Below are 72,089 nucleotides of genomic sequence, written 5' to 3'. Positions count from 1 at the left end.
AAAATCGTGTAAAAAAGGCCTTAAGTTTAGAGCTAATTTGTATTGCAATTCGTTTAAGTAGGTAAATATATCGGAAAATGTAGCTAAATACTTTTGTTCAAAGTCGCAACCCCCGAAATTTTGATTTTATGTAATGTGTGTTTCAACCCAATAAGGGGTTATAAGTGTCCTATATCCCTTATTCTACAGGCCTCCTTATACACCTTATAGATTCCACCCTCCTCCTCCCCCCTCCCTTAGGTCCGCCACTGGTCCCTTGAATTTACTTAAACACTTTGCCCGCATCGAGAGGCGGGAGTTTCTCGGAGGAAGGGGACGGAGAGTTTGGTCTGGAGGAACTGGACGAAGCGTACCTACCTCTTCCCATTTCCTATCCCCGATCGAAGTTCGAATACGTCTCCATCTGGTGGTAGGGGATGTGGGATGAGAACCCTCTCTCTTCCTCTCTTTCTCTCTCCGTCGTGGTCGACCGGGAGGATATTACTGGGCATGAAGGGACTCGGCCATTACGGGCATAATCAATGTCCCGCTTTTAGCGTCGTTACTTGCGGGCGGCGGGTCGGCCGGCCGGCCCCTTCACGTTCTTATCTGCAGATTTATGCGCCCGAAACCAAATTGAAGGGGATTCATCCGAGAGGGGAATTTTCAGTAGCGGGTATTTGATGAAGATGTTTTAGTTTCCGATCCGGGCAAAGCTTAATTGACTTCCAGAGTGGTCCGAGGCTGGAACGTGAGCTTCATATTGCGCTGGTCTTGAAAAGAAGCTTTCACGTCGCCGTCGGAAGGACTGTGCAAATTTTATTTTCTTAAATTTCAGTGCTCCGTTGTTTCTCACTGAATGATCGATAGATTTTTTCACCACTTAAAATTTGCCTTTCTTTTTTAGTTTTAATGTTACAACATTATTGATGGAATTAGTATTCCAAGGAGCGGAGTCAATTTGCACCGTATTCGGAGTTACAAGATATAATAGATTTTTTACGTATGCAAATTGATCTTTCGGTGTTTTACCTTCATTTCATTTTAGTTAGATTCTCGTATTTCATGTAGTATACATGCATTGTCCATGTAGCCTGCAAATCCGTGCGGCCGCATTGTCTTCGATAACGCCTGGTTTATGGAACTTGCGTGATTTTTTATGCCAGTTATAAGATAGTGTTTAGAATTTTTTATTTGAACTCCATTGTGCTCGTAAATATGGATTATAGTGTGGTTCTTCTATGCCTCATTTAGTTTATCGGTAGGCTACAGTAAGTCAATCGTAATTACATGATTTTTTAAATTGTTTTATGAGTATACGTTCTGCGGATGTAATGTACAAATTTCGAGTACATATGCCTACGTCTTCTTGTCATCAGTCATATTTTCAAAACAATTTTTCCACGTAAAAATGGTTCCATATGTAAATACTGTGCGCAATAGGAAGATGAAACTCAAATAATCTTTGTGTAATACAGTACAGTATTTACAATATGATTACCGTGGCTTATTTTAGCACTCGCGATCATCGCTGTGAATTAATGAATGATACGTAGCCAGTGATTTATCTTTATCCCTCATAAAAATACACCGGCAGTCAGAGATATTCCTAACCCTTTCTAATAGAGCCATCATTTCTTTTGGTAGGGACGCGTGACCGAGAGGTCGAGACCAAGATCCAACTTCCCATTATGTAGCTGTTAATCTTCCCGATGGATCCGATTCCGTTCGAGAATTTCGATCGCGATCCTGCATTCTTTTGTTTTTCCTCTCGAACATGGATGGCCATGCATGGGACCTTTGGTGGTGGCGGTGGTGGTGGTAGTGGCATGCAAAGTAGGTCGGTCGTATCGCAAAGATGGAAACTGAGATGGCGGCCGTAGAAGGGGTCGGCCGACTGATGAGCTGAGCTGGTGGGCGTGGCGGAATCCTTGATGAGCTCCCGAAGTCCACCCCCTCGCCAACCCCCGAATGTCTTTCCTCCCTCCCGTCCGAAGATTAGTAATTCAGTTCGGGTCCGCTCCCAAAGACGTATTTCCCACCACTCCCTCCCCCTCCCACTTCCGCCCTCCATTCCGACTGTTTCGCTACGCTTTTCTCCTCTTTATACTGTGCCTTGTGGGAGTGGTGGTGCCGGACACAGTCCTCCACGTAATTCTTCCAAACCCACCATTTTTTTCGTTTACAGGGTTTCGACTGCAAGTAATACAGGGTGCTTGCAGGGTACAACCAGCACTCTCTCATGCGTTTATACCCAGTGGCCCTTTGTGACATAGATGTCGAAACATTGGTCGGTAGTGGAGTTTCATATTGAAGTGAGGAAATTACCATGAGTAGTTTTTATCATGGATACCGCATGTCCACTCGTCCGTACTAATGGGTGCAGCAAATTTCGTATCAGCTAACATTGTCAATCATAAAGTTTTCAAACACTATTAACGACAAAAAATTCAAATGGTAATTTCACACTTTAATATAAAACTCCGCTACCGACCATATTTTCGGGATTCTGAGTCATTTTCAAGGTGATACAACCAGCACTCTCTCATGCGTTTATACCCAGTGGCCCTTTGTGACATAGATGTCGAAACATTGGTCGGTAGTGGAGTTTCATATTGAAGTGAGGAAATTACCATGAGTAGTTTTTATCATGGATACCGCATGTCCACTCGTATATCGCATTTCCACCAAGTCAAGCCTAGAGCGATTTTATACGTTTCCAGGGCTAGTTTTAGATGTGGTTATGCGTTCCGGTTGTACCCCGCGAACTGATTCGCTTAACCTCCCCTCCGTTTTATGGTCGTTGCTGGTAACTTTTTCCGAGGGAATAATTAGCTCTCCAAAGGAAAGTATATACGTATCGTATAGTGGTTCATGGAGGAAAGCAAGCTGCAGCGATAGAGGTAGAAGGTGTTGACACTTCATAAAATTTCGGACTGACATCCCCTTGTGGTTGATTTTGAAGCCACTCTCCATGTTGAAGTTTTTTTTGCATTTTCTTTGCTCCAACGCCTCGTGGATCATCGGAGGTAGGTATGTAGTGTTACCCCTTCGCAATCAAACCATTCTTCTACATAGAAATATTAGTTTTAGTTCAATAATAATTCAATTACGGTCAGTAAAATTCATCAGGAAAAAAATCAACAAATAAGGTAAGTTAAATAATGGTTAGCGATCATGCGAGTACTCGGAAATTCGAGTCGTCTCGAGTAGTTGGTACTCGACTCGAATGATTCGAGTAGCATTACGAATGTCGAGTCGAGTAGTTTCGGTTACGGAGCTGACGAGGCCAGAAATTTCAGAAATCTGCCGATAGGATGGCTATCATGAAACTCATGCAATAATATCGTTTTTAAAGTCGATAAGTCGTTATAATGCCTGCTTGCTGTATACACAGCAGTCAACCACTGTAGTAGTCGACGTGGGCGCCGAATACCTTTCCGTCGGCCGCGGCGGTCGACCGCCTACCGACCCAGGGGCGTATTCTCAGTTATCGGAAAAGACCGCTGCATCCCTTATACTTTCTTATGCGATACTCTTATGCCATACTCTACTTTCTTTACTTAAAAACCGAGAGAATACGTAAAAATCGTTAGATTTCTATGAAAAAAATGCAAGGTTTTATGCTGGTGGCATTGCAAGTGGTGCCATCTTTTAGCCTTCTTTAGTACTATGTACGTCCGATGCCATTTTTGATTATTCCTTCGTTGCGTTTAGTTCTTTCTTGAACTTACAAAACATGAGAATTAAGGTTGATTTAATCAAGTGAGACGTAGAGAAAATGGTTTGGTTCATGACAGCTAAAGCTAAGTTCTATAGTTCGTTCGCATCGTCCACTTACATTCGATCAAGATTCATGATCTATAAAAATTGTTAATATAATTTTTAGTAAAAGTTCCTAAAGTTCTCAAATCTTTAAATATGGCGAGGAAATACTTGTCCATCCACACAAAGGAGTTACGGAAGTCCATTTTCGTATACATTGGTATGGTATATATTGTACCAATTAGAAAGGCACACAAAATATCGACATCGGTTGGGTTGTATAAACATTGTGTTGAAAATTAATAAGCCGACATTAAATAATATGGCGATATTAATATGACGACAATGCCCAAAGTTGACCCAGATACGATTGAATCGGTGAAGTTAGTGTTTAGTATTTTTTATTATTTAACTTGCGCTATTCCTTTTCCCAAGAGAAAATGGCGCTAGTTTCCTCCGTTTTGTTTATATTGCTCTAAAATTTGTTCGTGATGTTTGATGTTTTCGAAATATCTCAACAGTATTCCGGCTTAGTTATTGTGGAAATTCATTGTCGGCGGAGATACTACTCCGCATTCATTTTTTTATCTTTGGAGTTTTATATGCCTTATATTCTTTAGCAACTCTTCGTTAGTGCGTTTGTCAACAAGTCAAATAGTAGGCTTATCCTCGCGGTAATAACAATATCGGTGCGATATTAAAATATTCTATCGTTTGCTTAAGCCCGCTATACACAGTGAATGATCATATGATTGAAATCATTCGCTGTGTATGACGGAAAAATTCGCGAATGAACCTTCATGCGCTTGATCATTCAATGAAAATTAGAACATGTTCTATTTTGCTCGCATGGTCCTGTGAATGATCGCGTGATCATTCAGCCTGATAATTCACCCTGTATAGCGGCCTTAACAATCAGTTTCTCGTTTCAGCGTGTGCGACTATTGAGCGATAAAAATAGTGGAAACTTATAGCGAATGGTCTCGTTTTACCAATTTGGTGTTTAGCCTCAATGATTGAGGTGAAAATCGTCGTCTCCCAGGTTTTTGCCGTGCCCAGGACAAATCTAGAATGTGGAAAATATATATACTATCATGGAACAGGAAATATGAGGGATCATAATTAAGATTCAAGAGATGTTTTTCTCCTAGAAATGGCTCCAAATGATTCTTCAGAAGAAAACGTGTTAGATTCCAATGTTGAAGGCACTGCAACCCACCGTACTGACGATATCAATAGACTCAACCGAGAACACGTGAAATATGCTAAATCAACAGAGGGAAAATAATTCGCTTTAGATTGACTTCAGAAAAATCAAATAACCTATGAATCATAGAGTTCGAATCTCAATTGCTTGAAGGAGGAAATAAAACTGTTTAAATAGTGGCTTTCATAGCAAATCTATTATATTCAAAACTTGAATGAAATGACAGAACCTCATGTTTTCCTTAGATAAGAGGAGAAACATCATTCATTTTGGTTACCCCTTAAAACTTGTCTCGCTTGGCAAACCACTCAAAAGAATCATTTATTCAGTTCCACTTTGGCTAATGCCTGATGATTTCGCAAGAGTGTACTTACACTTTCATATTAGAGGGGAAAATCAGGCCCCATAATTTATTAAAACTCTCATGCCTACCATTGGGGATGCGGAGTGGAAGATAACTTAAAAAAGTTATCATAGAAACCCATCTCGTCAGTGTTTTTCGGTGTAACCAGGTGTATCCAATCCATGAGCAGATTCCAATCACCTGTATCAATAATTTTAAGAATTCCATAGTCATATCTAGTAAGTGCTTCACGCTAGTTTGCAATTGATGCATTTTAAATTTTGCCGTGATATTTTGAATGAAATTTACCGTTACAACTCATGCTTTTTGATCTTAGATGTGATATCTTAAATTTTACCGATATTATGATGATTTCGTACTTTCTAGTTAAGAGAAAGATTTTATGTTTGATGAGGAGTTTGAAGATTGAAATATTATACTTGCAAAATTTACTTATGGAAAATTTAAACTCTGTTGGAATATTCTCTCATTTCTTTTGTTTTCTTTTCTAAAAATTCATATTCTCCGTTTTACAAGATCATATTTCTAGCTACTGATTTCTTTTTATGCTAAGATATATATATTTCATTCCTCTGGTATAACTTCTTGCATGGTTGACTGCTTCACAGATTTCATCTTCCCTATCCTTCCTTTCATCGATTTTACGATTCGCATGAGCCCGTGAAATTGTGTGATTGTGAATTGCAAAGCCAGGCGATATTATTTACGCTATGCAACTTTAGAAGAAGTTCATTTCAAAACGTGCACTGAAGCATGCCAAGTTTTTATCGATGCATCATTTAACAGAATGCGAACGTTAACTGGATCTGTACAGATCGCAGATTCATTATTTCTAGTTTATATGATATAATTTATAACTGCTTGTTAGTTTATTTTTGCATCATCCAATTAGATATAAAGTAAATATGACGGGGTACATTTATATCTGTTCAGGAAATAAAAGCAAGAAACGCTGACATTGATATCTTAATGAATATGGTAATGCGAGCGATAACTTCTTTGTTTGCATCGTGAGTACCTACAATAGCTGTCATGCCGTCGTATTTTAAGGGCAATTCACATATTTCAACACGAAAGGTGACCTTAAGGTCTCTCATTTCCTCAACGTAGTTCATTAGCATGAATAATCGTGAGTGAAATTCATCGTTGCTTTAGAATATACGTTTTAAAATTCCTGAGACATGTATTGCTGGTGGATATAATGTCTTAATCCACTACGCCAGCTTTACCATTACGAGTGAGCTGCATTCTAAGCCCGCGAGAATATTTATAAACAAACATGCTGAAATTTAAATTAGAAAATATCATGTTTTTGCATCAAGCGCATTAATGAGCTCTTCGTAACTCGGTGCATAACCTGTCATTTTAAATTTTTGCTCAAGATCAAATAGTTATCGTCAGAATATCTCAACGTGCATTCCATTCTTGCGACATGGTCTACATCCTTTGAGTTTAATTCTAAGTTTGTTATTCCGAACTGTTTCTGTGTGATTAGTATTATCAAAATAATGGTAGAGTAAGCAAAACATACTAATTCCGTACAAATCTCATTTCGTTTTTCCACAATTTCTTACGGTTCCTGCGTGCTTTTAATAATCAAAAGACTGCTCTAGCCAAATTTAGCGTAAAAAAAGACTAAATTCCTATAAAAGGTACTGAACGTGGTTTAAATCGCTGAAGAAAGGAGGGATAAATTAAATACCTAAGTTTTTGAAAAGTTTCTGTGTTCGATATGTCATCGTGTGCTTCTAAATTTTGTCTTGCCTTCAGTAAGTTATAATTTCAGTTAATTCGGTTGGCTTATGGGTATATTTTCTAAATATCGGAACATAATGGTCGTATTCAATATTCCAATTGATTAGATTAATAGCGGCGCACCCGCCTTAAAAATTGGCCTTGGGAAAACAAATCTTTCCATTGCTACGACTTGGAAAGCCATCTTTCTCCATTATTCACACTCACTTCGTAGGGTTTTTCGTCACAATCCCATCCCTCTGCATTTCCCTAGCTCTCCTTTTGAGATCCTACAGGGGCTCTTCGTGCTTCCAAACCGCGATAATCCTTCTGCACTACCCCTTCTTCCCACACCAGTGCACCGCTTTGAGGGCGTGTCCTTGTCGTCATACTCCTTCCGCCTCAGATAAGCCAGGTTGTTTCCGTTAAGTAGGCTTCCCACATGCAGAGGATACTTCGAGCTCCTAGGTTGACAGGTATTAAGGAGGGCAAAACAACTCAATGATGATTGATGGTTGCGCCCGCATTTTAGGGAGATTAAAGGTGAAATCTGCCCGAGGTGAATCTCAAAAGCGTCTCCCGTGCGGTTCCATGTTTTGATCCGAGTTTAGATTCTGGCCCCGACACGGAGGTTGTGAGAGTAAACATGTGTTCTCCGAAATTTTGGCGCAGAAGTGATTGATTTCCCCACAGCACTTTAAATTAATCCGTTTTCTATCCATTCTCCTGGCCGCCTACTTCCTTATTGCGTCGTGCAAGATTCTCGAGTGAGCTATGTTTTCTAAGGCATTAAATAAAACGCTTTACTTTTTTTAGTATCTGGGTGGAAAGAGTTATTTTCCACCCAAGTAATAACTTCCAATTAGCTCAGTCATTATGTTATACCATTATAATCGGTGGGTAAAACTTAATATTCAGACCTTCTTGGTAAGAACGTTGTAAAATGTTTTTATGATTCGATGTCATGACAGGCAACGGTGTTCTTTTTAATGACAGCCATAAGTAACACTTAATTAATTTATGAGTGCCAAGAGTATTTTAAATTTTAATTTAACCTTATTAATTGCGGCGCATTCTTTCCCCGCGCCATTTCTTGCGTTGAATGGAATTACGCCTATAAATTATGCTCTCTCTCTCACCTAATTGATGTTGACTTACTCTCGGCTTTATCAGGCTGACGGACATTAAAACTTGTGTTGCATTTATCTAAGGGGCATTACACCCAAGGATGATAAACAACCTTTTTTACGCGCAAGACCTCGTGACATTAAGTCGTATTTTACGTTTACGGTCGTCCAAAGATTTTATTCATATCTAAACTACAAATTTATTCTATCTTTACTCCCAACGGTGTTTTCCTAAGGAGTTGCGAGTTACGTATAGCGCCAATAAAAGCGAAGGGACGCAATGCTCATTTCTTTCCGCAGTAAAAGCCTGGAATAATGATCATGCTGTGCGGCTCTGAATAAAGTTGCGCGAGGGAGTCGCTCCACAGCTGCACAGCTGTTGTGCAATTCGCTGCGAGGAGGTACCGTAGTCATTTAAATAGAGAGCAAGAGAGTGCGACACGTAGAGGAAATGATGCAGATATTCCACACAATCACGAAACTTCACGGTGTGCTTTCCCTCCTCCAAGAATCCATTCACCCTGGGTTGATTATTTTCTTCGCGGTGAATCCGCTGATTTTCCAGCGTCTGGTTGCTATTTTAGGTACAAGTTGGAAATATCTGTTGGATCTTAGCATTAGTGATAAATGTTTGCAATAATAAAATTGCTTTTATTGATTTTAAAATAACGCAAAAATGTTTCACGGGCTTCGTAATGGATGTCGTTTTCCAATGTCGCCGACGTGTTTATCATCAGCCGAACGTGTCCTCACTGCTATCTCACAGTTCACGTCGACTCTAACCAGCCGTTTTTGCATGCCTGAAAATCGGAGACGGTCAGGAACTATCCGATATCCATAAAAACGCTCTTGCTTTGAATGAGAGCCAATAGTGATGATTTCATAACAGTGATAAAACGAAAAGAAGATGATAAACAAGCCATCAGTTGAAACGTCAGGGTCATTAGATAACATAATGGATGCGAATCCAGACAAACGCTTCGTATTCAATTCACTGGGATTTTTAAAGAATGCCTACAGTTTGCACAGTATATTCTTTGATTTCCTAAGGAATGTATACTATCAAAACGCATTGAAAGCGTTCCTTGGAAAGTCGAACTATCAGGATTTATTTTTTAAAATCAGTCTTCAACCATCTGGATGCCTTGCTTGAGAAGTAGGCAAACGAATTAACTGTCTCTAGTCGGGAAATCTTATCCAATAGTTTTCATGCTTTGAATCAATTTATATTAATTAAAATGAAATCCAAGGAATCTTTTTCCGTTACTTCGCATTCCTTTGTTGAATAAAATCATAAAGAATCTTGAAATAATTTGTTGTCTTTCCTCTGTTTTAAACCAACTCAGAAACTTTTATGAGTTGATTAGGTTAGCATAAGTTTCAAATTTAGTCGAAGTGTTCGCAAATGTGATCAGACTAGAAGTGAGTACGATCATAATCAATTTAGTTTATCTTCATCATTGAAATTACTGTGCTCATTTTCAGGCTTATTTGACGAAGAAAAAAACGCGGAATAAAAATTGGCCCAATATTTACGTAGGGAACTGTAGATAACTTTGAGAAATATTAAGATAATAATTTGAGAAATTTTAAGGGATTGTGTTGCATAGAAGATTTGCTCATTGAATGTATTTATAATCTGGGGAGTCGAGGTATTGGTAATGGGATTGGAACTAAACTACTGTATTTTCTGTCTGTGTATTTATTCTATTATTACTTGAATGCATGTATTAATCACGGTTATTTCACATAAAATTCTAATCTAGATTTGATAATAAATTATGTAGATCCAGGTATAACCCATGAGTGATCTAACGCTTTTGTTTTGATTTTTAAGAGTCAATTGTCTGCACTCTATAAACCTTTCATGTCTTCCCAGCCATCCAATCCTACAATGGGGAGGATGGGATTGGTAGGGCATGTAGTATTTTTGGTTTTGAGATAGTATCAGACACCCAAATACCTCCAGTTTAGTGCAAAAAATTCTCATCAAATTGGCAAAGTGATTGATCAGACTCATAGGCACTCTTATCTCGACGAAATGGTCTCAATACGTGAAGGAATATTAACAAAGAAGAACGAGAAAATATAAGTTTAAAAATTCCAACAATTGTAATCGATAGAGTTGTCTTTCTCCGAACGACTCTGTCTCCGTCAACTCTCAACGACATTATTTCTACCCTAAAAACCTCTAATGTCTTCCCTGCCACCCAATACCCTGATCGAGAGGAAGGTAGGGCTTTTAGTATTTTTGGCATTGAGAGAGTATCAGGCACCCAAATACCTACCTCAATCTAGTGTAAAATAAATGCTCATCAGCGATTAATAAGTATTGAAGGTACTCTTATCACTCAAGGATGGCATCGATAGGAGGGAGAATATTAACAAAGAAATTGGTAAAGCCTTTGATCTTTCTCATAGCCTCTCTTATCACAAAGGATTATCCTCGATAGGTGGGGGAATATTAACAAGGGAGGACGAGAAAATATAAGTTTAATACTCCCAACTAGTGTCCTCGATAGAGTTGTCTGCTCCGAACGACGCCGTCTCCCCCAACTCTCCTCGCCGACATTGCCTCCACTCTAAAAACCTCTTCCCTGCCACTCAATACTATCATCGGGAGGGCAGGATAGGTAAGGCATGTAAGAGGTTTTAGAGAGAGGAAGGAAGGGAAGCGATTCTAGTGCTCTTGGGATCGCCCTCAAACGCGACCCCGCATCCCCTACATACACACCACCCCCACCCCTTTATCCAACCCCACAATCCCTCCCACCCCCCTCCCCCACGACCCTCTCATCCTCAGGTTACCCTTCCCCCTCCCCCGACTACCTGTGAGAAACAATACCCTCCGAATGCGTGACTTTCAGCCGTGACGCCACTATTGATGGCACCCGTGCAGGCATAAATCCCGCCCTCCACAACCCATCCCATCCTCCGTGAACCTCCCCCACGGCCCGCACAGGCCACCCATCCTTCCTTTTATCCTTCCAGCTCACATTGAATTAAGCCTTCAATAACAGCCCTCTTGCGTCTTGTCTTTTTGCGCCACGGACGTTCGGATCGTACATTTTTTTCCACTTCGGTAAAACCTTCCCTCCACCATTTTCAATCCCACGAAAGGATCTTTTAAGACGGTTGTAACTCGGGGCTCATATCTATATTTCAATAGCTGACGATCGCGTGAACTTTTACTCATATGCTCTCTTCCTCCTTCCTCTCGACCGCCGCCGTTCTCCAGCATTTCTCCTCTCCCTATTCCCGACCACAGTCACTTGATCGCATCTTTTTCAACCTTGTCTCCCCCTCCTCTATCCATGAGAATGTCTCCTCCAATCCTGACCCCCAGGGGGCACATTCTTATTGGTTACGCCTTTCCTCTCTTTTGATAGATCGATAATAAATGTATAGCACCTGTAATGGGTAGGGTTTGAATCCATGATAAAATATAAACAACAAATGTTAATTTCCACGGTTTCATATATGACTCCACTATACACTTTGGTTTTGACACTCTTTATCATTTTCAAGGTAAATGACATAGAGTGTGGAAAGTGACAGTGTCGAAACCATGGTCGGTAGTGGATTTATTTATTACAGTGTGGAAATTACTATTTTTTTCTATCATGGAATATATAGCATTTCCACAACTTCAAGCCTGTAACGATTTCATGTGATTTAAATATTTCGGACAGAGAGTCATTTTGTATTATAGACTTACGGGTATTAAATTAACCTATTAGGCATAATTTTGTTGCTACATCTTTCCTCGCTTTTCATAATTTCGATAAATTTATTGCACCAGTAATAATGGGTAGGATTTTAAAGCTTCATACAAATATTAATTTTATATTATAGACTTACGAGTATTAAATTTACTTCATTAGGCAATTTCTTACCTATAGATCACAACTTTCATTGTTTTGGATAGGATATGAATGTTTCAGAAAAATGTATTCTATGTAATAGACATCCCTGGCATTAGATATACTTAATTCCCAATTTCATTAGCACATTTCTACAAATCACTTTAAATAAATTAATATTAAAAATAATATACTCATGGGATATTTCTCGTAGTTACAATTACGGGCGTCTCGTGTAGCAGAAAAAATCCTGAGATTGCGATGCGAAATCGAATTTCTATGCCGTAAAATTCGAAGATTTCTATTTTTATTGTGTATATCATCCCGTTTCATTTAAAAATTAGACAAAATCATGCAATATTCGAGTTTATTCATATAAGAATATTTTTAAAGCTTCGGCTTTCAAGCATCTAATCAAAGGGTATCCTCGGATTAAAACTTAAACGCCTGCAAGAACCGCTCTCCCCTCTTTGAATCACCGTCAGAACATCTCGCAAGTATAAAATCAGTGTGCCTTGATCTGCCAATGATATCTACCGATGTTAGGGAATTTAGCCTAACTACTCGCAGCACCTAAATACTATTCCAGGCTGGGATTCTAACTAGTGGTTTTCTTTATTTTCGTGCGACCTAGGTTTGGAGTGGATGTTAGGGATTTTAGGGTATCCAATATTACGTCTAAGTGACATATAAATGTTGTTAACGCCCAATAATCAAGATAAAGAAGAGAGCTACTCTCTCTTACATAGAATCCTGCACTAGCACTTAAGTGGTGGCCCGGATCGGGTACTTATCGAATCGTTCCTTGATTAAACCTTCTATTCCAGGCTGTATTAAGCTTTTTATTGCATTTCATTCATTTAATCGGCGGTTATATTCGGATTCAACCGTTTGGCATAATCTGAAATTGCAAATTGCAATTGGGCCTCTTTTCAGCAAACTTAAAAATCAATTCACAATATTCCCAAGAGGTACGAATTAATTAAGTTTATAAGTACTGAATTTATTCGAATCATGAATTCATGCACCACTGAGATTAAAATTGATTAGAGTCAAGTCTTTCGGGTTTCCGCTAAGATTTACCAGTCTCCACTTGAAATGCCGAAGCCTGTGCGAAGTGGAATTCCATCTGAAGTGTGATCAGTCGAAGAATCTCCGTCATCTGATAACAGGTTCAGATCCACATGATGGGAAATGTATTTTTTCCAAAAGAAAGTTCCTCTTGAAAACTAGGAATTCAGTTATAAATACGATAGCTTTCTGAAAATTTCTGACTTGTTCAAATGAGCGTTTACTTCTTGCTGCTGCAATAACATTTTAAATATTCATCAAAGCATCGGCATGCGTGGAGGTATGAAGATGAGATTAATGAGCAATTAAATTAATTCACCAGATTACATAAGCCTCTTTTTAAATTTTGGTCATTAAGGTGATGATACTTAAGTTTGTTGCCTTTGTACGTGATATATGTTGAAAATCTTCAGCCAGAACGCCATAAATCGATTTTGTACGCATGTGTATCATGTCTTACTCAAAAATTTCTAATTTTTTTCGGTTCCAACTAATTTCCAATAATTATAGATAAATCTAGACCTCTTACATATAATTTATCAGATTCCATTTTTAGTAAATATTACATCTAAGTATTAAGGGCATTCATGAGTATGGAATTTGCAATTTATGGTATTTACTGCATTCAAAATTAACATTGCCGAATTTAAAATGTACTTACTTAATTTTAATTAGTCGAATTCTTGCAATGGTGAAAGACAATTTTAGCTGAGGTCTGCCCACCTGATAGCTGTACTAAGTTTGAACAAATGCCATGGATGCCAACAAAATGGAACATTCTTGCGCGTTAATTCAATTTTGGATGCTTGATTTAGAATGCTGTATTTAATGTTTGATTAATTTGAACGTTTTCTACATTATTTCCATACCCAAAATTTGACTTTACTCATAAGAACTCGCAAAAATTGACCAATTCGGTCCATACTTTGCTTTAAGTATACATTATTGTGAAAGCCAATTATTTCACACCCTTGCTAAATTTTGACTGCTTTTTCCTATGCATTTTTGCATAATCGGTGAGTGTGTTTTGTAAGATTTAATTTAGCTACTAGGAAAAATTTTTATTTCCGCTTGCATTTGGATCACTCAATGTATTTTCTATCTTCCCTCCATCTTTTATGAAGCGGAAAGCTATTGCTTTATGCATTACTTTTCCTTCGTACCACGGTCTCTTGCTTGTGCGGGAATGTATCACTCCCTCTCAGTATGACTCATTATGCCAGCCACTCCACCGTCATTCTCGCGCAATCACGAAGCACTGTTGCGGCAGCTTTTCATGCCAAACTTATTATGTGCACATATAACTCGTGTTTTATTTTTACACAATCGCTAGTTTAGTAAAACAAGAAGGGATTTTACCGCAGTTTTGCTGGGCTTTGATAGTCTGAATTAAAAACATATCAGCATAATGCCCCAGTTGTATTTTTTCTTAAGAACAGACCGTTTGTCTTATTTGTGCCTGCGTATGTTTGGGGAGAGAGCGAGTAGAAAATAGGCACATTTTCCTCCAATAGCAGCTTAAATCGCGTTAATTAATTATATATTTAAATACATATTTTGCCGCACATGTTATTGTCGAGGAATTTTCAATGTTTTTCAATATTTCGTTTCTAAGTTTTAATCCCAAAGAATCACAAGCAATGCGTTTCACTTGGAAATGCGGCAAACCTATTTCATATCCTCAGTCAAAATCCCTGAGTAACCGTCTCCAGAAAAGTTACACTTTGATGGTGGCGTTATTGTCCTTCAATATTGTGAATAGAGACTGTTTATACGTTGTTTTACCCGAAGTTAAACTTTTGTGCTAGATATTGCTTGGAAATCTTGAACGATTTTTTTTCATTCAAACCTCAAGCTGGAACTTAAATACTAATCATATTTCTTTCTTAGTTTACTAGGATGATTTATTCGTCACAGTTTTGTCAGATGGCATAAATATAGGCAAAATCGTTGGTGATATTTTCTCGGGTTTTCGACCAATTGATCTAATCCAACCCTCCCAAAGTTTCGATTGCTTAATCGGCCATCGGCTTCAAATGCCTGATTGATTTAGCCTTATTCAATGAGTTCAGGGATCTGAAGATTCAAATCTCAGAAGGCGATGGCCGAATCTGTAATCCATAAATAATTGAACAAAAACGTGACATACGAGGCAATGTATGCTTGAAAAATAATTTCAATGATACGTAGTCTTGATAATTTTATGTCGCATTTGATTTTGTGGATTTTGTTTACTTTTTGGCCTGCCTCCGGGTCGTCAACTTAAACCAGATACGTGTCCACCGCATAGTGGGAAACGTAGAGTTGGACCCGATATATTTGGAGACCGCCAATGCCGGGGGCGACCGCAACAATGTGCGCCGCCATCACTACGGTTGACAGATCTCCTTAATTCCCATTTTCCAACTTGTCCTCCCATTTTTAGACCGTCCGAGTATTTTTGGAAGAGAGAGAGAGAGAGGATAAACCGCATGCTCCTGTGACAATCTCACTCTCCCGTCCTTTTTTGTCCGGATTGAGCGATTAAGGTGCTCTCCAGAGACCGTACAGACAGAATTGACACGCGTTCCACTAGACTGAAAAGTCGACTTTTTGATGGAGAAGTCTTGGGGGAGTTGCAAGAGTGATCGTCAAGACGGCTGCCCACGTCGCCCGCTAAAGGGACCCTCTCGTTGTCAATCGTCATACGAGCAAGGGAAAACGTCACACGTCTTTCCGCAGTCCGAGGAGAAAGGGCATGCATTATGTTTCTTTTTCTCTTTCTTCCCCACACTCTTTGAGGTCGTTTTCATTTTCGTGTCAAGGAAGACCTATGCTACGAAGGGACGAGCTTTCGTGTGTGTGCGTAGGTATTTATGCACAGTAAAACTCACTTGCAACAAATTTCAGGAGACCATCGTTCTATTTTTTTTAAATAAACGAGTTTTCGTTACATCCATAATTAAGGATTTTTCCCTGTAAATCACAGGATTGTGGGGTAATATTCTGTAAATCGTCTTTATTTATGCTACAGATCCGTAACTTTCGTCCCACCTTTTCCACCAAACGGCTGTTAAGGGAAGGATTTTAAGATCAACAGTAGATATATGTGATGATGATCACACGTTAGAATAACTGATGATAAGGTAAGGAATGAGGTAGTAGAGAAGATGGTCGTAATTTCTTTATAAAAGAGGATATAATTCCCCTTTGGACCGTAGAATAGTTCGTAATAGCGGAGATTACGTATCATACGTACTCGTTATATTTATGGAAATTAAAATTGGCGATCATAGAAAAGTCATAGCGACCGGGAACTTACCTCGTTATAGGCGGGGTTACGTTACATGCGAGACCGTTACAAGCGAACTTTTGTATTTACTAAGTGTATTTACATGCTTCCAGGAGTTCTTCCGAGCTAGCTCATGTTTTTGAGCAGGCTTCAATAGGTGAGGTTTTCTCGGGAGAAGCGTGTGTGCGCTCGGAGGTCGGTTTAGTGTGGAGTGGGGATTTTTTCTGAGCGTGGGTGGTCCGGAGCGTGTTGGACGGGGAAGAAGTAATATGCGACGGGAGTCATTGCAAAAACGAGGGGGTCGTTAGGGAAAATAGTGGTCTCAAGAGCTGGGAACTTCTGGGGTGAGAGGATTTCTTGAAGAGTTTTTGGGGTAAAAATAAGAGGTTGGACTGGAATACAAGAGTCACCCTACCCCCTTTTTTACCTTGGCCAAATCCAAATGCCCATACAAGGGGAATCACATTTCGGATGTTTCCGTGAAGGATTTCACACGCTCCATTTCGTTCGGGAGAAATGGATGGATGCTGGAGACGAGGGTGGCGTTGGTACATACCTTTTTGGGTGGGAATGCCCCGGCTAGAATTCATTAGCTCGAAAAAATGGCGGTGGTCAAGGGTGGTGGGGAAGGCTGCTGCTGTCAAAAACAAAACTACGTCCATGTGTTTTCCGAGAGCATAGAGTACATAAATTTTATTTGACGGAATGGGTTCGCCATGTATGGGGACACGCTGTTGCGTGCCTCGGTTTCATAAAATTCCCAAACTTAAACTCGTTATAAAACTCCACGTATTACGTCCAATTATCTGTTGTAAAAGCTTTAAATCGAAACTCAGGCGTTTATTGCTACTAAAAATCAGTAATGATAGCTACGGTCACAGTTTCAGATGGCTGATAAATCGTATTACCTCGTAAAGTTTTGCTAATTCATAAAATAGAAAACTAATATGCGCTATGTTAAACGCGTACATAAAGTACAAGTAATGAGCATGCTTCATTGCTGTTTGGAAATAATTGTATATATTTCGGTATTCTGAAAAACGCAAACGGAATTATCTTATTGCAATAAAATAAATTTATTAATATTGCGCAAATTGCTGTCCATCTAAGGATTGACAGTTTTTTCTGATAATGCCAATGGGAGTGGTATTAAAATGTCAATATTAAAATTTTCACTGAGATTGTATCCAGTTGTGCTTTCCTTTGTGATCCATGATAAATCGCACTTTCCAGTGGAAAATAAAAGTACTGTTCTTGGTTAACATCAAACAAGTTAACAACAAACCTTGCTCGAAAATATCAACATCTAACTTTGACAGTATGTATATATCATTATATAAACTTTCTTATGGTATAATCTGCTGGGGCAGTGCATACATGAACACATTTAAGTGTGCACTCATTTTGCAAAAAAAATAATTAGGGTAATACTGTCTAAAAATTACTATGAGCACTCATTTCCGTTGTTTGTGGCCCTAAATTTGTTGCCACTAAGGCATTTGTATTTATACAAAGTGCTTAAATTGTTTTTTGCCAGAAGTGGAAATATTCCGAGTGTAAGTGACAAATATAAATATAATTTAAGGAATGATTCATTTATAGTTGCAAATAGACCCAAGTTAACTGTATATATATAAACGCTGTTTTATTTACATGGGGCCAAAATTATTTCATCTACTGCCCGCTAGAATTTAAAAAAATAAAACCACAAATGTCATGTTGAGACTTGCTAAAGACTGGCTCTTCTCGCAAGAAAAAGTTGAAAATTTATTTTGATGTTATTTACATAAAACTTAATGTATCATGTACTGCATTATTATGTCATTGGCATACATTTTGCTACGTGATGGTGGTTTAATTCTGGTCCTATGACCTTGGAGACCACCTGAAGCTCCTTCTCTTTTTTCATTGTATTAAGATGTAAAAAAACAAATGTAGGAGTAATAAATTATTTTTTTTTCCTCAAAGCAGGTGACTCCTCCCATTCAATATCGCCTGCATCTGTTAGGAATTTATACTATCCATTTCAGACACTTTGTCATGTGCATTTTCCATACTCCACTTCCATAAAGGGATTTTGACAGGATTGGCCTCTGAACGTGAACTGGAGTGGCTATCTCGATTTCGATGAATATTTTAAAAGAAATTAGCCCTGGCCACGATCTGGATTTCTCTCGTTTACCCTCTATTCGTTAAACCTCAAGCTAATTTGTAGTTAGACATATAAGGTTAGACCCACCATGCCAGGGCAAAAATTGTGCCTACTGTTGATTAAATTTATATAAACAAAACCATTGGCTGAAGGAACTGTAGGAATGCTGTCTTTAATGAAATTTATAATTTTAAAATGAAATGAGTATTTATTCTGTTACAATAGGTTTCTCTCGAAGAAATTAACTCATATGCTGGCCTGCATCATAAAAATGTAAACCCGTAACAGGCAAAAAGGTAGATTATGTGATTCAGTTTTCTCGCACATAGAGAACTCTGGGAAGTCTGAGGCTAGTTACACACTATACAATTGAGTGAAGTCAGTTTTTAGCAGTTAATTATATTTTCTTCCAATTCTATTTGTTTTTCTTATACTTTCAACTACATGCCTACCTTGCCATATTTTTGGTATTTTTTGGCAATTTGAACCGGTGGGCTATTCATTCGCAATTGCTTCAAAGACTTATAAATTCATTGACAAAAATACTGAAGGAAGTTCGGTTTTCAGTTTGACTGTGGTACTTTCCATACAGTCAAGCGTAATTTGAATACATTTTTACTATCTTCTAATTTCGTAACATTGAATTATTTTAGAAGATAACAAAATTGCATAAGCCGTAGCAAATGTGAAATCTAAATCTCCTATATCCTTATGTCTGGGAAGTGGCTTGAGATAGGCAATAAAAATTGGAGACTTGCCTCGGCTGATTTTCTTTAGCGGCCATAGCTTTCTCACAAGCAGTAAATGAGTGAAATTGTGGCTTAGTTGGATGACTTTTTTTCTGGCTGGATCTAAGTAGAAGGCCAAAGTTGGATGTGATTAAGTGAAACTACACCATTTTCTAGAATTACCAAATGGGTCTGTGGAGGGGAGTTTCCGCACGTTCTTTTGAGCAGTTTCGTATCTCCAAAGAAAGTGCTATGCGTTTCTCTCTTCCTTATCGTGACTGCGCTTTCTGTTGCTACTCAGAAAAACAATTTCTGTAATTAACTCGCAAGCTCCCGGTCAAAGTTGGTAATAAATGCTTCAATAGACTCACAACATTAATATTCGGTAGACTTTCTGGGCGAGATTTTGAAAATATTTAGGTATGTGGGAAAGTATTAATTGATTTCTCTCCTTTTCATTAATCAATAACTATTATGTTAGAAGTAATCTAAGCATAAAATTTAAAAAATGTTATTTATTAATCATTGATTGCATTAAAAATTTTCTTTGAATTTTCTTACCAAGTTTTATTGGTTTTATTTTCAATTATTATCCATATTAACTTAAACCTTCTGTAGGCAGAAAGTGAAATAGTCGATTATTACTTGAAACTTAAGCCCCACGAAACCCTTTTTCCATTTGCAATTATTTTTCTTAATAAATTAGTGTTACCGTCTTCCCTGAGCGAAATTCTAATACTATTCTGGGATTGAACTTCTTGACTCGTTTGCTTTGATTTTTCTGGAGGCAATCGACAACTACTCCTTTTGCATCAGAAAGTGATTCATATGTAAGAGGGTGGCTTGAACATAATTACCGACCAGATATTATATTAGCTTAAGTTAGGCTGTTGATTTTGCCGTGGGAAATAGGCAGCACGAATCGAAAGCTATGTCTGCTTACTTTCACTATCGGATCTTAAATGACGTTCAGTTCCTTAAGAATAGGTATGTGGCTTTGTGTGTGAACTTCTACGGTGTCGTGCGTTTACAGTGCTCATTTGGGCTTTCTAAGTATAATTAAACCGTGCGTCGGGTTTTCTATTAAAATATGGAAAAAGCTGGAAAACAATTTCGCCATCTCCAGGAAATCGCTGTGGAAAGGTCGTAGTTAAGCTGAATGGGGATATTCAGAGAGGAGTGAATGTCAACGGAAGAATATTTGAGAGAGTGGAAGGAGTTTATCTCGTCTACCATTTGAACTAATTGTTGACTCAATATCTAAGCCCTGCGGGTGGGATCAGTACGGGTATTGAAGATTACGTACCTGCTGCATCATGATAAAAATTACGTTAATAGCCTCAAGAAAAGGTACTTGGAGGCCGAAAACACTTAATACGAATATTTTGTATTTTCGAGCTACTGTACCGTTGGTTCGATTTTTGGAGAAAGCTAGCCAGGTCTCAGTCGAAATAGAGACCCGAACCATTGACTAAAGGCTACAGCAGAAAACATTACAAAATTCATACTAGGCTACACGTCTCACCAGCGCTATAGACTCCTGGAGTGTGGCTATTAACCACCGGGGTAATAATTCTAACGTCTATTTATTGTATCTCAAATTTTTCCTAAATGTATTTTCTAGATTATTGATTAGTCTCCGCTTTCTTCCAATTAGTCAGAGATTGGTGTATACTTTCGCTGTCGAGCAGACTTTTTTCAGGTAATATTTTGGGCGAGCATTTCGATTACCGCAGGTAGATGCGATTCAAAATTGTCATTGGTAGAAAAGGCATTAGACAGCTATGAAGTGGTTTTAATAGCTCTCTACGTGGCGTAGCTCGCGATCGGTCTGGGATCGGCAAAATGCTACATCGTTACTTATACATCCAGCGTATTTCTCTCGGAACCAGACTGTCAGTCTAAAACACTAGTACTACCGTAACAATACTATAAAAACTCCCAATATAACTGCAACGGATGCCATCCATGATCAGTTTATTATTATTAGTGTCACAGGTTGACATAAAAATATGTTGAAGTGACTTTTGTCGGAAGAAATTTTTATCATGTGTTGCAGTTTTAATCGGCTAAAACCTTTCAAATAAATTATTGATTCCGTTATCTTCCATATAGGATACAATACTTAAGTTCTACACCCATTAGAGTTTTTTTGATAATTTTCAAGTTTACCCTGGGTAATAAACATGCATTCCTATGGCGCTGTAATTTATGCCCAAGCAACACAATTTTTGTCGTAAGTATTTCAAAATTACGGTAAACTGTTATCATGCAGTTGCAAAACTTTCCGAGTCATTATTCTTCCTCCTCAATAACTCTTTCTTGCCTACCGAATCCCACTTTCTCTTGGCTACATTCTCTAAATTCAAAGTAAAATTAAATATGACAAATTAATTATTATCCGTAGTTTTGGAAAGTCATTTATTGAGATTTTTCTAAGGTGGCAAATCATTATGAAATTATGTTTTACTATGTTTTCATTGTTTATGAGTTTATTTCCAAAATTTCCGCTAATTCGGTGGCGGTAGGGTAAAGTCCTCGCCTGTCAATCGCGTAATTTCACGTAATAGAACTGAATGTAAGTATGTTGTACCAGTAAAGATATTTTAACACGTTAATTGAATGGTTCGATTACACCGTTTATTTATCGATGAATAGATAAGGATAATAAAATTTCATATTTTTTGAAGTCCTTACTGATACTTAACAAAAACGAGAGTTTTAAGTTATACTATTTAGCGGTGAGGAATCAATACTTTTTAAACTGAAGGTTTTAGACCTTGTAAGTATGTTGTACCTGTATGCAGTACCTGTGGTTTTTTATGTATTTGGATGCTTCCTCTTAAATTAGCGCCTTGTTATGTATCAATTTTGAGTTCTTCCGGGTGAAAGCCATACAGTGATTAATAAGTTTTCATGCCACCTTAAGAAACTGCTTCATTTCATTGTGTTCGCCACGCATGAAGATTTGTTGAGAGTAGATTACCAAAGGTTACACGATAGTCACTGCGAGTGCATTCTCACAGCAGTCGGATTGAGAAACATCGATGTTATGCAATATTACACTGCTCGTTAGAGGTAAGCATTGAGGCTCTTTGGTTCTGTGTTCGAGGGTGGGTAGGCTTCAGTGAGACTCAGGGTCGTAAATTAATTATTTTCGGGTTCTTGTCCTGCCCCGGCGCTAACAAGGACATTCAATGGGCGTGTAGAAGGCGGGACAGGCGCGCAGGGAGGTCCGAGAGACGTGAAGTACGCGACCGGGGAATAGAATGAGGTCCTCATGAATTGTGGAAACAGGCAGCGGCAACGAATTTATTTTTTCAGTAAAAGCATGGGGTAGTTTTCGAAAGCACGTGGATTCTGGTGTGCACCATTTTGGCGTATTTACCTTCGCGTCACTGGCATCCAACTCTTGTAAAGCTAGGAATGTTTCATGTGAAGAAAGCTCGAAGAATGGTACGAGGTTTGCTTTTTTGCGGGTTAAAGGAAACTGAATATATAATCAATACTTAAGTTTGAATAAAAATTGAATCGTGTTATACTGTGTATTACTCTGAAAATTTTGTAGAAATTAACCCGCTTCTTCGTTCAAAGTTTCCTGCAACCGCCTCCAGTAACAGCTGCAGATTTGAATCTTCAGATCGATCTTAATAATAAGAAACTTAAGTCCGTTTTTTTAGACTACTTCTCACGGTATTTGGTCGCCGACTAGAAGCATGGCGTCTTTTTCGTTTTTATTTTCATCGTAATAATTCTTTAATGAGATCCCTCACATACATACAAGCGTTGCTAATTGTGCTGAAAGCTTTCTTCTGGATGTTGTCCTTCTAAGTGTCGTAACCACATTATCTCTTCTGCCTCCTCTTTAGGCATGGATTACGTGATTTCATGAACTCCATACGTGTATTTTCTTCAATAAATCCATCTAAATGTTTGAATTAATATTTTTCTATTCATAAAATCGTACCGTCCCACTTTCTTAGTCCCAACATTTCATTCACTTCGCCACCACTCGAACCTTAAGCGGCAGGCGAGAAGCATAAGGGGCCATAGTAGTGAAAATGAATGTCAATAGACACAGAGTATTAAATCAATTTCTTCAGCTTTCAATGGGAATGTTTGAGAATTAAATGCTTGGAAATTGCTGCCGAATTTAGCGAAAGAAGTTCTTTTTTTGGGAATAACGGTTCTATCGAATTTTGCCGTGAACATCATCATTATCGAAGAAGGGTTTTGTTATTTCCCGACGAATAAACTTCGTAAAATATTCTCGGGATCGCCACCGGGTCAGGAACTGCATAACTGCCCCAGTAAAGCAGTTCCTTACCCGATGGCGATCCCGAGAACATTTTACGAAGATCATTATTATCTTTCATTCCTTGGATAATGGAAAAGCAAAAGCTTCGCCGGCACTCTTGCCTGCGACTTTGGGTCGTAGGTTACCGTAAGACATTGGAGAAAACTGTTGCCTCATTATAACTACCGAGAGAATATAATAATAACTTTCAAGACGAAGAATTAATAAATTCTGCGAATTCTGGCACCGAGTTTCCTTTCCCAATTCTCCACTATCTTCTCACGTGGCACAAATGGCGTCGCTTCCTCCAAAATGCCTTGTCTTTCACAACAATTCTATAGCACTTTTGGTCAACCTTTCAATTATTTGTGTATCATGTAATTATTTTTTAAATTTTATTAATAAATATTAATATATTTTTCGTCAGGTCGTCAATTGATATTATGTTTAATTTAGTCACAAAATTGTATCAATTTTAACGCTCTGCATAAAAGTGAACCTTTCTTCATATGTTAGTGGCAATCATATATTGAATACATTTTTTCAATTATAACTTGCTGTCCATCCATTGTTCTTCTGTGGATACTTCGGAGAAGAGATTTGTGTTGTATCGTGAGCATATTCTTCGCTGATCTCATTGAAATAAGTGTTTTAGCAGGAGCAAATATAATTTTGCAAATAATCAACGTATGACCAAATGATGTAATCTGTATAACACCCGATAAGCTTATTCTTTATCGTGAGTTTATTGAGCTGCAAGTAAAATCCACGGCGAGAGAAATTCTGTTCACTCCATCAAAATTTTTCTCGCGTGAATAGAGAATTTCTTATAGAAAAGAATCTATAAAATATTCTAGTTTAAAAAGCATCATAGGTATTTGATAACAAAAAGACCTTATTGTATCGAACAATTGCAGAAACGCCATAAGGAAGATTTACGCACGCAAGAGGAAACGTCAGTGGGTGGTAGTTATACAAAAATATGTGGAAACATTAATGAAGTAGATTGAATTATAATCAACGTTCCATGAAAGATTTAATCAATTAAGAATCTAGAAAATTTTGTAGTTGAAAATTTTCATGATTAAATGATAACAATGAGACCTCAATTGTACCGTAATACTTATTTTTACCAATTTTTATTTAATGTATTTATAATCACCCTATGCCGTGATTTAAATGGCCGGAGGGTAACTCTCATGTCATTCCAGGGCTAAATGCTGATTCCGCGGTTACCTAAGAAATGTTTAGTTGTTTACATAAAAGTAAAATGTATCAGTTTTGAGAATAAGTAAAATAGTCACCGCATTAAATTCAATTTGTACAAGGAAATTCTAGGAACATTTATTTTCCATTCATTCAATCAAGAGAAAAAGCGCCCTTTCTTCATCTATGTTTTAAATGAAAAGCTTAGCATGGATTTTCCGAATTCACATTAATGTCTCATACAGGCTCTGAAATGACTGCAGATAATTGCAGTTCTCGTGTATTATACACCATTCATCCATGTATTTTTATGTATTTAAAATAGGGAAATATTCTCTTCCAGCAACATAACTGACAGAAGTAGGGCCTACTTCAGGGCTTTCTAGGATCTCGACGACCTCTTTTACGTAGTTTTCATGTTGACAGATTCATCTCACATTTTTCAGCCTAATTTTGCCTCATTGCCTAAGGTGTTAGTGGACAGGTACTTCATTTTTTTATGCTGGTTAAGAGGCATTTCAGGGAGTAGCACGTATAGAAATTGAAAGAGGGATGACAAAATATCAGTGGAGCTGAATTAATATCTCCACATTTATTTCAATGTTTGTCCCTGTTGGATTTCCGGGGAGACAACGAAGAGGAATTTTTTAGTAGGTACGCCAATTTTCATTCATGTTGAAGCTTATTTACTATTGGTGCGGGGGTTAGTAAATAAATAATAGTGTAGTTCTTACATAATCTACATTTGTACTCGGAGGCTAAATTCACTTCATCATCACCTCATTAATTTTGTTCTGAGAACCTGTATCTTGTAATTAGATTTCATGACCGCGCTTGCAAGGTGTCAGGGTTTCAATATAGTAAGCAAGTTATGCGTCAAGTATTTCCTATAGTTCTAGTGACCTAAGTTTAACATGATTAAATGTCCTAATTTTTTGGCGCCGATCACCTCTTTTATATTTATTAGTTTGATGGTGCGGAAATAGCAACTTTTACTCAAATCAATTTCGCCAAACGCCGTTTTCTTCATTAAGTAATATCTTGGCGTTGGAGTTAAGAAGTAATTTAATGATCATAAAAAAATCATCTATTTATCGACCATGTGTTTTGTCAATTAACTGAAACGTAGAAATACAGTGAGAATGACCCAGTACTTTGTTTCTTCTAGATAAAATACTTATTGTGTCATTTCTTTATTAATCACAATTACGAAGTATCGTACGTTCCACGGTAATATTCATTTAATCACCATCATTTTTGTTCGATCCTCAAATTCGTATGAGACAGCTCTCATCACAGTTCTCTACTGATCAAAGGTTTCACATTTATTTCGATCCTCTGTTTTGCATTCTTCATTACCTTTTCCTATCAAGCGTATATTTTACGGTAATGTCATTCAATTGTCTACAGAAAATTATCTACCCAAGCCCATCACGTTCCATGGCCGCTTAAGTTCCAGCGCACCATACACATATTATCTCTTCACCGATAATTCTTCAGCTAGAGCTAATTTCAAGGTTACTGAGGAGATAAACCCAAAGTCAAAATTTCAACTAATGAAGTACTTGATAAAAAGCAAAATCAAATTAATAAATGCGAATATTCATTTCGTAATTCACCCATTGGCGAACTCTGCAGTACACTATCTTAAGTGGAACTAATTTGACCGTGCAATAAAAAGAAACGTATGCATTGAAGCAGAGGTTTTTATACGAGGTTTTCGAATGTGTAACTCACCAAATAATTCAAATAATTAGCTTTGGAGGTCCTTGGGCCTTATTTAACATTCCAGTCTTCTTATCGGTGCTTTATTCACTTCACTAGAGAAAATTTCACTACAATCACACACGATTCGGGAGGCCAAATGCATTGATACCACATCTTCAAAGCCTCCGGAATTCGTACATTTAACTTGCTTCCAGTGCCGGGAAAAGTTTTCCTTTTGGTCATTTTTTGACGCACCCACTAAAGAGACATGTTATGCAAATAACCAATATGTGAACCGGATATGACTGGTTTTTTCCTGAGAAATTTTGTTCCGATTGTCACAATACTTTTTGGTTAAGTGACAGACCAAAAGATAGACTCTACCAAATTTTAATAAGATAATTGAAGAAAAGAAATTTTACATTACAATGAAGTTAATTTATTTCATAAAGAGGTAGTTGGTGAAGGTGTCCTTTACATCCAGGAATAATTATCTTCATCTCAGGTAGGTTCCCGCCTGTAGTTGTATTTATTTTGGTTTATCCGTGGTATCTAATTAGTTGAATTTGCTCTAATAGTATCACATGCTCAGCATTTTCCAAAACTTGGGTGATCATTAGCGGATGAAAAAGAAAGGTGTCGCTGTATAGCCAAGTATCCCGCTGTGTCGGTCCTCATATAGTCATCGTCATGTGTAAATATTATATATTAATCATTGACCGGTAAAATTTCGAATCATGCGATGGTTCGTTTTAGCCTCATAGTGAGTGGATTTTTCCGAACGTTTTTACGGTTCAACCTTTTTTGTACCACTTAAAGTCAATTTATTCGGAGAATTATCCCTCAAATATAATTTATCAAACATCATTTTGTATCCTTGTAAAATATTGGTGGTGTAACTAGCCTTTTTGGTGAAAATTTATTTTTATACACTGAGATTCTCATTTCAGTTTTTAATCGATCCTAGGAACGTTACTGGATTTTCACTTTGATGGATTCGCCTGGACGGACTGATCTGCATTGATTCACCAAACTGTGGTACCTACGTCTCCAAAAACTGTCTCGGGACTTCGAGTTCATCATCAGGTGAGTGGTATCGATTGGTTACACTTCCATCTTTCTAACGTGCTTATTAGAATCGTAAAGGTGATAATAGAAGATGTCATATGCGGATGTTTAGCCGATTTTTATTTTGCGTAATCAAAACCCCGTGAAGCGATTAGAACCCTTTACATTATAATGCATGTTTACATGAATTGCGTAATTTTTATCATATACCCATTGAGGGGTCTATTTATTTAATTTATTTTAACATTTTTTGCTGAGGTGCACATCAGATGCCTTGAACTTCTGTTCCAGAAGAGAGCAGTTACCGTCAAATATTTTTTTATCATTTTTGTGGCCACTATTTTGTGTGCTGCGTGTAGAGTGAAATGAATGCATCTCCATAGAATTTCAAAAAAGATTCGATGTTTCTGTAATACTATTGTTTGTTCAAAGATAAAAATAAAATATGCGAAAAATCATGATCACGCCAAAAGTTTAAAATTATTTTCGGAAATCAGAATGAATGCGTGTTGCTATCCGTGCGCACACTGCTCTCTTTGAATAGCTTACTTGATTTCTGATAGATTCTCTGAGAGGTGGCACTTATAATTACACATGGCATGCAGTTGATTATGATGGCTCTTCGGATTCTCTTCTGGAGATCGAGCGGGCTATTTGACGTGATGGAGGAACGTTTTTCAACCCTGCAATGTCGATGGATGTGAATCTAAGAGGAAGAAACCGTGGCCAACGAATCTATTTGTGTATCTATTCCTTATTCACCAAAAACCATCGTCAGCATGAGCGAAAATACGCCCGTCTCATCGAGAATGGATGACGTTTAACCAAGCGATAATGATGATCTATAATCGGAGGGATGGAGTCAGAAAGTCTGTGTCTGGCGTAGCGGGGGCAATGATCCGAAGAAGTCTTTGGCGGTAGGCCTCCGTGATATTGGAAACATAATATCGGAGTGCGATAATTTTTTAATAAATATTATCTGTGGTTCGATAACATACATCGGATCGATAAATTTTGTCTAAATGAAGCAGATGAAAATATCACGACACTATCCCCTCCTATAATATATAATAATAATAAGTAATAAATCACCTCCCAAATAAACATCTCGATGCTAAAATTGTACCGGATGATTGCTCGTGATGACGCTTGTTTATCTCAAAGGTTTATCTTGATATTTCATTGAGCAACGACTTTTTATCGGAGAATATCACGATACTATATCGTGGTATTCTCATCGGTAACGATATTTGGTATGAGCCATTTGGCATTACAGCAAGAACTTTATCTGAGAAACATAAATCGCCAAATGGTCAAAAACGCTGCACAGTTGACCCCCGCTTTACCATGTGCTTGACTTATGATGGATTCGGCGTGTGATTTGAGCTGATTTTGTGCGTGCTTTATAAAATTTACAATTTAACTGATGTATTTTCACTCACACAGCCTCATCAAGCATGTAATTCTACGTCTTATTTGTTGATGAAATACGTATTTCAGCGTGGAAAAATTTGCATGCGCCGATGCTCATTACACAGATTTCTCTGTATCTCGTCCAAAAAAAGTTTCGATTCAAAATTACGATCGGTCCTTCCGGATTTATTTTGTAAAGCAAGGGTTTATTGTATCGATTTGATAATACATGTAAGTAAATATCGTGATATTCTGAGATGCTTCAATATTATGCCCCGGGCGCTGACGGTGTCTCGATCGCTTCCACGGGGACATCACCCTCGGCGGAACTCAAGACGAGAATGCTCCGGGCAGAACCTCTTCCACGACCTCCCCGACCCTCCCTCGGAGACGCTGCCTCTTCTCCCCCCACCATTGGCTCGCTCTTAGCCACGCCTACTTTTCATCCGTGAGGGGCGTGGCTTTAGACGTCCCGGCTCGCGCTCCCATTCGCTCCCTCGTTCGCGTCCGTGGGCGGGGACTCCCATCCTCCCCTCCTTTCCCCTCGCGAACGCGGAAAGGGATGGGAGGCTGCCTTGATGTCTTCGGGGTGGAGTGTGGGATTCACAAACTCTCGACTCCTTGGGTGGCGGCAGTGTGTATCGAACGGTCCGAAAAAAATTGAAATTACGACGGAATAAAAAAAAATAAAGAGAGAAGGATATCATAAGGGTAGGGGCTTGCGATGGTCGTGGAGGGCAGAGCTGGAATCGGGTTTATTCGAGTGGGGGAGAGAGAGAGTGGGGAGGAGCGTGCTCGGGGGTGGCGTAAGGGGAGGGGTAGGGGTCTAACGGTAGGGGGTAGGAGTTTCCCCGGTAGAGGGGAGTGGTGTATGGTGGGGGGTGGCGAGAGAGCAGTGGAAATGAGTTGGCAAGTGGTGTTTCCTTGCCTCGTCCGTTTTACTTGCCTCGGTCTCTCTCGCCGACGATTGTTGTGTCACGGTCCGTCTCCTCTTCAAAAAAAAAAACTTTTCTTACCTCTCTTCTCCTCCTCCTTCCTCGCTCACCTCTCTTTCTCTTTTCCATCCCCTCTCCGCCCCCATCCGCCCCCACCCTTTTCATTTCCACCCCCACTCCTTCCATAGTTCCTCCACCGCCTCCGTTTTACAAGACCCCATTCCTCTCGCAAGTCCTTTACTGGATCCCGTGAGGGAAGGGAGCTCTAAGCAGTACCGTGGTTTCATCACACCGTCTCGCCCTTCCTGCATCATCGCACGTACGTTTACGCCACGTTCTCCGTGATCGTCATCCTCTTATCGAAGGAGTTCAGCGATCGGTGTCGTTTGGTGGGCTGTGTCCAGCGTCCCTCGAGAGGAAGGCGCTGGAAAATAGCTGTGATCGGAGTTTTTTCCGAGCCATGGACTGAGGTGCGAGATTAAGTAACCGTGAGGCGACTCATGGACTCGTTAGACTGAGTTCTCTTCGTGAAGAGCTGCGAGAGGTCATTTGTTTAGCACTTGACATCCAGGTCGCTGCGTTACTGTGACACAAGAGAGTGGAGAGCAGGACAGTGAAGCCATGGATACCAGAAATGTGCCGGGAGGCGTGGCAGTTCACGCGTGGTGTACTACAAGGCATCGTGCTGGGGGCCTTTATGTTTAAAACGAGATAGTGAGAGGCGTTTAGCGAGAAAAAGACCTGGAAGAGTGATTGAGAGTATTGGTGTGAGAACAATTCCAGTTTTGTAAAATTACTGTGCCATTCCCCCGGAAAAGGAGGACTTTTTGGTCTTTCGGCGCGGGAGTGACTCTGCAACCATAGCGGTGACGGCACTGCGTCCCGCGGACCTCCGCCCGCTCCGCCGAGCGACCATGATGACGACGGACGGCGGACCCGGTGGCGGCGGGAGCGGCGGCGGGGGAAGCCGGTGGGAGTCGCCGGCCGAGTCGGGAGTGCCGAGACGGGGAGACGCGGCCTCGCCGGCCGGCAACTCTTCTCCCGCGGCGCCCGCGACCGCTCCGTCCCCGCCCTTCCCCAAGCAGAAGATCTCGTTCAGCGTGGACTCCCTGCTCAGCGGCGGGTGCGGCGTCAAGAGGCCCGCGCCCACCTACCCCCAGCTCCACCACCACCACCTGCCGATGCCCCTGAGGCCACCACCGCCCCCGCCGCCGCCCCCGACGGCGCCGTCCTCGCCGTCGCGGAGGCCGTCGCCTCCCGTGGCGGAGGAGGCCGAGTCGCGGCTGAGGGCGATGCCCGATGAGGAGGAGGAAGAGGTTGAGGTGACGGCGAGGTCCGAGGACGAGGAGGACGAAGATGAGGAGGACGAGGAGGAGGAGGCGGGGGGGGGGCGGGGGTCGCCGGCGGGGAGCGGGGGCAGGGGGGGAGAGCACCACCCGCACCAGAGGCACCCGCACCACCCGTCGCCCGTGGACGGACACCCGCACGTGGCCCCCGGATGGGCCTTCCACCTGCCGCCCTTCGCCTGGATGCCATACCACAGGCCATCCTCACCCTCAAGTGAGTATATCTACCATTCTTGTATTGTTTTCCTTCATTACGTTTTTACCTTATTGTGGAAGGTTAGCACTGAAAGGCGAGGTTAACTGAATGTAAATTTATTTTTTTTTCCTCTTATGGAATGTTTGTTTAAGTCATTCCGCAGGGCTAAGAGTTCATTTTATCATACCAATTCATAATCGCCTATTGTCATCAATGACTTTGATGCAACAATGAGTCAATGAAACATTGACACAATAAATTTTTGCCTAATGCTCGACCGTAACCGAAGACATTCAATAAGCGAAGATTGTATCTTTCCAAAAATCAATAATCAATGTTGTTTTATTAATCTCTTACACGTAGTCATACACTTATTTTTTTGTCGTAGCTGACAATTAGCGAGTAATGCATGATAAATGTTATTCAAAATTACTTTTGTAGTTTAATTCCTGCTGCCGTAGATAATTACGTGGATTTAACGCTGAGCTTCTTTGGAGTACCTAGTAAATATCTTCCCTTCAAACCTTTCATTCATCAATTTCATAAATACCCAATATCATGGTTATGTTTGGATGGTGATCCAGAAAGATTGATATCGCACTTACATTTTACTCAATGTCGAATTTTTCTTCAGAATTCAATTCATCGCTCCAATCGGTCGGTTTTCGTGAGGATTTTATGAACTTACGGTGTGATTTTCTGTTCGCGGTAGCTATAAGGATCGAATTGTGTAAGGCGAATTGAAAATATTTCGAAAAAGGAATGTTATTTTCATTTGCATTGTCCTTTAGTACCTAATCCAATTTCCCGATCAACATCGCTAGAGCAAATCTTTATATGTTGGATTTTAGCGCAAACTACCATCTTCAACTTTGAGCATACTTTTGCGGGATATTGGTAATCACACGAAGCGACAAGTTTTCCAATCTTATAAGTCGAATCAATTGCTTAAACTGTATTAGAATTAGAAAAATCTTCTCGGGATACCGCGCGGGTTAGAACTATCTATCTTGAATAATCTAACCCGCGCGGTATCCCGAGAAGATTTTTCTAAAGTTGTTCGCCGGGAAAGTGTAAAATCATATGTATTAGAATTTTCGCACTTATGTTCATTTGTAATGATGATATCACGTAATTTTGACTTAATTGCATTCTCTTTATTGGTTTCTCTTATTCTGTAGAAATTTAGCATGGTTCCATTTGTTAAAAAAAAATTCAATGAAATGTTTCCAAACTGTTTATGTATTATGCGACAATTTTGCCATTAGTTGCTTTTAATGCACCAGTTCAAGACTTAAAATATTTTTACTTTTTCTCCAGAATAATTTCGTATTGTTCTACATTTGGCAAGGTTTATTCTATAACATTATCACTGATTTCAGTTTTATGCATGGCAATGTGTTGAATTAATTTTCTCTTTACATTGACTCAAAATAGCTACGCATCTGGTGATTTCTCGGATGAGTGTAGATAGATATTTCAAAGATACTTTTCTGATGCCAGTTATGGTGCTCCTAAAACTTTGTAATGTAATGGTCTCCATACACGCTTGTTCATTGTAGGTCCTAAATTTTCTATTGTCTCCCCGTTATAATAATTATATTTCTCTTTTGATGGAATTCTGAAAAAACGAACAGGCCGATGGTCTGCAGTTAATATTTTATTTCAAACTATTTTTTGACAGTCCGGTTGCAATATTAACATGGGCTATTTGTTATAGCGTCAAGAAAGCTAGGGGTATGCAATGTTATAATACATTTACGATGAATGGAGAATTTTTCATCCCAAACATTTTAACAGGTATCGAAATACGGTATGCCTGAATATAACCTGTTGAAATAGATTGATAAAATATTTACGTATGATCTACACTTCCTCACATATGTTGACTTTATTGCCTCTTTCCTTCTGTCTAATCTCTCCATCGCTGAATTACCGATCGGTATAAGAATACAATATGATGCGTGCGCATATCAATGGACTTGATCTACATTAAGGGTACACCCAACTTCTGAAAATCAACATGAATGTTTCCATCACAACGTTGTTAATAAACTATTTTCAATTGATGCCCCATGTTTATGTCTACATTATCCTTTAATAACAAAATTGCTTGGGTCAATATTTATGTAGTTATCATTTAATGAGACTGATGTTGCCAAAGCCGGTAAATGAGGAAACGTTTTTTTTTTAATCCTTCGCGTCAATCAATTACATACATAATATGGGATTCGTGATGTTATCTTCCTCTCATTGTGTTATGAAAAGAAAGTTACCTATAATTATTTCCTATTAGCACTACTTACGCCATTTATTTTCTGATCAATCTAAGCCTGATAAGGTTCAATTCATAGGTATTTTCTAAATTTCCAAATTACAGCGAATGATGAAATTTCATTTAATATTTCTCAATTTTTTGACGTTAATTTTTCTCTATATATAGCTCTGCCATAGCAGCTCACTCCCTTTTTTTAATAGCGACATTTATTTCATTCGACACTATGGCGAGAAAATACACATGAATTGTTTATATTAACCGCATTACAACGTTCATGAAACGACGTCGATGTTTATCGGCGATTTATTACCTCTCAATCAATTATAGAAGCATAAATATTATGAACTTGTAAGTATTGCCAATTTTTCCCTTCAGAACTTCATTATTTTATTTCAGTTCTTAATTGTTCTAATGGTGCAGATCAACGCACTTTCGTTAGCATTTCAGCTGAAATGTTTGTAGGACTGAAAAATTCCTGCTCTATTTTTATGAAAGCCTTCCATTAAGGTGGACATTCATTTTTAGCAAGAAATCAGCCGTAAGGAATCATTAGCGGGCGATAATCATTTGACAGTATCTCGATATCTTTTATAATGCCAAAACACACCGTCAGCTTACTGCATACCTTGTGGATAAGGTCACTAAGTAACTAATTCATTTTTAAAATCAAGTTGTGATTAAATCACTACCGAATAGGCTAATTCTTAATGCAATTAGTTACTTTGTTTTGTTGTTATTACTGCTGCGGTAATGCACCCTATTTTTCATGAATACAAAGACATGTTGATGCGTACATTCACCGGGAAATATGAGCGGTACTATCGCGAAAGCAAAAGAATGATCGTTTATGTATGACATCGCATTTGGAGTATCCCATGTTTAATGGAAAGAGGTATTTATAGTTGAATTCCATGAAGCGAAATAAAAATTTTGATTTGTATGTGACGCTTTATGTTTTAGATATTCGCCCGTAAGGAAAATTGAAGCATGGCAAATCAGATGCTTGCGGGTCTTATGAAAATATATGTTATCGGTGTAAAATATTGGGCAATTTGATACGTCAGACCTAAAGCTATCGATTATCATTGCATTGTTACCAACCATGTTCCTTAAGGATGTTTCATGAGTTTGAAACGAATGTATTCCATCTGTCACTTGTTATCTATGCTCTGACGCACTGCACACTCACTTCATTTCCAGTCCCTCTTCACCACTAAGTTGGTTCACCATTGTCGGTCATGGCATTGAATATCGGTTTCTATCTTGATGATGAGTGTGAAGATGGTTGACAGCGCCACGAGGCCACCGAAATGTATCGCCCGTCTCCCCCTCTCCCACGATATATATAAGTTGGATTTATACGGCCAACCTATCATTTTCATTCAACTGAAGAGATCAAAGTGTGAAAGAGAAGTCAGTGGTTGGTCCTCACATACACTCCTATTGTACGGAGGAAAATATTTGGAAGAAAAATACCTCTCCCACGAAGGATTTTGCGTCGAGATGGATTTCATAACTGAATCATCCTGTTTGATTTTTCTGTTGAATCTAACGTTTTAACACATTTTAACATCAATAAGGCGCTGTTACTCATGTAAGGAAGCCGCATGCCGGAATATTGCGTGTTTTGCCTTTGTACTTCATGTCTTTTCAACTTAATCTATTATCATTTTATAAGGAAGGAAGAAATTGCTTTGGTTGAATATCTTCAAGGATGAGATTTAACCGCAAATTTATTGAAGCAAGTGTGCATTGAAAGAGAATTATGGTAATATTTATTGCTATAGTTAATTACACCTTGGTTGACTTTTAAACCTTCATGTTTGTATGAAATGACGTTAATATCAACCATTCTACTACGATTCGTAATTAGTTGTTTCTGATTATCTATAAATACGTATACAAAATCTCTCCCTTGAAGTGTTTTCATCGGATTCAGAAGATTCTTTGCACAGTATCAGCATCTGTCATGTTCCACAGAAAATTATAATTTGGTTTGCACTCTGAAATTACAAAATATTGTTAGGTTAAATTAATTGGCCCAGATATACCGCGGTTTCCTCAGATTAAATGCACACAAGAGTGCTCTAGGTTGTTGCGCAGTGGTCTAAAGTTGTAATCAGCATTGAAAGTTTTAGTTAATGAATGTTTGTTTAATATTTATAAATGGATTTTATTAAAATTCAGATACTACTTCTTCGGGGGTAGTATCAGAATTATAGTAAATCTTCGTAGCCGGTATTGAGTATTCTGTATTCATGAGTGTTCATTGCAATGAACTTATCATTGCCTATCGTAGTAGATAACATGAATGAAAACGCTATCGTCAATCTGATCCTTCCTGTGATCATGTATTTTTCTTGGTCGCTTGCGCGGTAGCCGAAAAAGTCTTTTGACTATATGAACCCTGTAGTAGTTACCGATCCTGGTTTAGTGTGAAAGAAGGGGTGTATGTGAGAGCCATGGAGCGTGGCAGGGGTTGATGTAGTGGGGTGTGAAGGGAAGGGAGTGGAGGAGTGAAATTGATATCATTTCGGTGGAGTTGGGCGCCCTAACATCTCTGTTTCACGGGGCGGCGATTTTCGGCCGGGCGTCGAGATAAGCAATTACGGCGGCGGGGGTTGCTTGGCGGTGGTCACACAGGCTTCCCTCCTCTCCCCCCGGGCACCAGTAATTCCCCACCAAACGAAGAGAGGCGTCTACTCCACGCGCGTTTTTCCGAAAGACGGACGGCCGCTGAGGCGAGGATACGCGCTCACGTCACGACAGGGGGTGGGAGGATGGGCCGGGCCTTTTTACGATAGATGACCATTTATTGCTATTGATGCTAATAAAGCAACCAATTAACCAACTACCCCAAGCATCCTTTGGATAGTCTTTGAATGATGCTAAACAAGAGGATAAAATCTGACTTAGGTGATGATATTTTACTCGGAATATGAAAATATCATTAATAGTTATTTACCTCAAATGATTACAAATTGTATATAATTTTGGGTGCAATATTTGTATTTACCAATTCTGTGTTAGAAACTGCATCAATTTCTAGTTATAAACAGAGTTGATATTTTTTGTGGAGATGTTTTTAAAATTACATAATAGCGATGGATGCTACTCCGATCGGGACACCAACCTAGCGATGACTCTCCAGCCTTCGTATTTTATCCATGCCTGGGTAAATCAATCGTCGATTGTTGATCAAAATGATCAGCACTCTAATAACTATAAATGAACCCACTTTTCAACAGACCATAGGTAAATTCATGTCATGTACCCCATTATACCTAGGCGGAACGTCGTTCGAAGCGCATTTCCTTCATATTTGTTTACGGCTGGTGTCCTATAACCCCCGCAACACGCCTATAGAGGCAGCATGCGATATCAGAGGCGTAACTAGGAATATGCTTTGGAGGGGGGGGGGGAATGAGAGGAGATGGGGAAGGGTGACCTCCCACCCACCACCCCCGTTTTAAGAGAATTTTGGAAAAATGACGTGCCTGCAAATACATTTTACATAATTATAGCACTTAAAATTTGGGTTTCAGTAAAAGGTTACCTTAAAGGTTAAAACCTTAGGTTACTATAAGTCAAAACTAGACAATATTTTTGAAAATTATTTTTATTTCTCTGAGGCTTTGGAGGGATCTATCCCCCTCGACAACCCCCCCCCCCCCCCCCCCCCCCATAGTTACGCCACTGTGCGATATAGTACATTGATATAGATGATTTTCAAACGAAATAAAGAATTATACTACGTCAATTGAAGTAGAAATTGGTGCCATCGTTGGTCAGCATCGGAAACTTAGAATCGTGGTTTTGTTAATCATATTATTGGGCAGTAACTTATCAGATCACTCCAATGATGAAAACAGTTAGCAAACAAGATTCTCTTCGTGGAATGAGTGAAAAGGTCTTTTCACGACAATTCCCTCAGCGTTTCACCCCCTCGTGTCGATACGCTTACTGGCGAGACCTAAAGCGGCCATTAATCATGTACGCCTAACACCCTCGTGTGCATACACACACCCCTCCGCATCATAGGCCTATCTTCGACATCCGCCCCTCCCGCCCGGGGCGAAGCAGCCACGTGACAAGGTCCCCTTCCTTCCCGAAAACCTTCCTACCGACCGCCCTCATCCTCAATTTCCTCGCCCTCCCCCGAGATGCCGCCACAATGGAACCGCGAGGTGAGAAATTAATAACCAGCGCCCTTGTTTGTTTATGCAAATTCGCCCGGGATTTTCATTGGCGCTGTGTCGCGCGCGAGCCTAAGGTTTCATCTCGGATCGCTATCTGTTAAATATTACTGCTCTCGCTTCTCGGGGTTCAAGAAAATGGTTGGATACCTTCGGTGTCTTCGTTTTGTGGTACAAAAACCGTAACTGGTACTGTCTTATTCAGGAGTACTTCAGAGATACTGCCGAATTTTTCTGGTATTGCATGATATTGTTTCGTTCGGTTTCAAGAATTATTCAATCCCTCCCGCGCAATTGGATATGTCATACTTGGTTAAGAAATTCGGCATTTATAGCAATGAATTTTTACATGCATTGCTCAATATTGGTACGCTCAGCTTCAAACTTCAGCACAAGTATTCGTGAATAATTGTGTTCATAATTGGCCCAGCACGTTATTGCTAGTAGTAGGCTAATATATCGAAAATAAATTGTAGTGATTAAAATAGATTAGAAGTTATTAAGGTGCTACGAATGGTAAAAATGAAAGCCTCTTAATATTTCCAAAGGCATAGGCAAGAGAGCAGTTGGAAAATTGTATATGAAGAAACCAAAATCAAGTGTGTCGGGTGAAATTATCCTGAATGAGAGACAGTACTAATCGTTCGTGACATTTAAATGCAGCATCCATTATTTTGTTTTATAGGCAGCAGTGCAGTATAGCTTTGGACCTTGACGGCATAATTATTTTGATAAAGCAACAAAGCCCTGAATATTTTTTTTGAAAAATATTATTGATCAATTAAATTAGCTTGAATGATTTCTTTTGAAGCCTTTGACACTTACAATTAGATTGGCACATTTACCTCTTCGGTTGACAAACCTCAGCTGTTTATTTGTCCAGCGCAAGTTCGAAGGCGTAGTTTCTGTCTACAGTTTTTTTCTCGGAACTGCGTGGAATATTTGATGTGGGATACACGTTGTGTAACTCTGCCGAGTAGTGGCAATGCACAGTGTAACGTGAGTGATTGCGGGATATACTTTGCATTTCAATGCAATTCATAGGAAATTTCGTAGGTTGCACTAGCAAGATAGCACTGCAAGAAAAACGTGCTTTGTACGTAGTCTCGCGCACGGGTACACCAAGGATGAAATTCAATTCAGAATAGTTTAGATGCATAAATTCATAATCGTAGTATCACAGCGGCATCCAAATCCAGCACAGGCTATAGACACTTAGAAAAACTGAATGGTGACGTGGTATCCCTCAGAATTTCATCCTTGGTATTCCAAGATTGCGTTCTTCCCGTTTACGTACTACTCTTTCAGGAAGTTATTTAGTGCGTTTTAAATCATTCTAATGATTTTCCGCATTTAAAATTTGAGTTTTTTCGTTCAAAATATCTAATTCAAGAAACCATGCTAGAGTAATTGTTTTTTAGCCGTGACGCGCTCATTACCATCCATGTCCCTCAGAGGCTCTTATTTAAGAGGCAATTTTTATCAAATTAAGGTAAACCACGTCAGCGTTCAGTTTTTTAGGGCAGTAAAAGTTTAAAGCCCGTGCAAGATTAGAACTCTGCTCTGACTTAACGATATCTATGAATTGAGTGGGTTTGAAGCCAAGGGGTAAAAGTTATTTTTTTCTCAACTGAGTTAGGTAAAGTTGATTCTTAGAATAAATTAGAACACAAAAACCTGGTTACCAAGGGAAACGAGTGAGTCTCTGTTCTGTGCTGACATCCAGTGGAAAATCAAATGCACTACTAAACATCTAATTGATCTCGTTTTTTTTCTTTACCTAATTTCTGTACCTAACTCTGCGTAAAAAAGAGAAATCACTTGTACCACTTGGCTTCCAACCCACTCAACTGATATATTTTAACTATTGTAATTGGGGTTTCGGTGCAATACCAGCAGGTGACCTTCATGCCACAAAAGAACTTCGAATTAGTTTTTAAAGGATAATTTATCCTTGTATTTCTCTAATAATTACTAGTGACTTGAAATTTCACTGCTTCGACCTTATGGCGGTGTTGATTTTCCTGAAGGCGTTGAAAAATTAAAAGTTTCATTGAGCTGTTAGTTTTAGTTGACAGTTATTATAAATTCTCTTATACATGCAAAACTGGCATCAAGGGAGAGGCGTAGGTCGGAAAGTTGGTAGCGATTGTATTTGTTTTCCCCAAACCAACTTCTGTCAACATTAATAACGTTATTAAAATGATAATATCTAGCATTTCGCTTGCGCAATGGCGTTATGGCGCAGTGCTGAGGTTCTGCTGACTTTTTTGTTTACAATTCTCAATATTATCTTAATGCTGAAAACAGGGATGGACTGGGGTGATATGCACTTATATGCCAATGAAAGGCGTCGAAGCAGTTAATTATACGAGAAAATAATATACATTATTATCTTAAAAGAATGGTGCGGTTTCATTCATTCATGGTAAGATATACCTAAGGGAATTCCAAGATCTTATTTTCTTGTCGTAGTAAATCAAAAGCTTATAGAAAAAAATTAGCGACCCAAACCACTAACAAGATAAATGAAGCAATGACAACCATTACTTAAGAAATGTTAACTATTCTTTGGATAGAAGTTGAGTATTGTTTGGGAATTTGTCGAAGGGCTAATGGTTCACATTTTGCAATTTATTAATTATCTAAAAAAAAAGTTGGATACGAGAAGTTAAGCAATTAAAATAATAAGCATGCAATTACGCCGATGGACGCGCACTTACATCCATGCCCTGAATGGGAGAAAATCCGCTAAGACGGGATTCGAATCCGCGACCCCTGGATTAGTAGGCGAGTACTTTACCCCGCCACCGAATAGAAATTGAAAATTTATAGTTACACGAACCCTGTCTAATGTCTATAGGAAATTTTGTCATGTTTAAGTTATATATCTTGCCTATCATTAAGGGATTCCGTACACGGACAACGCTCGCAGTAACCGTTAACAGGGACACCTCTGTTCGTCTGCCTCACCCTATGGGATTTGCCGATTCCCTCCACGGGACCTTCCCCGGACATACCCCCAGCCGCACGTAGGCCTCCTCGGCCCCGCGCACACGCCGCCAACGCAATCATCATCCCACGTGGCCCGTATTCACCCTCGCGACTCGCTATCATCGAGGGACGTTCAAGCGTTTGACGCTATCACGCCGCGCGAGGGACCGCCGAAGGATTCAGCGATTGGACGGAGAAATCGTCCTTCATCCCTCTTAAGTCAATCCCGCGTCCCTTTATCGCGCCAATCAGAATCTCCCTCGCCGCCAAACCCCCCTATATCCGTCTTCCCGCCCACACCAATCCGCGAGCACTCTTCCCGCCGTTTTCTTCTCCCACATCAACCTTGCCTAGTTGTCTGTTTCCGGCGGTTAGGGTGAATATCTTCTTCCTATCAACGGTTTTCATTACTTATGCCAAGAGCATTCACGAAAATCGGTGTCTAAGAATGGGATTTCGTCTAAAAACGGGTAGTTAAAAAAGGAAAAGTATGGTGACATTAGTTTATCTTCATCCTTTTTCGCAAAGCATGGGGATTGGTCTAGAAATAGCGCTCGCCGTTGCCATTGTTTCCTCCCTCCCCAACCCTTTTTTAAAATACTTATGTGGATTATTTATAAAGTAAATTGTATTATTTGAGAATATAATATGAATAAGAAAGGATTTGCTAACTTCTCGCTTATTCCCTAATTTGATTACGATATCGGTTGTTCTGGCTTCCTACTGACCTCTGATTTTCAAAGCAAAGCTAAGATAGTGTTTGAAACAGCCGCGTTAAATGCCATTTATAAACTTTGGTACAGATAGCACTGGCTATGGAATACGTTTTCTTCTAAAGTATGCTTCAGAAAACAAATATGTCGCTATTTCTCGCGAAGAAAATCATTCTCATGGGAGCTTTAGTGATTCCGTGAAAACGGAAAACAGGTCGCACGAGAAATTGGCCTCGTCATTTCCGTAATTATCTGTCTGAATTTCGGCATATTTTCCGTTTGCAGTTATTAAAATGCGTCTAATGATATTTTATAAGGTCATTGACATGACTTCGTGTCGCATGGGGATGGAGTACATTTTTAATGATGAAGAAAAAATGATGGGGAACCTGGAAACAGTTTTGGCCTGCAACTCACGCATGCCGACGAGGGATCCATAATGAAACTATCCATCTGATAGATGGAAGAGTTGGCTGCTCATTAAAGCGCTTCCGCTATCGTAGAACATATAAAATGCTACATCATTGCTGACATTGTGACTGTGGTCATGTAACCACTTTAACATGAACAATCTATTCGCTTTACCCTTTCGTTAAGAATTGTCCCCTATGAAGTGGGAACAGTTCGTAACTCTTCCGTAAATTAGTTACGAATACCGCAGGGAGTTCGGAATATTTATTTGGTGAATTATAACGCTACTATCAGTTTACCGGTGATAATTAGTGTATATTTTACCAGACCTCCTTACTTATGAGTATAACGGTACCCTAAGTACTTTACTTTGATGGGCAACTATTTATTTTTAATCTTCATTTTATGTAATGTCAGCAGGTATATATTCTTTCAGTATGTAAAACTATGTTAGAACACCTTCTGACTGGTTACTCTGTATTAACCACTGATGCTATACGAGCCATCATGTTGTAACTGGTGATTATACGTTCTTGCTAAGCATCTAATGCTAGGTGCTACAATAAATGAATGAGCAACTGAAGAATGACCGCAGTATGCTAAGTGAGTACGCAGTGTATATATTACCTGTTAAGAGGCATCCGATAAATCATTGCACTATATAGCCTTGATAATTACTTGTGAATATTATTTTTGCATGAGAAAATAATTCATTAAGAGCTATTAATCCATTGATTGGATGAATACAAGCATGGAAACTATCTTGGCCATTCATCAAGATTTAAATTTATGCAGTTCAAGTAATTGGTGACTCTTAAATACGCCGCAGTAAATAAGAAATTTCATGGTTCATTTTCATGATCCCTTAATTGATGAAGAGCTATCACATTTATTTGTTTGTTTTGAATTAGCTCGTTCACTTCTTCGTGTCAGCTTAAATGTAATGAAATATTAAAATTATTGCGGATATAAGTTTATCAGCAGTAGCTTCCAGTGTTTCTATTCTTTACAACATAAAATAAGAGTAAATAGTGGCAAGTTTACGTTTAAACGTTCGGCTGAAACAATTATCAGAGCGTAAGATTTTTGTTCCAGATTAAAATTCATTAGGAAGTAATTATGTTTCTTGTGACACGGTCTATATATAATTATAACTTTTTACATAGGTTTGGAATGAAGGAAACTAAGTGTTATTATATAATGACCTAAGGCTAGTTATAATGATTTTATTGGTGGGCTTGTAAAGCCCATAATGCCTATCTAATATTTTAATTTGGAATATAATTTCATAATGATTCTTCAGACTTCTTCCGATTCATGCGTCATCTAGCATGCTCTCTATTTCCAATCCAATGATTTTTTCACGGGAATCAAAAAATATCTTATCATTATTAATAGTATTAAGTTAAAATTAATTCTATTGCTTTTTTGGTGTTTTCGTCGGTTTTTCTCCTCATTAATCGGCAAACTCTGTTTGGTATCTTCTGCGTGCATTGCTGATGTAAAATCCTCAATCCTATTCCGGATGTCACAGAAACTCAGCATCGTAAAATGTTTTGCATTGGAATAGTATGTGAGCATTATTTAGTTACCACGATTGAAGATTCGCAAACTCATCCTGGTTGAAAAATATTCTAGTAACAGTTGGAATCATTAAGCTTAAATGTATCTCACTGTAATTTTCCGGCCAAACTTGCTTTTATTTGTTTGATTGCTTGATTTATTTTCCTATTGCCGATAATGCTAACACTATTTAAAAATTAAATACCAAATAGATTTAATGTATTTTCTTAATTGCTCTTGACATGCTGAAGTCATTTGTCATATTCATGGGCGTTTTCGGTCAGTTTAATTTTCCTAACTAGTTATTGATTCGTGTTTCTTTTCGAATCAAGTCATGACCTTATCAATCGGGGTTATATGTTAATCACGTAAGGTCATCTACGTAGTAAGAATTGAGCGATGGATCATGGCACTAATCTCGGGTAAAATCTACAGCGTCTTGTGAGGAAGTGAAGCTGTTTATGATTGCTAAAAACTAAATTCAGCCGAAAAATTGGTGCTAATATCTCTCTATGTGATTCTTTTAGTGCACTATAATGAGGTTCTCGCATACGAGCTAAATCTAAAGAGTTGGGGATTCATAAAGGCATTATATTATTGATTCATAAAAACAATTTACTTTATGGTTAAGAATAAGGGTTATCACAAAATATTGGATCACTTTTGAACTTGGTTTTAATGAAAACAGAATTTTTTGCAGTTCATGTTTTTTTTATTTTTCCTTTCAAAAGTTTTTACGCAAATAAAAAATGCATTATGTGCGCTCTTAGTCGCTCGACAATTTTCCAAATGATACTCAACTCATGTCCAAACATTGATTAACTTTTCTTCTTAAATGATTGTCTAAGCTTCATTAATCCTGTTCAGTAAGCGGTTTAGTTCGCGAATTATATGCCTGTAAACAACGCTTTTGATGTACCTATCCCCACAAGAAAATAAGATCTTGAAATTTCCCTAATACATTCCCATGAATTACTGAAATCACACCATTATTTTATGATAAACCAGTGTATAATTTTCTGGTATAATTAACCGTATCCACTAAGGTTTCCGTAAGGGCGCACATCTTCATTGTTGTTGGATCTGCGACGGTGTAGTGGAGTTGCCAGGTGATGACAATGCTGCGGCCATTTTGTGGCCGAACCCTAGCGCGTTAAAATGCGTCCGGAAATCGAGAAGGGACCACAGGAAGTGGTCTTAGAGAATGGCAGGGATGACCTCAGCCGAAAGAGAAGTCGTTTCAACACAATCTCCGACCCAGGATCGCGTCCCATTGGTGCCATCATTTCTCCAGCCTGTCAAAACCTTCATTCTTATTTTTAACCCACGTCTTTAGCGGGAACTAGCGTTGCTCACCAAACGATTAAAGTATGTGGGAGGGGAACTGGTGTATTTTCAGAGGTCGTTTACGCGCCCTGCCCAGAATCTTCCCGCCGGCCTTATTTTCCGTTCGCGAGACCTTTACACCATCCCCCCACGGGTTACCGCAAGGGGGATCTGGCATCCATAAAAATGGGGAGAGACTTTTAAGTGGATATTGTCGCTAAGAGGGTCCAACCCCCTTTTCTCATTCACCCCGCCCTCTTTTCCTCGACACTCAAAAAATTTCTCCGGCCCCGCAGATGCCCCAAACGTTTTCAATATACTACATACATATATATACTAAGCACACATGTATGCGAGCGCGCGGCGTCCATCATCACCTCGTCACCAAGATCATTAAAGCCTCACCCATCCCATCAACCCTTGTCTTCCCCCACCACCATTTACCCACAAGGGTTTCCCATTTGTTTTTTTTTTTATTCTTTCTCTGGTAGCCCTTCCCAACTCAAAGCGCGTAAGAGTTTAGTGGGATTCGGTCTCCGGTTGTCCCCAGCTGTAAAAGTAATGATGTCCAAGGTGCCTCCTCGAGTCTTTGGAGCCTTTGGTTTTAACGACTGTTGGAGTCCCGCCTCCCGCCATATATTACCGACTTTTGCCTTAATAACCCCGATGATTTCAGATGTCATCCATGGCCTAAATTACGTTTCAGGAAATCTCTTGTGGAGTTAAATTGCTTCAGTGCATAAACCCGGGCTATCAGAAAATGAGGCAAAACTAGAGTAAACTGTGAAAGTGAGATTTACCTGTAACACAAAAAAATTGTGACTCCTGAGATTTAAAATAGGTATTCTTGTTCCCAGAGCGGTGTTATAGCTTGTTAATGGCAGTGAGCAGTCAAGATAATATTAATTACTATGCATCATAATTTAATTAGGACTCACACACGCCTAATCTGTACCGTTTAATACCGGTCCGCTATTCTAGCTCCTCTGGTTCATATCGTGCAAATTTTCCCTTTGCATAGGCATTTTCATTCATTTTCCCATGAAAATGATGCAAATGATGCTCATCGTAATTCTGATTGCCCGAAATAACTTCGTGAATGGGGGACACGATAACACATTAAGTTTACACTTTGTTCTCAACGTGTTTGAAATTTGCTCCTACTGTTAGCATTGGAAATTAGTCATGCAATTTTAAATCGAAGAGAACCATAAAAAGCCAGGGAGAATATAATTTCGTTTCACTGTCAGTTATCGCTATAAAATATGGCTATTGATCCCCGATATCGATATTAGGATATTTTACGCTTAATCCTTTGCATTAATTTATGACCGAAAAAATTCTCTTTCGGATGAAGTTACTCAACGAAAAGCCCCCACGTAGTATATTTTTCCGCAATACTTAGTTAGTAAGAATTACATAAAATATCGATAAATCTTATTTCATCAACAGCTAAGCTATAATTTAGGCCCTGGTAAAATAAAACGATCATGAATACTCATTAGTTTTAACCATTGCTATTGCTTAAACAATCCCATAAACTATATGATTTTATCTCGAAATTGTACGATTTTTAAGTCATTCCCTCCAGTATCGGAGTAAGGCACGTCAAAATACCCAGATGTTGAACCGTGTAACGATGCACATCCCTCCACATAATTGAATAATAAGTGAAAAATTGCATTACTCCTCCCGTTGGATGACAGCAATCTGAAGATATAGCTGAATATTTAGCGGACAAAGTTGTTTTCTAAATCCATTTTTTTCGTAAAATTGGATTCCGGTCTCAGGTTGGAGGGGATGGATCTGAATTTCATACCAGAGGGCCCTGATTCAACTGAAGTTTATTATGGTCCGGTAGTCGAACGTGGTCATGTGGTCAGCGCAGGCCCGTGGCCTCAGTTGCGTCATTATTAAGAAGTCGTAAACAATGAGGGTGAACTTCTTGGAATCAGTTGTAAAGTGGTTTAAACTACTTATGTGAATGCGAATCAATGCAAATATTTGTTAAGAAAATATCAAAATACTCCCTGAAGTGAAGAATTTGTTGATGGTAATTCGCCATTCTAAGCCAATTTGAGTATTCCTCCTTACAGACTTATTTTTTGTGGAGGTCTATGGAAAATATTCTATTAGAATCCTCATAATTTCCATTCATTATTATTAGGGTAACTGTAAATTGGAATGTGGGAAGATGGGATGATTTTCAGCACAGTTTCTGTATTAAATCAATTTAATTTTCAATGTAATCATGCCACAATATGCCCTGCAATTTTATGAATTCATAATTTTGCCTTCGTTTATTGGAGTCTTGGACTTACAATTCTCTCAACCTGCTACCAGAATCCAATGCTACGCGCGTCCAAATGTCCTGGAACAAAAGCAGAGTAACTTTTATTTTTTATTTTATAAATATCATTCCCGTTTAGGCATGGTTTTCTGCTGCTCTCAAGAGAATGTTTTGAATAATTTATGAACTAGTTATTTTTCTCTTCATAGCGGATGACTTCAGCGGTGCATTAATTAGTTACGCTGCTTAATATTCCGAGTACACTTGTCTAAGAGAAAAAATATCTCCTGGTCAACGGTTCCAATGATGTTTTTCTTAAAATGTATAATCTCGGGTTCCGTTTTAATTCGTTAGTTTTCGTTCAAAAAAGGCCAAACTTCAAGTAGTGACCAGTTCAAGAGAATAATGAGAAACATTATGAGACCATGTAAATCTCCGTCTTTAGATAGTGTTTTACGTACGGACAAGAAACCTTTCGGAAAGGTGGAATTTTAACTCAATGAAATCCGTGAGAAAAGGACAATAACTGCTGTAGTAGTGATTTCATGCAAGGCACTGGAAATTTTGCCAATACCAGCGATATTTTTAGAAAAAAACTTTTAATTACGTTAGAAACGGTATTGAAAATATTTGAAAAATCGAGTAGCTCTTAGTTGTGCTTTTTAGTGGCACAGAAAAAGTATATCCAAATAAGAAGCCTCCTGAGACTGAATAATGTGGGTATGGAACTGACAACCCACTTTGTAAAGTATTCACCAATTCCAATCGTTTCATATAACATATTCCCGGCAGTTATAAATATCTTCCCTGTATAATTGCCTCACTTGAACTACACGGAACGAGTGTGCTATTCATTTATGTGTTGCCAGGAAGTTAGAGAAATGCTAAATACGGAAGGAATTTATTTCTATGCCTGTTGATGGACGAAGTGCGTTGCATTGTTTCCACAACTTCATGCCTCAATAGTACGCATTTAAATTATTCTTGAAAATGCAAATTTTTGTTTCTGCGAAAATATAATTTTATTTCATCATGCTGATTAGATACGGCCGCTGTCAGTCAATTTAAGTTAATATTTTTTACGCACGAATTCCATTATATTTGAGCGAGCGGAAAGAGTCTTGGCTTATGTCTCTGCATCAGGTAAATAACATACAGCAGGAAATACTAGCTATGATGCCCCTCTGTTTAAATTTTGGCTCGTATGAATATGAATTCAACGTACAAATATGCTTTTGTTTCTCAGTACTTTTTGCGAAAAATTTGTGATCAAACATTTTTAAAGGTTGTATTATGTTTGGGAAGCATGCCTGTATAATACTTGGTTGCGAAGTGTAGCTCAACAGAATATTTATGTATTCTTAATATGATTGCAATCAAAGGCTGAATATAAAAGTTAATATTTGGTATGCATTCACTGAAACGCATGTCGTGAAATGTATGCTCATCTTATGTGTTTAATAATATTATTTCATGCGCATAGTGCGTTGTGATAAATTCTATGAAGTCGTCACTTCCAAAGTATTCAATTGAGTCGCTTGTAGTTTTTTCCTCAGTGACCGCTTTCCATGGATCATATGTTATGGGATTTCTCTTATTCTTTTAACATGCACCAAAATCCCTTTCAAAGCACCAATACCCTCCATAGCGATTGCCCTCTTAATTCATGACCGTTCGCATCTGCCCTCTTTGTTTTGAATTGCCGCAACTCAACGTCGGATTATATCTCATTGATAAAATATTTATTTCCCAATCCCGTGTGTCGTGCCGCATCCAAAAATATAATAAAACGATTGCACGGACCCGCACAGCAGCGAGAGCCGAAGAATTTAGAATTTTTTTTTTGCGGATGACGACCGTGCGCGATTGAATTCATACGATAAACAGAGAGCATTTTAATCGGATCGGAGGAAGAGGAGGGAATAGGTATAAAGAAATCGATTTTGATCGGAAAATTTTGATCGCACAAATTTTCTCTCTCTCTCTCTCCCGACCTCCCTGGGCGTAGTTTTGAACCCAAGAGCTCGAAAGCAAAGAGCAAATCCGCGGGTGGGTGTGGTCGCGCGGATAAAAAGATCCTTCGACTGGCCGAAAGCGAGCGTTAAAAGTTTTTCCTGTTTTTCGATTGTAATGGGCGCATATGGCAGCCTCACCGCAGCTCGGGATTCCCTGCTGTGGGCGTCCCATATGCCTCGGAACCAACTACGCAACCAATAGCGGTGGGAGGATGATACGGGTAGACCGACTTTATTTCCCGAGTGATTGAAAATTCGCTCGTCCAACTGGACCATATTTTCGGTAAATATGTGCGGAATGAACACAATTGGCAGGATACACTTCGTGAGTAAATGCGCAGCAGTTATGAATTGTGATTCTGAACGGAGACATTTATTTTTCTGCTTAAACTAATATTTTTCCTAGTATCAGTTTTCAGAATGTCCAAATTTAAGAAATAAAAAAATAATAACTGTTTAAAAATTATTTTAAAAATGTTGTTTTTAAAATAAAAACGCGTAATAGACAGCAAGAACATGAGATCTCCGCCTAGCTGGCTGATGCGTTTCATGCACAACTCAAACTGACTAAAATAAGGCCAAAACTTAGCACATTATATTCCTAGTGTCACTTATAGGCGCATTAAGAGCAGATTTTAACTGAAAACAATATTTGTTAATATCCTGTCATTAGATAATAGCCCCAAGCATTGCAAGGTGATTTTTCCTCCAATTTATTTTTATTATAATTGCTATTTTTCGATACTTAGATCTTTTATCAGTTTTTCTATCATAGCGACAAACGCTTTTAGGAGAGTAATGAACATTTTTTTTTCTTTTCCTTTGACAATCACCGCCATATGAGCCTGTATAAATATACCGATTTTCAAATTTACATTCCAGAAGTCAAGCTCATTAGACTCTATTTTTTATGGCAGTCGATCGATAAAGTACAGTAAGAGGATTATATTTTGAAATTTTCATGAAGAAGATTACTTTGTTTCTCACTCCATTATCATTAACATGATTACGTCCTCATTACGATATTGAATCCGCGTTATCATCTGCGTAGCGTCAACCAACGCGGGTTTGAAATATGACGACGGTTTTCCCTGGTTACTGCTTCCAATCTGAATGTTATTATGGTTGGGTCTAACTAGGGTAGGAATAGTTTAATGGGTTAAGGAGCGCCGATATTCAGTCAGAAGCAGACCGACGTAAAAGCCGGCGGATTCGACATTTATAGCCATTTGTTTTCGCCGGCGTTAACTCTAAAGAGGAACTGATGGGGAAATAAAAGAACCACAGACGGACGACCATTCTATTGCTAAAGAGGAGACGAGCGTAAAAGAAAGGCACACTCACAAAAAAAAGAGGTCTATCTGCCGTTCATTCCCGTGGGCCCAGACAAAGGATGACTTTTATGCGAAACCTGAACCAGATTGGCATATTTCACGCCCGGCCCAAGGGGGAAAACCAGCAGACTCGGTATTCAAAAATAATGGATGCCTTACCCTTTTTGGCTCCTCAGTAGCTTGGACAAAGAAGGGGGATATACTAAGAGAGGGACTTAAGGGAAGGTGGGACGGAATATGTCGACTTTGGTGGGAGAATTGGTGGGGAGATGGGGAACATTTTTAGTAATAATAATACATTTATTTCAATCCATAAATAGCGATAAAAGTAAATGCGTGTACATGTACATACGCAAATTAACAGGCAAATTTTTGTGCATATGTGCATCAAAATTTTAAAAATCAGACAGTCCCCGAGTCCCAAGGTTCCCCGAGGTCATCGTGTTCCATCAATCATAACAAATATTTCGCCTACAGTAATTATATATTGCCTTTGTCTTCAGAGAAGCGATTCTTGATATCTACTTTTCCTCTCCAATATACTCCAGTAAACCACATTCAGAATGCAAGAAGCTTTAAAGAAAATGGAAGTTTCTGTAGGAAATCGTGATTTTTTTGCATATGTAACTACTGAGCGGCCGCTTGCCTGCCAAAGTTCGTTTTCTTTCCCTGTAGAATGTCACTGAAGCTTGTAGAAGGCATATTCAGCACCTGATTGTTAAGTATTTAAATTCCAGTTTCCTCAATTCCTTTCAAATCCTTTCATTCCCCTATGCGTGGACCGATTTGCAGATCAACGCCTCTATAAAAAGAGTTCATTTTGGAATTTAATTGAAATACATAGATAAATTAAAACTTTCTGGTCACCATACTTTTAGGTATGTGAGGAAATGATGCATCTGATGTAAAGTAAAAACATTCATTTGTGACTGCAATGAAGAATAAAATACTTATGGTTTACCGATTCCATGCATTAGTTCACGTAACGTATGCTTGAGCAATGCTGTAGTTGAGCTTAAATAAGCTGTATTTATTTGGCCGGTCGGTAAAATTTCATTAATTCGTGAGGAAAACCTGGAAGAGCTCACTCAACATCCAGTAGAAGTTCCCCATAAACGACGCAAGAGGAGAGGCCTGGAATTGAGAAAATTTTGAGTGTAATGATTTCTCGCCGTCGTAGTTTAACTATGGGGAGGTGAAGAACGGGTCTGTAAAGAAATGCGGAAAATAGAATAGGGGATGTCTGAGGGGGGGAGGAGTATGGGGGAGAATTCATAGGTGGTAGGGTTTGGATGAACCACGAGGAGCAGCAGACTGTTAGTTAACAATGGTAGGAATGCTTCTGGCACGGGTTCAGACATTCCTCCAGTTTATTGTCGGGTCCGGGGGAGGGGGTAGGAGGAAGAAAGAAGGGGAGGGAAGGGTGGGTTGGGAGTGGGAGGCAATTGGAGTGCGTTTGTGTGGGAAATGAGACGGCGGGAGGGAGGATCCGAGCTCAAAGTGGGATAATGGAGGAAGATGTATTCCCAGCTGCTCCCCTTCTTCGTTGGTGTGCGTTGGTTGTGGGCCCGGTTGAGTCATGTACCACGTAGGTTCTCTCTCCCGACCACCTTTTGACCCTCTGCGTCGAGCTGGTGAGATGGATTCCTTCTACCGCGTCTTTAGAATTCATCCAATACTTCCTCATCTCTCCTCGTTCTCCGATCTCAAATTATGCTCGGGGATTCTTCGGAATTTTGTGCATTCCACATATCCATTTTTGTTGGTTTGCCTTTTGCCTCGGTGACTTGGCTTATTTCGTTGAAGGATACTCAATACTAATAGTTTGATTGGGTGAATTTTATTCATGGACGCAATTGAACTTTCTCGCGTCACCAAACGTTGTATTGGCACTTAGCATCGGACTTTGCTTGCCCTTGCCTCTCAGGACCCTTCCTAAACTCTTGAGTGCCTTATTCGTGGTTTGGATTACAGTTTGGAATCGTGGTTTGGATTTCTACGGAAATGCACAAAATAATTCCAGTGATAATGGTGCCGGCACATAATTGCCTGTTATTTCAATATATTCTTTCATCAGACTTTAAAATAAAAGGTAATATGTGTCAGCACCATTATTACTTAAACAGTCTTGTGTATTTCCGTAGGGATTGTATTTTAAAGCCTCAGGTTACATTAATCGAGTGCCATTGCTTGGTTACTTGGTATTGGCTGTCAGGTGCTGAAACCTTAGTCGGTTATGTAAAATAATCTCTGTTACTCTAAACAATTATACTTCTATCCGTTGCGCCGACGACTTATTCTTGTTTTCCATTTATTCTTAGCTGAATTCGATTCGTCCCTGTTTTTGCCAACTTTTGAAATTGTATCATTTCCTTGCTGACTGAATTCAATTTTTCGCTCTTTTTTCCCGTAGCGTATCCGCGTCGTCATAGTAACCCCGGCTTCTGTGTATTCTCTCCATCGATGCTCAGTTAGCTTCTCTTGATCCTTTACTCAGCATAGCCGTCTCCGTTTTCGACTGACCAATCTCTGTGTCTTTATTTTATGCACCTTCATCCTACTGGCAGTGCTTCCTTTTTCTTTTAGGCACTTGCGTTTCCCCATTTCTTTCTTCCTCAGCAGAGCGTGGTGGGCGATTCCAGCCGTGGATAAGCAAAGATTCTGCTCCTGGTTTCCCCACTTTATCTGGACATCTCTCACTCCCCGTCTTCTTTCTGCCTCGCTAGTCTTGCCACTCAAGCCAAATACATGCAAGCGCTGACCATTCCAGAGCTTCATTTGGCTCAAGAGTGGGGCTGCAGGAAGGAAATACTCCTTTGCGCACGAGCTACATTAATCTTTCACAGATTCTAGTAGCACCCTAATTATCATGGTGAAGATATTCATTAGGACATCAGCAGTCACTTCAGCTGTGTTATTCCTCAACGTAGATATTGCTGCTTTCTTAGCGCATTTTAAACGAGGAGATGAGAAGCCAAGGGGTACAAGTGATTTTTTCTCAACAGAGCTAGGTAAAGTTCATTGTTAGAAGAAATACAACAAAACTTGGTTGAAAAAGGATACGAATGATTATATGTTCTGTGCTGACAAAATCAAATGCACTACCAAATATCTAATTGATCTTGTTTGTTTTCTATACCTAACTTCTGTACCTAACTCTGTATAGATATAAGATATCACTTGCACCCCTTGGCTTCTCACCCATTCATATTATACATTAAAATTATGAATTAATGTATCCAGAATTGTTGTGATAAGTTTGGATATTCATAACGCCTCCATTTTTCGTATATGTTTCTCTCTGTCTTAAAACCTTATATAACAACGCATCCTATACATTGCCAAAACTGTTTTACTGCAGTTGGGATTCTTCTTCTCCACCTCCATTGCCTATGATATGAAGTTCCACCAATTAGTGCCAGAAAATTATACTGCAGGAGATACTGTTACTGTGTGCGCGTCAAAACATGTTATCGCTCTATCTAGCACTAGTTTATCAGACGTTCATTTCAAAATTGTTCCTGTTTTGATCACTGCATAAGGTGATAAATCGGTCCATGTGAATTCCACCATTTATTTATGTAATTAACGCCAATGACTTCACTTAAATCTTTACATTGGGTTGTTAGCAATATTTAATACATTAATTAATGGCAAAGGACAATGATGTAAATAATAAATAAAAAGACAGAAGGGAGTGATCATGTTTTAAGCGGAGGTTTATTTCATTTAAGCATTTCAACTTCTCATGTTATTGCAAGCCTACGATTGCAAAACTACCGCTTAATGCTCTCCTTCTTTGTGTCCTCTATCTACAATCTGTCTTACCTCCTCGGGGGTTTTCCTTCAATTGTACTCTCTATCATATTCCTCGCGGAAGTGCTACGTATTATTACATGATCTCCTTGTGCAGGAGCCACGTTAATCTTACAAGGATCCTCGTCACCTTAATTATCGAGGTGAACCTATTATTCTGTGCGTCCTTCAAGACGCATGATACTCCATATTCCACTCCTATTCTCTCTTGTTTCATAGAATTTTTGAAAATTTATACTGAGGTATAGATTGAGACTAAGATATTATTGTCCGGGTCCTTCAAGACGCATAATACTCCACTGTTCCTTTTCAACTCCTGTTCTCTCTCGTTTCATAGAATTTTTGAAAATTTAGACCCAAGGCCGACTTCCGCTCTCTCCTGCGTGCGTTCTCATCGAACTTCATAAAAACAACGCGTGCGAGACGTAATGGCACCCTCACACGGATTCGCGTGAAGCGTCACCGCGGGGGGTCACGGCGTTTTTTCTCGGCCGCTCGCATTGTCGAGAGATGACCGAAAGAGTTAAGAGGGGAATTAGCCTACGAATGTCCGCGACTCTATAGGCGTCGAGTTTCTCGACCTTTCTTTTTTGTCCTCTCTCTTTCTTGATCGTAGATACCCCTGCGTTTTACGGCGGCCCGCTTCATAATAACCCATTTCTCGCGAAATGTGTACTACGTCCTCGTCAGGGTAGTGATAAGGACACTAAGTGACACTGGTTTCCGCCTGGAAAATAAGTCCTCTCTTTGAGTCGAACCAACTGCAGCGTGATTTTCGCTGTTATACCGTGATAGAAAAAACTTGCTTGCTCCATTTTCTGAGAAATTATACTGCTTTACTGCGGACCTTCTATTCGTTTTCAGTCCTGGTGTTCTGAGATGTAAGATGGTGATTTTATTGAAGCATGTCAACGAGTAATTCGGAGCAGTCATTCAGCAAATATGAGAGCAAGGCCTACTGCGTTACTTCAATGTTTAAATAAACAGTTTTTGGCCTTATTTTTGTTTTTTTGTTTTTTCATATATTTTAGTACCGCACTCTCATCATTAGATCTGTAGATTCACCTCCCCAAAATAAATAACGAACTATTTACCTTGAGTTAGCTTTCCAAAACACTTAAAACGTGCACCATGGAAATATTTAATTGAATTGTTTAAATTTTGAATAAGAATTGCCGGCTTTAGAGTTCACTTTGCAACAGTAGGTTTGTATACGACTGAAATGTAATGTCACCCAAGGGGATTACGAAATTTTTTTATCTTCGGAGCTTATAAATTCATTTCGAAATTTAAACGCTGATGCATGACTTAAATTTACATTGACTCGATGTAGCGTAAAAATTACCTGGCTTTTAATAACTAAAGTCACGTTTACGAGCGTTCTGATTCCCTCTCTACTTTCAGGACTACTTTGATCGCATCACAGTTTATTAATCACAACGCCGTGCCCAGCGCGAGTTTGAAGTATAACGGGATTAAGTGGCAGCTTTAATCGGTAACCGTTAAAAACCATCCATCAAATCGCTTTAACCGCCATAACAACGCTGGATGCGCCGATCCGACCGGTATAATATACGCAGCAGGTAATAACGGGCGTCATAAAAGTGGCTCACATTTTGGCGGCGCGACCCCGTTAAGTTGCCAAATTAATCGTTGCGCTGGGCTCGTGATCAGATTGGTCGCCCCTCGCCATACATCATTCCTCCGCGACTCTGTTCTCCTTGCCCTCCTCCATCGTTGCCCACGGGGCTGCCTGAGATTCATACGCGGTGGAGCCCTACTAGATGGTGCCTCAATAGCGCTTTCAAATTTCCTAATAGTTTTTAATCATCATCATCATCATTACTAGTCAGCAATCTTAAGATTTATCTTACGTGATAGGGTAGTTTTCTATTTTTTTTATTGCCTAAATCGAAAGATTATTACTCCTGGAGTACGTATTTCACTCTTTTAGATTTTTAAATGACGATATCTATTTTTAAATGATGGAACTAACCTTTTCGCCCAATCATGTTAACGTTAGAACATCATCATAATTAAACCCTTTCTCATAAATCTCACTTTCCTCTTTGCGTGGTGATATACTTACAATTTATAATGATTTTACTCCGGCTAGAGCCATAGGAAAATATCACTTGTTATTCGAAGGAGATATATATTATGTTATATTAGAGACGTTAAAGTACATATAAATAAAACAAAAATAAATAAAATCCTCTATCCTATAGATCTACCAATTGATATATCAATTGTAGAATTTTGAGATTAATCAATTCATTTACTGAAATATTTCCGTGGCAAAAAATAACATGTCTTCACTCAGAAAGCGGAACTCACCTTTTCGCCCAATCACTCCGGGTCACCGCCTATGAAAACCTCACCCTCGCAGTCCATCTTTCAACGCGCGAACACGTACCACGGAGGCACTGCCCATCGCCAACCCCCTTGGATGGGCGGGGAGAGGTTGAAGGGGCCGCTGTCACTCCCCGCGAGAGGAAAGGGCCCCCCGCAGTACCCCTCCCCCTTGCGTGGATTCCTATCCGGCACATCACCCAACCCTTACCACCCACCCTGCTCTCACAACTTCCCCCTCGAGCTGTGCGTGCTCATTGCAGCCAAACCGAAAGGTAGCAGCCCCGGTTGAGGCGGAAGGCCCCCGCGGTATGGTATCTCCGGCTTCATTCGATACAATAAGGTCTCCCGGAGCCAGACGATCCCTTAGCGATACTTTGTTTGGAGATGGTGGAGACAGGAGGCAGTTTGTTAGCGTCCCCCACGGCCGGAGAGTGGGGCCGTCGCCGGGCCACTGGATGGCGGTGGGCACTCTCCAGAGGGAACCGCGGTGGCCTTTTTAACGAGGGCTGGGGGGGGCCTTGATGCTTTGCCGTGCCGCAGCAGGAATTTCCCGGGGAATCCGCAAACGTTGCTACTCGCGGAACGGTCGACTATTATAGTTTAGTCGTATATCGTCCTCGGTGGGATGTGCGATGGGGGATGCTTAGTGCTTCGTGAAGCTCTGAGTCCACCAACGTTCCGCAGAAATCCTAAATCTGAGGGCCCAGCCTGGATAGCTTCAAGATTTAAGGAAAATTATAATGCCTTTCTTGAGGATTCCCGGGCTCCAATAACATACGCCAGTAACATGGAAGTCCTAGTGACTATCAACCAGTGAAAAAGAATTACGGGAGGCAACAAAGGAACAACAACGAAAGAAGCATCAAAGCAGGAGATAAAATGAGCATTGCAAAGGAATAGTTTTTCTTAATCATAAGTATTTCTCTTTCATTTAACTAAGCTCAGATGGACTTCGCTGAACTAAGCTCAGTTGTAAAAAGAGTTTAAATTAATAAAATGATTAAAATGCATACTCCCACCTTTCCAAACAAACGTTCAGGTTGAAATAACGACCGAAAAATTGAGTGTGGGTTAACTTCCATTTTCGTGTTCTCTTACTTTTATTTCACTGCATCACTTTTAATTTTGAGATTAAAAGCATCTAAAAGTAATTATTTGGAACAATGTTTACATAAGGGCTGTGAATGATCAATTATTGAACTAAATATTATGCTAAGGGTAGTATTCTAAAGAATTCTTTTACGCTTATAGGTTATTTTGAGGTTAAAAGATATATGAATAGGAAAATATTTGCTCATAACGATATAGGAATAGAGGAGAACTGAGGGAAAATTCGGGTTTTGGACTGGCATTGCAGAAGAAGCATCTATCATCATTGGTTAACAAAGCCTATTCCCTAGTAATGCTCATTTTCCATCCTGTTTCGCTGCTTGTTTCGTTTTTGTTCCCCTGTTGCCTGTCGTGTTTTCTGTTACCAGTTTATTGTTACTCGGACTTTCATGTTACTGGTGAATATTATATTGTTTTTCTTATGATTGACCTAAGATATTAATAACAGGCACACTATTTTCAGCGAGTGAATTGCTCATCTTCGTACTCCATTTCATTCGCAATATTCCAAATGGAATTGTCTTTAGCCTCTTGCTAAGTTCCCGCGAAGAACAGAGATCGGAATTTATTTAAATTCCCTCGTTGGCCCTACATGAATCTATTCATTTATCGCATGCACGGCCCGTGACACGCGCTTTCTCGCTCGATACCAACGCAAGAATGTGGCTTGCAATTGGCAATGCAAACATATGACTTTAGCCAGAACTGTGACGTTTATTTTCATAGAAATTGAGATATAAATTTTTCGTGAATTTTCATATCAATAGCCGGTTATACACTATGATTTGCAGTCGTATGTAAATATTATCGCTATCAGAGATTTGGCACGCCTCGTCCCTGGAATGCAACTGGGATTGAATAATAACCAAATGGCAGCAATGACATGCGGATATTTTAGCGTCTAGAAAATAAATTTAACATTATACCTTCAAAACTCTCCTTAAGGTGACGGAAATATAATGAAATCTATTCCCAAATATCGCATATTTATTTCTCCTTTATATAAATGTTTGAATATCATCATATAGAGAAAAACTTTTCTTATAAAATTCAATTTCCTCTTTACTTGGTGATACACTAACTAAGTATTTTTACTGTTATTACTCCGGATAGAATCGTAGGTAAAAACCATTTGTCATTTAACCTGCGTTTCGGTATATTGTATTCGAGCAAGCAATTCGTGTTATATTAGAGACGCCAAAGCAAATGTAAATCAAGTCAAAAATATATAAAATGCATCTATATCATAGCTCCATTGTAAATTTTTGAGATTAATCAATTTATTTAGTGAAATATTTCCATGGCGAAACAATAGCATGTAGATAGCTTTGTTGTTAGAGTTCCTTTCACCATTGTTCAAATGGAGCATGCCTCGTGCTTATAGACCTATCCATTAGAAGGTGCCCTTTTGAAAGATGTTTTATCAGCGATCTGATATATTAGCTAGAAAGGCCAGAGAGCGTAGGAAATCACCCTACTCATAATTGCATTCCCACCTATGCAGAATGAGAAGTCAAGATTTCCTCTTCAGAATGAACCTTTCTCTATATTGCAGATACTCCATATCTTTGCTTGTTTTGTTTCGAATAGCTTTAAATAACCGTTTGACTGGCCTTTGCTGGCACAGGGTATGAAAACATCCTTCAATAGTTACCTGTTTTTAAAGGTAAAGTCGGGGAAGTCGCGAATAAAATTAATTGGTTTAAATCAAAGTTAACCTTTAAATTAATTAACTAATAAGAGTTATAAAAACGTCATTTATAACGAGCAACTTAGGAGGAAAAATTAGGTGACGCTATTGCAAATATGCTTGTTCCATACTAACTTTGCATTTAAATATCTTTTTCATTTTCTTTGTGTGATTTTTCCTTGATAAATAACTTTTTAACGCAACTACTGAAGATAATGTTTTGCTTATATTGTGATTTAAGTCACTTATGTCAACGAACAGCATTGTTGCTAATGAAAAAATGTTCTTTTGAGCGAAAAATACATCTCTCGAAATTTTTGCGGTCACTTCATTCAATTCGGTTCTAATTTTACGATCATTGAAGCGTGCCTTTTGATAGCATCTTTTGACATTTTGTTTTACCGTTTGTGTGTTTGGGAAGCTATTAACCCGAGTTCGGCCAAACAAATATCTTTTAAGGGGTAGGTATAGAAGTGACTATAATGGTGTATCGTTCGATAGTTGATAAATAATTTTCCGAATGAAGTTTTGACCTAAACGCTTGCAGAAATGAAGCTAAGTCGAATGGCTAAAGACATTTCCTCAGCTAATTCTAATCGGAGATTTTATGGATCGCTAAATCCAAGATCGTTGAAGGCTATTCTCGTGAGCGGCGCGACATATAGGTGCGCATCTTGCCTTTATATATATATGTTTATTTATTTATTTATCGTCCTGTACATAATAGAACGGGGCGGTGTCTCGACCCACGCCCAAAGATGGATGTTCGTGTTTTTCACAATGGCCTATCGACGATAGATAGGCGACCGGGTGCCCTGTCGTGACCCGATAAGAGAAGCAAGACATGAGCAAGACATTTGTTTCACCAAAACATGTCAGCTCCAATCATTTCCCATGGGTGGGTTGTCTGCTGCGCATACATTGCGAGATTACTATCTGTTCTCCCCGCACCGCACCGTCCCTATCGGCTCCGGAGGAATATCTCTTTCGTTTTGCTTGCGTTCGTTGCCCTTAATTGGCGTCAATCTCCCTTGACTCTGAAGTTTTGATCGTCAAAGCAGGCAGCCAATTAAGCAAGCACCATCCTCCACTGCGGGCCTCGTTGCCTTCCTGGAACCTGTGGTCTCGCAGACAGATGCAGCTCCCGTCCAAAAGGGGAGATGACGCTACCGACTCCCTTTCTGCCCCGGCAACCACTAAGCAACAATTAATTGATGCCCATAGTGAGGCTTATACCACAGTTCTACCGGCAGGATCCTTCCAAATTAGTAATTATGGGTCAGCACCTCCGGCTTCACCGTGAGGAAATCCTGGACATTTACGCTACAGTTCAAGTTGTTTTCATCCACACAATTTTCGGAAATTATATGAATTGAGTACATTCTATCAAAGTATTTTTAATGATGTACTATAAAATTGTACAATATGCCATTGCTTCGGTGCGGAATTCTTGCCTAAACTAAAATTTTTCTTCGCTATTCTCCAAGTGGTTATAGACCGGTTATGGACTTCCACCAATAAATTTAATGGAGTAGGTATTTGTGTGCCGTTGAATAATTTTGAATTTAAACAGTACTTTTAGTCTCTCACTGGGGAAATTTTATATTAACTCCGTCTAAAAATATTTTATTTTCTTCCCTCTTTCTAGTAATCAATAAAAAAACTTTATACAAGAATTGTGTTACCGAAATACTCAACCCTTTTTCTTATTACTTCCACTTTTCACCACTAAAATCTGGCTAACTTTCCACAATAATATGATTTTAACGTTAATTTTTAGTTACACTTGTATTATGTATATAATAAGTTACACAATTCATTCATTTAATTGTAATTCATTCAATAATTTACTTTTTTTTAAGTATTCATAAATTTAGAATAAAAAATTTTACTTTTTCGCCACTACCAACGAAAGAATTTTAAAATGATAAATACTGACGGAACGCCTTCCTCCCGTTTCAGAACCTGATCACATCGGACCTCACACAGTGGCCGCCATGGGAGGACTCGGCCCCTCGCTTCCCCGCCTGATCCTCGGGGGAACGGCGGGCGCGGGGGGTAACGGGCCCCCCAACCAGCAGGTCGTCCGCTGCACACTGAGGAAGCACAAACCGAACCGGAAACCCCGCACCCCCTTCACAACGCAGCAGCTCCTGTCCCTCGAGAAGAAGTTCCGCGAGAAGCAGTACCTGTCGATAGCCGAGAGGGCCGAGTTCTCCTCTTCGCTACACCTCACCGAGACGCAGGTCAAGATATGGTTCCAGAACCGGAGAGCCAAAGCGAAGAGGCTCCAGGAGGCGGAACTGGAGAAGCTGAGGCTCACGGCCCGGCCCCTCCTGCCCCCGTCCTTCGTGGGGCTGTTCCCTCCACCGCCCCCGCCGCCTCCGCACCATCACGGGGGCATGGCGTTCTTCTCGGCGGCCGTGGCGGCGGCTGCAGCGGCCGCGGCGGCCGGCGGAGGCGGGGGCGGCGGCCGGCCCGTGAACGGTGGCCCCCCGCAGATGGTGCGGTCTCCCCTCGGCGGGGGCGGCATTTACGGAGGGGGACCGCCGCACCCACTACACCCCTCGCACCATCCCCTCTCCGCCGCATCCATCTCCGGGTCGATGCACCACTGAGAGGCTAGGGTGTCGCATCCAGACCCACCAAAAATACCCTCAGAACGATGTAATAAAAAGGACGCCAAAGACGGTTAATTGACGTCTCAAAGACGTCAGGTCGCATATGTCTGGGTGGTGAGAAACGACGGAATCTAAACAGATGAGCGAAGACTGCTTTGTGAATAAAATTCTGTGTGTATAAATACTGACATTCTTGTACGCCCCCGTCAAATCTCGCTAAACAGTTTCCATGAGGCCAAATATGATTTATCATCGTCTTGGACTGGCTGGACGTGATCCTCTCTCACATTTCGTGGCAGCCCAGGTGAAGAGAATTACATGGACCAAAACGGAAAAGCGAAGACTGATTTGTGAATAGAATCCTGTGTACATAAAAAAATGCATGCGTAAACGTTCTCCGCAATAACCACAAAACAGTTTCTAAGGACTCGAAGTATAACTAAGTGGCGTCGTTAGGCGCAGGGACGTTTATCCCTGTCATAGAAGTTGTACCTGCTGAGAGTTGATATGTTCAACAACAGAAATCGATGACTGATTTGGGAAATTCTGAGTACACACAAGTTGTTGTGTAAGACGAGTCTTCAAAGCGGATCATCGTTCAACACGGCGCCAATAGATGTTTTGTGCTGCATTGTTGATTTTATTGTACATACTTACCACGCATTCGTGAGAACTATGGCGAGACATAAGCCGGTGGTTTTAATCGCGCGCTCAGATATTTATTGGGCGCAAAATAAGAACGCTCGAATAAAAATATTTCCAGAACCTGCTCATACTCCTGGATTTCAACGTAAATATACTGTATCTGTTCAGCGGTTCGTAAACACACACTGAGCGCTACAGAATATTGAATATGTAAATAGCGTCGTTTATATAAAGCTATCAATGTGTCGCTATCCACGCACATCGAATTTGTGCTGGTAAAAAATAAAAATTCGATTTCAAGTAAACGGGACAAAACGTGCATGAAAATATTGCCAGTGCTCAAATTGTGAACTTTATGCGTAAACTGAGAGGGATTGGCTCTTTACTAAAACTTGAGTGATCTCGTTTCATAAATATACGAGCCTGGAATGCGTATAATTCTGGCTTTATTGACTCGACACTGGTTTATGATACGATTTAGCGAAACCTGTCGTTCTGACAAACGATAAAATATGTTCCTAGATGATTGTGCTCGACTGATTTGACTGTGTGAATGTTTGTCTCATCGGTGGCTGTCGTCACTTCAAAATTATCCTCATTAATTATTGGCTGTTTCCTGAAACGGAATGGAATTGTGGCAACGCTGTTAGATTGACTTAACTACACTGTGTACGACGAGGCCAAAAGTCACCAAAAATGAATGTCTGACTTAATTATTGTATCTAAAATAAAATATTATCAAATGAAAAATGTTCGAAATTGTGTCCTGTTTCATTTTTTCCATTAACTAATTTCCAGTAGCATATTATATTCATGAGTTTACTTGTTTAGCTGTATCTACTTTAAGAATGGTTAACTAGAAGAATGGTTCATCATCCATGAATATATATTCGTCATAAGAGGTACATACACATAAAGTAGGGGTTATTACATGTTTTTACGAAATATGGAATTATATGTTTTGAATATTATGAAATATTACATGTTTTGAAGTTTACGAAATATGGAATGCTTATAATATGCATAGATTTGTTTTTATCCTGACTATATCGTTACAAGCAGAATTATCACGATCAGTTTCCTAAGTCATGGATGGTACCGATGGTTTACCAGTTTTTCTCTAAATTGAGAGAGAGGGAGACTGAGAGAGAGTGAAAAGGATGTGTCACACAATGAATGGTTAACATACCTTAGCTTTAATTGAAGTTATGGGGAGGAAAATGCATTCAACGCGGAATAAGTAAAAGACAAAAAAAAACATTTATAGATATGAATAATATGTTTTTACCAATCAAATTTTCAAAGTTTACGTGTTATTTCGACGCAAACCACACTCTCTTCGCAATTTTTAGGGAAACTCCTTGATTATTAATCAGGGAAAGACTTCTGTGCAGATATCCATATGTTCTTAAATATCATGAGAGTGACAAATAAGAGATTTATTCCTGTTTCTAGCAATGAAGGAACAACTTGAAGCATTCCATTTCGTCATGTGTAGAGCTTTATAACTGAGACTGAGAAAAATGTCATGAGTGCATCAATCGAAAGCAAAACAGGAAAAATAATACCCTGAAATATAAGATACGAAGGATGGTTGCTTGAATTTAAATACAAGAAAGAAATCTTACCATACGTTTAAATTGAGTCTAAATGAGTACTGAGGCCAAGTTTTGAGAAATACTTCTCCAAAAAGTTTATTTAAAATTCTCCTATAAGTCACAAATGTTACTTTACTCCATTATCTGATGTTTTATGCATTAAAGTCATTTTAAACTTTTAAAAAATATCTGCTCGAACGTTAAATAATGACGGGGTCAAATTTGACTCCCTAACAGCACTAAAAACTCCGTCTCCGTGTTTTTAGTGTTAAATTTATTTATCTGCTCAACTAGAATGCAGTGCTTTCTGAATAGTGTTTTCAGTAATGCGAGTGATCTAGTGTATTCCAATCCTATGATTTGTGTACTGGATCCCTCGATTTATCCCTAACGCAAGCAAGTTCCTTCCCTGTGCAGAAAGAATCCTCAGGTTTTCCACCGTGAAATTGGCTCCATGCCTCCCGAAATTTCGATGAACGACTTACTCTCATTCATCATTCAGAAGATCCCATGAAGATGAAGAGCAAGTCCTTCTTTGAAACGTCTGGAAAATTGAAGACCGGTGGAAAACCCGAGAATCCTTTCTGCGCTTGATACGCCGGGAAAATCTAAGCTGTTTCATACGTTCTTTGCATGGTTTTCTCCCTTACACAGTATGTCCATCTAGAACGAGCTAGATCCCCGAAATTCCTGAGGCAGGCGACGTCCGAGACACACCGTACTAGAGTGGTGTCAGTAACGGAGAGCGGTTGCGAGGAGGGTAAAACGATGCGACCCCGCTCCTGACCCCTGGCGTATAACCCTCCCTCCCTCGTCACCCACCCCCTCTCCGTGGCCTGTTGAATGCTCTCGACTCGAGCGGGGGAGGAGGAGGAGGAGGAGACTTTGAGGGAGGGGCGGGGGTGGTTGAAGGGGTCGCGGGTGGGGAAGAGGTAAATACCCTTCCCTCACGCCTCTGCCCTCTCCCGTAATTGGATCGCAGATAAGGAGCTCGTCATAATTTTCCGGGCGTAATTATTCCCATTACGAGGGCCTAGCGTCACTTGTTTTTAATTTAACAGATTTATCGCCTCCGCCCCTCTCATCTCTCTCCTCCTCCCCCGGGGGCAAAATGGTGGGAGTGAGTAGTCGGGGGATGACGACCCGCTTAATAGTTCTCTCCCTTGCGAGAGGAGGTGGAGAAGGGTAGCTCCATGTGTCCCTTTGGAAAACAAGGGGGGCGACAGAGGGCTTTAAGGGGGATGGGGTTTGGAATTCTCCTTTTTAATTAAGGACACGTTCGCAGTTTGGTCCGCGCGTTGTTGTGGATTCCGCGTAAAACGGACGGGTTGGCAGCGGCGGGGTTGTGACATGATCTTACGGAAGGAAAACATCGACCACGTCACCCCAAGTATGCAGGGCGCACTCGCGACAAGGAAAAGTAAAACAACTGAGGTTGGAAGATTCCTAATAGGTATTTGCACATGTTTCTTTCGTCATTTTCAATTACTCTCATGATCTGTTGGTGTATCTCCGTCTATTTGAGGGAACTTTATTTATTGGAAAAACGGTAAATGTTTTGGTTACAACATTTAAAAAATTTCCCAAACTGTCCAATGTTCTCCAATAAGTTCTTAATGGTTGAATTCATGTTATCTGTTTTCCGCCGCCATCTGCTGCCATGAAAATGCCTCAGTATAGTATTTCGCATTTTTGTGTTCATTTTCCTGCCTAAGATGGAATATGTGCTTGGGTATATAGGGGGACACTATTTTTGTTTTGTGGAAATTCCACACCGACATGTATACTATCCCTTCATTCAAAGTATTCCGAAGATACATGCGTTTAACCAATTCTAACTACGTGAAACAAAGCTTAGAAAGAAAACTGGATTGAATTAATGCCAAGAGTCCTTGGTGTCTTATGCGTTTCGCTAATTTAATTGGTCAATTGAAGCTAATTACGCACTGTATTGTTATTTGAATGATAAGTATTAAAAGCTCTTACTATTTTACGAATCGATAAAAGAATTGGCATTTAGCTTTGCCGATAGAAGAAGGCATAGATTTTTAGATCTTTCTCTTTTATAGGCAGATCTAGTCCAACAGTCAATACGCAATCTATCCAACTGTAACGACTTCGAGAGTTAAAAACGCTATAATATTTGCTTTTTGGATTTTGCTAATAAATTTCTCACAGACTTAATGTGTTTCAATACCTCTGAATTCATCGAAATTCGTCTATTTGAAAAATTTATATCATTAACATGTGAAATTCTGTTTTTATTTCCTTTTGTTGAAACATCTCCTTTGAATTTAAATGATTTCGAACTGCTTTCTGCTTTTATTATATAGTTCTTCAAAAATAAAATTGCTTCTCAATGATTGCCTCCATTACTAACATTTTCCCAACACTTAAATGTATCACTTGGCTTGAATATATTGGCGTGGCTTTTAATAATTATTGCCGTCAAAATGTTCAGAAATTTGCACTGGTACTCTTACAGTAATGGTTCAAATCTAAGGTTTTCGGATCTAAAATAATAGCCAAGTCGTTTATCCCATAGGTCAGTTAAAATTTTATTGCTAAGCTCTCTAGAACTGCAGTTTCTCCAATGTGAAAATGCAGTATTATATAAGTATTAAAATACCAATGAAAATTGAGTCACTTACGTTGAACTTCATATAAGGTGACCTCCGTGTGAAGGAGTGCTTTCCTACTACTTCTCGAAAGCAGATTTTAGGAATTAAGTAAAGAGAGCGTAGTATTAGATGTCGTCTCATCGGATGGTGTCAGAAAATTTTCTGAGGAGTTCAGTAAATAAAGATTTCAGGCGCCAACGTTTTGAAGGCTGGTTCTCTCATCTTTATCGAGAACTCTATTTGGGAACGTGGAAACTACGACTTCTGAAATCATATCTAGAGTGAAGTTCTCATTAGAATAATTCCGTGGCTATGTTCCTTTCTGAAGGGTTCGGAAGAAATAGTCAAATAAGAATATGCCAATGTCATCTCTTTCACTATATACTCGTGTAATTAGATGAATGCACTGCAGAAATCGCTGGATTCGTGATATTGCTTTCCTGCCCAAAGGAAAGTTTTAACTTACTGTTTAACAATGTTATCTTAGTATTGCAAATCTTTTTTATAATGTAAGATTATCATTTGTGCTTCAATTTCCCTTGGTGTTTCGTTTTCTTCAAATAGCTATGCATCGAATAGCGAGTGACTTATGCTTTTTGACCGAAATTGGTTATGTAGTGGAATCTGAGAAAATGATTAATGTAGGCCACATAAAATTTTGTTGGCGTTTATTTTCGTTATTGAAGATAATAGATGGAAAATGTTACCTTTCCTGAATGAAATGTTCTACAACCAGTAGCAATCCGAAGCCACTCCCAAGGGTACCACTCTGGTATAAAATAAATTAACTCTCATTGTTGTTTTACACTGTCTCAGTGAATTGGATACGGATGTTTCGCGGTGATAAATGGCTGAAAAAATAATATGGGAGTGTATGTAACTAGTACTTATTATGGAACATTGCTTTTAGTTATTCCAGCGTTTCAAATGCCCTAGTTTAATCGTTTGCTTGACTCATTAAATGGAATAATAATGCTAGTGATATATACATTTGAATCTCCCATTGCTCCATTGAGTTTTGATGAAGTAGCCAAAAATTGAGCAATTGTGGGGTGCCAAAATTGACTATTTAGTTTTCAATAATTTTTATTATGCTGAGCTATGAATTATCGTCAATATAAATGCCTAACCGTTGATATAAAATGAAGTTAGGTAGCTCGTGGCACCAATACCGGCCCATTTAAGTCTCCAGGCCAATATAGGAAAGTAGCATCACGAAAGTAGCTAATTTCCGCCAGAGCAAATCCAAGGGATCGCTGAACGTGAATATCGTTCCTCAGCGCTTGGTGCACGGAAAATGCGTCATATCATTTTCTATTACTTCCTATTTGATAGAGTTATTATGCATGACTATGATTGCCTGGGCAAGCCTTAAGTAGTAACTAACATCAGACTGAGTTCGGAGGAGATTTATTGGATTAGCGACGATTAATAGGTCGATCACATACATTAGGCTAGTTGAGGTCATTGAACCGAATTGCCTCGCTGTATCAAAACCGTGCCTACGTCCAAAAGTGTGACGTTTGAAGTGTGCTCTACGTGTGAGGTTTGAAATCATACTCTTTTTTTTAGCGTTTATTGAGTTTAGAACATACTTATCGCTGCATCAAAGTGAAAACCATGCCCGTCTTTTTTTATTTCACAACCAATTTATCTAATTTCCAGATATATATTCAATAATAGTTCTATTCCATTGTATTAGTCGAAAATGCTACCTACTAAACATGTTTTACTTTTCTACAATATTTACTATATCCTTCACACCGGGAAATTCAATGTTTTACATAATATTATCAAATTATGTGTTAAGATGTGCTATTTTTTTACTTATTTAATCATTCAAAAACAGCCGAAAAGGCCTTTACATTGAATAGAGAACTTCAAGTCTACAGCTTTAAAAAATATAAGCCATTAAAAAGAGAATTTTAAAAAAATTCAGAAGTTGGCTTTTCGAAGCTGCACCTTGAGTGATATGATGGGCATTGAGAGATCCAGAGAAAGGTGAGTAGTCGAAATGGTATTGAAGAAGATAGAAGGTCAGTAAAAAAGTGATCTCTAACGAAGAGAAAGACGGAATTTAGGTTGGTGTAGAAGGTGATTATTACGAAAGGCGCTGGTGGGAATGTGGAGTGAAAAGAAAGGGGTTATTTCTGAGGATCGGAACTTGCCATTCAAGGCATTGTGAATGAAGGAAATATCATGAATATTCCTACGAAAGGATAGTGGGACCAATGATAGGGCAGACATTACTAAAGAGCAGGGGTTCCCAAACTTTTTTGTACCCCCCCCCCCCCCGCTACACATATCAGCTTTCCATTTTGCATTACCCTATTTCCACGGTGCCGTACATACCAACTCCTACTTGTACTCGTACAAGTATGTGCCTACTTGATACGGTGAGTAGGTAGATTTTTTTGTTCAATGTTGATTATGCGAAGCGCAGAATGGAAAGATTACAATTATGAAAACTTAGAAAGAATTTATTTCAAAGATCTGAGGAAATTATTTTTGTAATTTTTTTATTTATTTCATTTGGGTGTCACGCCCCCCCTGGACTTTCCCCACGCCCCCCCAGGGGGCGCGCCCCCCAGTTTGGGAACCCCTGCTATAGAGCGAGAACAATTACGAAGGTGAGGAACACGGTGTCGGACTACTGAAATATAGAAATAAAAGTTCAAGAATTTTCTGGTTGGAGGGACAGGCAGGGGAGTAGGTTACGGAGCAGTACTACTCGAGGACTGGGAGAACGCAACCAGTGAAAATAGCTCTCAGCAATAGGGTCGGTAACAGTTGTGAATTGATACAGAACTCCCACGGCTGATATGGCCTTTGATTTTATTTTGTTGAGGTGCGGTAGAAAAGTGAGTTTGGGGTCGAAAATAAAACCCAGGTCAGTAATGGCGGATTCTATCGGAACAATTTCATTTAAAATAGTGTATTTGTTCCTTCTCCTTGTTTTAAAGAAAAAGGTATGCATTTGGATTTGCTCGTATTGATTTTAAGTAGCCACTGAAGTCACCAGGCCTCGAGGGAATGAAGGGAAGACTGCAATGAATGAGATTCAGAAGCATTCTTACCTCATGAATATTTTGTATATTTTTTGAACGATTCTTTAATTGATGAATTGCTTCCGTTTCCACATGAATGATTCTAAATTAAATTTTTTTAAATTTGAGTAAATGTGACGATTACATGATGTTACTTCTTAACTACTTAATACATTTTATGAACAATTCATTAGTCTTATATATCTGGTGAACTAGGAATCATATCATTGTTATGATAAATTTCTTGAGCTGTTTAAAGTCAATCACATACGGTGAGGCAATTTGTTCATAAATGAACATAAGTTACTGTAGCTACCCAAAGGTTGTTTCTATAGTTGATTGTAGGGATCGTCCAGTTCTTGGCCATTGGCGGGTGAATATGAGAGTGCCATGGATAGATAGTATTTTACAAGAATCTACCTCCTGAGGCTCAGTAAAAAAAAGTTTTAAATTCAAACATCTTACATGTAAAAGTTTTAGTACCTGAGTCACCGGCGAAATTTTTGCAATGTTCCGGCAGAAAATCATTCCGCTAGCATTTTCCTTGGAATATATCACAGGGCTCACGTTCAGTGAAATGGCATGGTGTTCGAAATGCTCAAATTCAGGATTGGGGGGTCATCTCCATTCCCTTTGTAGTTTCGAACCTCGAATACTAGGCTTCACCCAGGAATTGAACCCAGAATCCGACGATCAGTAGGTTAGCGCTCAACCTATTAGCCTTCCCCACTCCCCCTGAAGTATCAGAATAAAAGGAAACAAAGACAAGAAGTAATGAAATAATTCTCGTAGGTGACAAGTAAGTGCGGCCAACTTTTACGATTATCGTACTGCAGATCTTTGCCACAGTGCTGGTCATTTTCAATAATTCTGTATCATTTCTTCAAAGCTGATTTTTCAAAAGTCGGATGGTTTAATATTATATCCAAAGCAAAAATCGAAGGATTTCATGTGGCGTAATATTACGCCCATGCCACGCAAAGTGTTATCAAAAAGAGAGAGTTATTTGTCATGACGAATTTCCACTGCGTAAATTCGTCTACTATATCTGATGACCTACTCTCGTAACTTTAAATTGTCTGTAGCTAAGGGGACTGAGGCGTTGTTACCTACATCCATAGTGTCGTTCATCCTCTTTTCCCTGAGCTGAAACTTCCCTCCTTCTCCAGACTTTCCACTGCGTAAATTCGTCTTCTAGCTATCTGACGAACCTGTATCGTTACTTCTTTATTATATTCTCAATATCTACGGGGACTGAGGTGCTGTACTCTATACGTTATCCCGCATCCACAGTATCGTTGATTCCCTTCTCCCCGTACCGTTACTTCCCTCCTTCTCCGGACTTTCCACTAAGTAAATTCGTCTACCAGCTATCTGATAAAACTCCTCTCGTTAGATCCATGATAAGAACTACAAATGGTAATTTCCACATTTTAATTCACAACTTAACTACCGACCATGGTTTCAACATATGATGTCATTTTCAGTCATTTTCATCATGGATATATCGAACTTCCACCAAGTAAAGCCCGAAACGATTTTGTATGTTTTCTCGTTATTATATGAGATGGTGAGAATCCAAAGGATATAAGTGATATTTTTCTCAACAGAGTTAGGTAAAGTTAATTGTTAGAAGAAATACACAAAAACTGGTTGCTAAGGGATACGAGTTAGTCTCAGGTCAGTGCTGACATCTTGTGGAAAATCAAATGCACTAATAAATATCTAATTGATCTCGTTTGTTTTCTAGGCCTAATTTCTGTACCTAGCTGTGTGTAGAAAAAAGAAGTCACTTGTACCCCTTGGCTTCCAACCCACTCATATTATATTGTCACTAGGTATGAGGACTGAGGTGTTGTATCCAACGCTTCGTCCCGCATCTACAGTATAGTTCATCCCCTTCTCCCCTGAAGCTGAAGCTTCCCTCCCTCTCCAGAACCCTGACTTTCCGCGTTCTACAATTTTAATCCCCTCCCCCTCTCCCATCCCGATCACGCCGTCGGGCCATTTCGCACCGTAATTCCTTCCTTATCGCCG

The 72,089-nt window shown here is 39.3% G+C and overlaps 2 protein-coding genes across 2 annotated transcripts; both read left to right on the top strand.

Moving 5' to 3' along the window:
• Positions 1 to 30,049: 30,049 nt before the first annotated feature.
• LOC124174203 (wiskott-Aldrich syndrome protein homolog) lies at positions 30,050 to 31,269 on the top strand (the record flags this gene model as incomplete). The annotated part of the gene is made up of 1 exon (XM_046553300.1): positions 30,050 to 31,269. A coding segment is annotated over exon 1 (468 nt), but the record flags the coding sequence as incomplete, so codon positions are not given.
• A 28-nt stretch (positions 31,270 to 31,297) lies between these two features.
• On the top strand, positions 31,298 to 63,548 carry LOC124174031 (homeobox protein MSX-1-like). Its single transcript, XM_046553172.1, has 2 exons — positions 31,298 to 31,447; positions 61,483 to 63,548. Exons 1-2 carry the CDS (start codon positions 31,417 to 31,419, stop codon positions 62,136 to 62,138), a joined length of 687 nt encoding a protein of 228 aa, XP_046409128.1. The 5' UTR covers positions 31,298 to 31,416; the 3' UTR covers positions 62,139 to 63,548.
• Positions 63,549 to 72,089: the final 8,541 nt, after the last annotated feature.

Source organism: Ischnura elegans, chromosome 2 (assembly GCF_921293095.1).
Source record: "Ischnura elegans chromosome 2, ioIscEleg1.1, whole genome shotgun sequence".
Taxonomy (NCBI): Eukaryota; Metazoa; Arthropoda; class Insecta; order Odonata; family Coenagrionidae; genus Ischnura; species Ischnura elegans.
Note: the sequence above shows the minus strand (reverse complement) of the source record. Positions and strands in the feature narration are given on the sequence as shown.

Bases quoted from the DNA above. Each gene is read 5' to 3' on its own strand.
- LOC124174031 (XM_046553172.1), top strand. From the start codon at position 31,417: ATGCCATACCACAGGCCATCCTCACCCTCAA. The intron at 31,448-61,482 runs GTGAGTATATCT...CTCCCGTTTCAG, and splicing joins CAGGCCATCCTCACCCTCAA to AACCTGATCACATCGGACCT.